This window comes from Dipteris shenzhenensis, chromosome 6, assembly GCF_047967505.1.
Source record: "Dipteris shenzhenensis isolate YYH24624 ecotype China chromosome 6, Dip_SZ_1.0, whole genome shotgun sequence".
Taxonomy (NCBI): Eukaryota; Viridiplantae; Streptophyta; class Polypodiopsida; order Gleicheniales; family Dipteridaceae; genus Dipteris; species Dipteris shenzhenensis.
In genome coordinates, this window is record NC_141601.1 from 4,937,591 (window position 1) to 5,009,679 (window position 72,089).

Here is a 72,089-nt window from a genome sequence, read left to right on the forward strand (position 1 = left end):
AGGATAAATAAAACCAACTCTCAACAGCTTATCAATTTACTCTTTAGCTTGTTTTGCATAGTTGGGATTCATTCTATACCTTCCTTGTATCACTGGGACAGCATCTTAAGTTGATTCTGTGTTGACAGAACTTAGGGTCTACTCCCTTCATATGCCTGCCGACTGCCATTTGATTAGCTGCCATGGGTGGGGCTTGGTTGTTTGCGTTTTGTACATGAGGAGGAACTCTCCCCCTGTAAATTGGATTATACCAACATCTTTCTTTCTCATGATTGTCCTTCCCACAAAATACACAAGTAGTTTTAGGTGGAGGTGGGGGTGTTTTTAAAGGTTCCAATTGCTCCTTAATCATTTGCTCTAGCTTAGAGAGCTTGTTTATTTTCTTCGCGCCTTTGATTTTTCTTTGTTCTTGCTCTGTATTTTCTTTTTCTTGAAGGTCTCTTCCTCTTCACTCTCTTCATTTGACGTGTCATCTTGTATTGCATCACTTTCCTCTTCTTCTACATCAGTATCTATTTCTATTTCTTTTCTTCTTTTGTTTTTTGGACCTTGACTTTGTGCCAAGTCTTCGTTCTGCTCTTTGTGCAGCATCAACCATGTTGTTAAAATCATTTACTCCTCCAAGCTGATCTCTACCAGCTACTGTTGTCCATAATTCCTTGTTGAGTCCTTTACAAAAATAATCTCCCAACTGCTCATCAGTGGGTTGTTGATTGTTTGCCAACCTCCTATTTAGATTTCTGAACATTTGTGCATAGTCTTCAACTAACATATGTTTTTGCTTCATATTTCGAAGCTTCTTAACTATGTCTTCTGGAGTTTTTTCTTTACGAAAATGGCTTAAAAAGACATTTTCAATTCATCATAAGATTGAAAATGAGCTACACTGTATTGCATAGGCCAAATCATTGCCTTACCATTAAAAGTTGCTACAAACTACTCTTTTTTTGTGAGATCCGAGAGTTATCCGAATCGGCTTGCAGCCCATCTTGTTTCAAACTATTCGACATGACTGTTTGGATCTTGTCCTTTCTTGCCGGTGAATTTAACTGACTTCACCAAGGGATTCTGCATTCTTGGCTGCTGTTGTTGTCTTTGAGGTGGAGCATGTTGTCTCCTTTTTGGAGGTGGAGTTAGTGGATTGAAGTCGAGTTTCCTTTGAGCTCATACAAATAAGTGTGCTGCAAAATTTGTTGCAATACTCCTAATTAATTCTTCAGCAGGTGATTGCACCATCAATTGGGTAAGTTCGAGCTGTACTTCACTTATTTCTGTGTCATGCACAAAATTGTAGGAAAGCTTGTTTCACTTGGTGTGTAATCTGGATCGTGGAAAATGTCATCTTGATCATCTGTTTGTGTGCTCGCTTCCAGTCTAGCATGATTTCTTGTGAAATAGGCATAGCCAATTCAGTGAGGTGACCTTTGCTCCTGAGAGTTATCCGACATGGACCAAGGTACTCACCATGTAAGAGAAAATAGAGCATTGTAGTCACTGGCTACTGTTGAGTTGCCTCTAGTGCATTTTCATAAGCAGTTTGCTTGAAGGATTCAGCACAGCAGTCGCTAGCTCTAGAGTCAGGCTCTCAGACGAAGAGCAGTCCTTCAGGACCGGGAGAGAGCCCTTTGCAGAGACCTTGCATCTGACCACCGCATGAACTCGCAGGAGATCCTTCAGCTGACTACAACCTTCTACAACCAACTTTTTCAGTCAGAGGAGGTACCATACCACCCACCACCATTCTGGCTAGAGAGGCGATTTAGCAATTCCCCTCAGTAGTTTCACAGGGCCTTTCCAGACGGTTAGAGGCTCCTTTCACGGACGAGGAGTTGTGGGAGGCCCTTTAGGCCCTTCCAACCCAGAAGTGCCCTGGCGAGGATGGCCTAACCCCGATCTTTTTTCGATGCTTCTGGGAGCATATCTCCACCCCTTTCAAACTAGCCTACCAGGAGTTCTTTGACTCAAGATCACTCCCACACTCCTTGAGCAAAGGTTGGATATGCCTGCTTCCGAAGGAGGGCGACAGGTCAAACATTTGGCAGTGGAGCAGATTACCCTTCTGAACACCACTTACATGATCTCGACGAAGGTCTCGAGTCTACGTCTGAGACCCCACCACCCAAATATCATTCATGAGGCGCAAATCGGTTTTGTCCAGGAGCGTAGCATCCTGGATAACATCTTCACATTCTGGGAGGCAATGGATTGGGCCAAAGAGGAGCAGCAACTCGCCATTCTTCTTGATTTCAAGAAGGCATATGATAGGGTGGAGTGGTCCTCCTAGGAGGGGACCATGCAGAGGCTCAATTTCTCAGAGAGATGGATCAAAGGGGTATCAACTCTTTATGCGAGCAGCTCTAGCCAGATCATTATTGGGGGCCACACAGGTGAGGCCTTCCCTCTCTCCCACTAAGTGAGGCAAGGCTGCCTGCTGGCCCCTTATCTTTTCCTTTTTGTGGCAGAGGCATTAGGTTATTTCCTGTGCTCCCAGACTCTTGGTATTTACAGGGATGCGGCTTCCGATCGGACAGGAAAAGCTCCTTGACTCCAAGTTCGCAGATGATACAGCGCTATATGTGGATGGCTCTACAACAAACCTGAAGAGGGTCAGAGAGTCCTTAGCTATTTATTGCGAGGCTTCCGAAGCTCACATATATTGGACCAAATCCATTGGTTTCTTCATAGGCTCGATACCCAGAAGGATCAAAATTGACGAGTTGCTTTTGGCTTTCATTGGATCCCGAGAGGAGAAAAGGCCTGCTACCTGGGTTGCCAAGTAGGCATTGACATTTCAGCAAAGCAGCAGTTCAGCCCGATCCTAGAGAGTGTCAGGCGAAAGCTCTTATATTGAAACTCTGCCAAACTTTGCCTACGGATCGTGCACTAGTGGTGAACCGAGTACTCTTAGCCACAACCTGGTACATCACTTCATGTTGGTGTTTTCATTAGGATTAGATGGAGCAACTACTACGCCTAGTACAAAATTTTCTTTGGTCGGGATTGGAGCCATGGCACACGTAACACAAGCCAAGGTGGCCTAGCAGACAGTGATCTTGCCACAAGCGCAAGGGGAACTTGGCATTATTGACCCAGAGATGCAGAGCAGAGCCCTCTTGGGCAAGCTGGTTGTGAGAGGCCTTGCTCCAAGTGCGAAAACCTGGAAGCTCCTAACTCCAATGGGGGCTTCTTGGGAACACACCTCACATTGGGGGTAGTCCTACAAGTGGATCTTCTCCAAGGCTCCGTTGACAAGGAGGGGCTCTCCATTGATGCGGAGTCTCTTAGCGTGTGGCAGACATTGGCAGGAGGACTCATACAAGCTAAGCCGTCTTGCAGAGAGGAGTTTGAGAGGCCGCGTCTCATCTAACACCCAGATGTCAGAGACCTGTAGGAGCGCATGCTGGGGCAACAGACTCATATCGAATGGGCACAATGGGACAGGGGACCGCCGGCCAGATCCTTTGGGACATGTAGACGACTTCCTAGAGAGACAGAGGCCGTATACAAGCCCTCTCCTACCTCTAAGGAGCAGGTATTAGGATGCAGGAGATTGAAGAGGTGATCCCGAACTCCTGATGGGAGAGACTACGAAGCCCCCCATTGCTGGTCACGACAGTTCTCGCGGACAGGGGTACCACTCCGGATCCACTTTTTTTGGGAGTCTCTTGATTCCCCCCAGTCTTGCTTCTATCGGGTGGGACCAGGAAGCTCATTGCAGAATGAGTCAGAGTTGGAGACAGAGGTGCACCTAGAGGACCTGGAGTGGCAGAGGATCAAGATTGTGGGTCGCTTGGGCAGGACTTGGTACATCATCTTATCGACCCCAAAGGGAGTGGTTTGGCGCCTTTGGATTTGGGAGGGCAAACCCTTGTGCGACCTTGCAAGATGTCCCGCGAGAGGTCATAGGCCGATTTTGGCCCCGCCTCTAGACGAGTTTGCGCCCGCGGAAGATCTACTTTTGGCTGTTGGTGCATGGGGGTCTATCCATCGGCCCTTGGCTAGAGCAAATGCAAATTGATGGCAAATGCACTGGTTGTGGGGATGGAGTTTTGGAGACCATCCTGCACTATCTTTGGGGCTTCCTCGCTACGCAACAGATCTGATTGGCAGCCCTCAGGATTGTTGCTAGTATGCAAAGGACGAGCAGGGATTTCACCTGGGGGATGGTGGCCTGGCTCACTGAGGGAGGCCACACCTTTGCAATTGACCCTGTCACACCGGCTTATAGGATACATGGACAGCAAGTTTCGCGGATGTGCATGACACAGTTCAGCCCACCCGCTCATGTCCACCAGCTCTCCTGGAGGATGGTGTTTGGGAGACCGTCTCTAGCATCACTATCTGGAACGTATGGGCGGCCAGATGTAGCAAGGTGATGCGACGCTAGTCGTTCCATCCGACGGCCCATCTGGCAAGATATCTTCACATTGCGCGCCATTTGGGAGCGCAGTACTCTAGGCTTGAGAGCGACTGTCAAGAGGCGGGAGCGTTTCTGCCAAACATGGCCGACATGAATTTTCTACACCCTTTCTACGAGGGGTGTTCGTTGGGCATATAGACCACCAGCATGGCTGCTAGCTCCTGTTTCGGACTCTCTATAGGTGATGAGAAAACGGATGGTTGTTCTTATAGCTGGCAACTTGCTCTTTTCTTTGTTTTCATGGACAGCTCCTATTGGAAGCTGGTTGTATGGTTTTTTCAGGCATTAATAGAATTTACTTCTTGCTAAAAAAACAAAAACAAAGTTTTTAGCTTAGCCAGCCTTCAAATGGCTTGTAAACTAGTACTTATAGTAGGGAAGCCTCAAGTTGCCGCATTGCATCCTAGGATTGCTGCATTGTAGTAGATATTTCCAAACCCAAACCTATAAAAGGGGAGGGGCCCTACTGTACCATGTATTGTCTCTTGAAAATACAAACTAATGCTCATTCATTTCCAACTGAGTCTCACTGCTCTTGGCTGAATTGGAATATTTTGGCCTTGATGATGGCAGATACATCCCACACCCTTGAGCTGTTTCTGGAATAACAATCTATGACAGTAGTGTCCTTATATGTCAATCGATTGATACAATCTATAACAGTAGCGTCCTTATGATGTGTCAATCGACGATACACTCTTTCTGCTGCTCCAAACTAACATCTGTAGTCTTTGATCAGGAACGTCTGTAGTCTTTGATCGGGAGCTGATTACACCTCCCATAAAATCTTTGATCTGATTGAAAAATTTTAAAGCCTCTGCACTCGCGCTTGAAAATCTTCGGTAGGCTTGCCACCCGTTTCCACCACTTTAATTACACGAGCTGGCCATCCACTAGTGGCTAGTGTTTGACTCGCTTTCTACACTCGAATCACGATACAATATTGACTCCATTTCTTCGACCCGCGTGATTCTTTCCGCAACTATGGCAGAAGTTAAGAGCGGTTTTCCATCACTCACCAGGTCTTCCTAGCAGAAGCCAGAAAATAACAGCAACCGCGAGCTTCGTTCTAGAGATGCCATCCTTGATATAAAGGGAACAACCTCTCTCCCCGAGGTTAATCTTATTGTTCATCCACGTTGATTCAAAAGGTAGGACAACTCTTAAACCAGGAATTCCCTTCCCAGCATGTTGCTTGGGCCCACAAGGATTCCAGATACTTTTGATGATTAAGCACACGGATTATAATATTGGATTATAATCTTTTCTTGCTGTCCAATCCATCTATTACTAGCTGCGATCATTTCTGCTAGCATAGATTGTGAATTTAGGGTTAGACTAGCATGTTGTAGGGTGGCTTATCTACATTGGTATCAGGCTGCACCATGTATCGATTCTTGAAATACAATCTAATGCTCATTCATTTCCTGCTGAGCCTCATTGCTCTTTGCTGAACTAAACTAAACTGAACTAGGACTACTAGGAATTCCCTTCCTAGCCTGTTGCTTGTGCAGCCCCTCACAAGCTGTGGTCTCCACAACGATTCCAGGTACTCTTGATGATTAAGCACAGGGATTCTAATGTTTTCTTGCTGTCCAATGTACTAGCTGTTGTCACTTCTGCTAGCCTAGATTGTGAATTTAGGGCTAAACTAGCATGTTGTACGCTGGTTTAGCTACAGAGTCAAAGGATTTTGACTGATGTGGCTGTTGGAATAGTAGTAGTCACCTCCCCATCTATGAGCCCCTAAATGAGGACTGCATCGGGGGTCACGGTGGTCAATGATTGCTAAGTATCAATCATCCTTGAGCACCAAACTAGTTTATCTAGTCTCGCTAGTCTGTTAGTTAGGACTTAGTTAAAGGTAGTTCAAGGCTAGTTGGAGGTGTTGGGAGACCTTGAGGTCTCAAAGACACGTGACGGCCTAAGCTATTGCCAAGTAGGTAGTGAGTGCCAAGTGGCATGATCACGAGCCATGACCAACCCAATTGCTTCCCCTCAACACCTAAGCCTAGAGGCTGCTCAACCCATAACTTTCCCCATTGAGGAATGTGGGCTGCACGTCCATATACAACAGTGCCATCCATGATGGGTTGGCAAAGACAACACGGTTTCATGGTTGTCATGCAGGTTGAAGGAGCAAAAGTCTCATCATCATCCAACCCCTCAACCTGATCATACCCTTTCACCACGAACCTGGCCTTGTATTTGTCTACGTTGTACTTGGCCTTATTCACCTATGACCTTTCCTCTTTGGTGGTCCGCGAACAAGGTCCCAAGTCTGATTCGTGAATGGAATCAATCTCTGAATAACTACCTCCCCAAATGTGCAAGGATCCGTATCATGCAATACCAAAGCTATGCATCCAACTTGGCCTTATTCATCCACTTGGTACCTATGACCTTCCTCTTTGGTGGTCAGCCAACAAGGTCCCATGACTGATTCTTGAATGGAATCAATCTCTAAATAGCTACCTCCTCAAATGTGTGAGGATCCGCATCATGTGATACCAAAGCTATGCATCCAACATGTACCTGGACTCAACTCTGGATACCTCGAGAATGTCAGACCGATGTCATTGGGATTGGGATTGGGATCGATGGATCTTGGAGGGAGGTGGGGTAGAAATAGCTCATCATCCTGTGAGTCCCCCTCTGTATGCAAAGAGAGACGAGCTTGGACACTTCTGACCCTTGCCTTTTGGCTAGGCCTCTTGAGTGTTGTCGTGGGCTCTTCCTCATTAAAGTCAATATCCCTGCTCAATCACAACTTCTTTGTAGCTAGATTGTACAGCTTGTATCCCTTTGTCTCCATGTTATGCCCTATGACAATACATTCTCTTGATTTCTAAGTCTAGCTTCATCTAGTTTGGGATAAGAGCATGGGCTTTAAGAACCAAAAACACATAAATGCTCAATACAAGGCTTTTCACTTGAATAGCCCTCTTTCTGTGTGACTCCATCAAGTGCTCTAGTTTTCATTCTGTTAATGATGTGGATTGCAGTCAAAAAACCTAAGCATAATTAATCCTCGCAAGGTTCTTTGCTTCCATCCTCCTATTTCCATTATGGCACCACTCTTGTGCTCCACTGCTCCATTTTGTTGAGGAGTGAGAGCACTATCATCTGTCTCTTAATCCCGCTCTACATACAGAATGCCAAGGAATTCTTTTCAGCGCCTCCACTAGTACAAAGGGTCTTCAGTCAATGCCTGCTCTCCTGCTCCACCTCTCCTAGCCACTCTTTACACTTCCTAAAGGAATCTCACTTCTCCTTTGGAAAATATGCCCACACCTTTCGTAAATACAGACAGTCACCAAAGGACAAGTCAAAAGTGAAAAAGCTATACCTGCTAGTCATCGAACTCAACCTTCATGTTGTTCTTGCTCATGGCAAAACTGAAAGCAAAATCCTTGCAAGAGTTAGCACATACAAAACATCACTGAGAGCTTTATGCAAAGGAATAAAACCTCTCCCTTTTATTGGACATTTCCACTCATCGCCAATGGTGACAACGAACTCACGAGGAATATGTTCAACCCACAAGAACCATCCTTGTGTTGCAACGGTTATGTGGCAGGTAGCTTCCCCCTCCATGTACCATGGATCCTCCAAGATAGATACAAGTACCACCTCAAGCACCTCTACAAATAGTGACTCGTCCTTGGCGATGTTTGTGCACTCTTCCTAGAGTAAAATCAGGACATCTTTGCATTGTTTGCTTGCATCTTCCAACAATCCTTGGCATAATGCCCGAGTTTATGACAATTGAAGCACTTCACCTGCTCATTAATCTTCTTTTGGCTGCTCTTCGAATAGGTATCTCCTGGGGGCTTTCTACCCTTGGGCTTGTTTTTTGAGAATTGCCCTTGCCTTAGACCGCCAATGCAGCTTCATCCCCTCCTTATACAATTTCTTCCTCTCTCTCTTCTTGAATCAACAAGGAACTCACTTCCTTGAAGGTCAATGGTCTACTCCTCTCACCAAACGTAAGCATCAAAACTATAGCAAATACGAGGTGAGGTTCAATAACATTACCGCTAACTGTTACAGACTCAACCTTTGTGTCAACTGCAGCAAACTAGTGATATGGCATTACACCTGATCTTTGGAATAGTAAGTAATGATGCCATACTTGCCACAAGAATTATCATATACCCCTTATGAAACTCTAGGACAGTAGAAAAGAGAAGAGAGGAGCTGTCTCTGACATAGGTGCAAGCTCGGAAAAATCTAGCCGAAACCGGATATCCAAATCTGTTGAAACATCATAATTGGTAACCTCAACACTTTTAAGAAGGCCCAGCCTGCTTCAATCAGAGTAGGTACATGCAAGTCAGGTCAAGTGAAAATTGCAACCTTGGAAGAGATACAAAAAGCCTTCAAAATGAAGGAGGAACTCCAAGAAAATACTCAGCTGCTTCTAGCAAGCTAAACATAGTAGCAGAGCAGGTTCTAGGTTTTGTGAGATAAAGCCTAGACTAGGCACTGCTCCAAGACGCCAGAGAGTCCACAACAGCCAACCAAGTTTAAATTGGAGACCAGGTAAGAAAGAATGACAGTGGGCCCAGAATACCATTGGATGCTGAGTTGAGGGGCTTCAACAGAGAGAGCCAGCCATAAGTGAGTAATTCAGATTGACAAATCCTCAAAGATTGTGTGGGCTGTCATTTAGCTTCATCAATGAAGGCTCCTGTGTGTCAGTGTCATAGGATCCCCTGAACAGAAGCACAGTTGCATACATCAACATCAATCTGCCCATAAGGCACTCAACCTCTGGGCTGGTTTGACCAGTCAGCACTAGAAGGTCAAACTGGTCAGTTTCACCAATCCCAATTCGACTGGGTGAATCAGCCAGCAGACCCACTCCTGGTCAGCCAAATTGAGCAAACACTTCAGGCTGTCTAGTGCTACAAATAGGGCTGTATACCCTCTAGGCTCTTACTCCAAATCTCATGCATGCATCTCTCTGAAGTTCTAGTCTTGTGGCATCTTGAATTAGAGCATACGTGGTGCAATTCGTGGTTACATCAAAAGAGGCGAAGTAGAAATAATCGGCATCTACACTTCAAAGTTAAATATATTTGAGGATACAATATAGTTTGGACACCAGGTGAACTGTCAGAATGGAGGAGGACACAAACTACCATTGGGTGCCACCACTGGATGCTGACTTGAGGGGATTCAACCATCCTATCAACACAAAGAGCTAGAAGGGAGTACTTGAAATAATAAAATCATCAAATATTAACAGGAGCATAATTGCAGCTTCGCTCATAAGGTACACAACATCTGGGCCAATGCTGGCCTTTCAGACCAACCAGCTAGTCAGTCAACCTACTGGTTTGACCTGCCAGCTCTAGCAGTCAAACCATTCAGTGAAACAAACCTGGATTAGGTTTGGTGAGTCAGCCAGCTGACAAGCCAATCCAAGCAGAGACTTGGGGCTGCTTAGTGCTACAGATAAAGGGGTATCCCCTGCTACTCCACACAGAACTTAACTTCAAGAGCACAGATCAGAGTAGAGTATATTATTTTGTAGTAGCGACTGTACTTGTATAGGTTTCCATCTTGCCTCAGTTTTAAGGACCTCCCCTGAAATCTCTTGTGCATGCATCATCTTCGAAGTTCATACAGTCCTGTGGCATCTTGTATTAGAACTAACAGCTCATGGCGAAAAAAGAGCCATAGTAGAAATGATTTGACATCCAGACTCCGAAGTTCACTTATTTCAATCACATGTGCAAAACTCACTCAAAATAAGTTTAGCTTGGCAAGACAACTGAAATTTTGTTATAAAAAACTTTTTTTTGTAATTACAAAAAAAAAAAAAGGATTAGTGGGGCTAAACAGGGCCATAGCAAGCCCTGTTTAGCCCCACTAATCCCTTTTTTTTAGTTCTGTTAATCGTCGCTATATAGCGACATTTACCAGTGTCGCTATATAGTGACGATTATCAATGTCGCTATATAGCAACGTTTATCATCGTCGCTATATAGCGACGATTCTTTTCCGACGCTTTTAACGACTTTAATAACGATGTTTGCGCCCGTGAAAAAAAAAATTTAATGTAAAAAGCGTCGGTATTTTTGTCGGAAAAGGGCCTATGCCTTGTAGTGAGACCATCCTCTATAGATAGATTATTAGTATCATATGGCATAAAAACTAAAGACAAGATTGCCCAAGGTGATCATCCCCTAACACTTTAGAATCAATTGTTTGCTGTGATGCTTGAACTTAACTCACCTCGGTTTTAAGGATACCGATGGAACTACGGGTAGTAAAAGGCTTGTAGTTGCAGTCCAAAGGTGTAGTGCTTGTGTGTCTATTGGTGTGGGTTCTCTTATAGGGTGGAAGTTTGAGCATACAAGGCAGTAGTTACTTGAGGTCAAAGAGATCCGGGGTTGTTCGTCATGAACTTTGTCAAGAAGATGTGAGCATGGTTGTTATGTAATCCTGAAGTTGCCATTTTCTGGAGTTTTATGGTTCATGGGCCATCTATGTTCCTGAGCTTGAGCTCAGTCAGTAGGAGCTTTTAAAAGCCCATACATAGGACAACGGATAACAATAAGAGGGCTTACCAATAAAAGAAGAGGAATAAAGTCTCTCCACGGCTTATATGCTTTCCTGCTCCATCTAGACATTTCTCGAATGAAATTGGCAAATATGTGGATGTTCCAAACGGAATGCACACTTGACAGCCCTTCTCTCATCATTCTGTCAGATTTCTTGCATTAGCTCTCTTAAAGCATGAGAGGTCACAATGCCTAGCAACATTAAGTCACAGCCCTACTATTTATGCATGCTTGCATCTGAAATCATTACACACCATGCCAAGCCACATGCATTCCAGTAGCCATGGCAGATAATCGCCATTCTCAAACCTCTGAAATGAAAAGTCCATCACCTTTATTATGTGAAAACATATCACAATACAGAACTTCCTGGATTCTTGAATAACTATACTTTGTACTAGGGGCACTGGCCTTTGTTCTTTGTTTGCACCGCTGCAAACATCAACCTCAACTGTGGTAGAACCCCATCCACCGCATTATTCTCCTTGAAGATTTTATGCCCTTCAGCTGCTCTTATGTTCTCAAGAATATATATGCTACTGTGCCCTCACACATGAAAAATGGGAAGTATGAAAGAATGCAGTATCAAAATTCTCAAAGCAGATGTAAGGAAAGTTATCTCAAACCATTTGCAACAAGTCTTCAAAAATCCAGTATACAGTATACGTCTATGTACACAACTATTGCAACTGAATTAGGCCTGAAGATTCATAAGCCAAACCTCAAGATAGATACACCGCCTGTACACGTTCCGGCCTACTACTGACAGCCTCTAAATATTGTACTTTGGGCTGCTTATTGTTGCTTGGGAATCGTCCAAAAGTACATCCTCAGCACCCTCTTCTAGTTCATTCAGCATGTTCATGAGCATAGAGACTTGTCCTTGCAAAGCCAAATTTTCACGTTCTGTCTTTAAACGTTTTTGCCGCTCCTGCTGCAATTGCACTTGAATGTGCTCCATTGTCCTGGCATCCTCCTCCAGCTGTTCAGTCAAACCATCTATTTCCCGGTCCTGCCAACCAACAACTCACATAACCTTTATGTTGATGACAAATGGAGCAAAAGACCTCCGCTGCATGCCCTACACTGGATTATGTAACATGGCTACAAGATTAAAACCCTTACAATTCCCAACCTTTCACCAGTATTTCATTCCCGCAAACAATCGATTTATACAAGCAAAGCAAAATCCAACCACCCTCTATGTTTGGAAAATTCATGCTTTTCACAGCGGTTAAACCCCACGGTTATCTAGCCTGTTTAAACGAAGGTGTAGCTTGTCTGCCAATTATGCAGTAAGAAAAAAAGTTGCCTAAGAAACACGTGCACTCATGAAAAGGCCACGTTCTTTTTCTCGTTTGATTTGCAGACAAATCAGGCCCAAAGAGGTTTCATAGAACACACCGACTGTTACCATAGAGAATTATGGAAAATTGAAGATGAGAACGGAAAGAACAAAGACACGAGAGAGAGGAAAAAGTACGAGAGAGACATGAGACCCAAGGCGGGACCCATACAACACTAGGATAAGACCGTTCCGTAAGCAAAGCAGTGCTCACCCAAGCACTGAGTTTCAAGAATTCTGTACTTATTCTCGTGAACCCAACTCTGAAGATCATTCAGACATTGCTATTTTCTATGATAGTTTCACCAATCTGGCTAACAGCTTGAGCAAACCGGGCATTTCTTCCCACTTTGTGACGACTACTTGTCTCGTTCAAAGGTTCAAGGCATTCGACATAAGTCACAACATTGAATATTGCCCTCGAACAAAGCCTACCAGAGCTCAGACGGGTGAGTAGAAATATCAAGATTTATATGCAAACTGCACAAAAGCCCATTGTCACAGACATTATGAAGAGGAAGAAACGGACCTTGCGATTCATCTCATGGACTGCAATCCGCCTCATGCTCTCAACGACATCTACATTCACGAGCTTTCGTTTTTTTCCTATAACCCAACCTCGTGGATAAGAAGCTGCCTCAAAGTCCGGAGGAGGGAGCAGGCTCTCGGGAGACCTGCAGTGCGAATTCCTCTTGGGGCCAAGAGGTTCAAACAAAGCTTTCCTGCGTTCGCTCAGCTCCACATCGTCCTCCGCCTCATCTGTCATAAGCTCAGGCCCTTGTTTCTTACTCACTGACAGACGCATCCTTGCTGGGGTCCTTGCGCCCAATGGAGGTGTGCCTAGCAGGTCCTCATCAAGGCTCTCATCCGTCACTATGTCAACTGATCACAACCGGACCACATCCTCAGATGAATCTAGTCTCAACACGAGGTCCCTATCGCAATCGCGTCCATATCCCACTATTATTGGCACGGCGCGTAGTATATAGAGACTGAGCAAGCGATCTTTATGCGAAAGTGAAAACCACAAAGCATCAAAGCCGATGGTGAGGATGGTCACCTTTTTTCCTGCCGATTCTAGAAAAGTTCCTCGAGCTGGAACGAAAAGGAACGTCTATTTCCATGGAACTGTTCGCCCGAGTCTCGTCTAATCCTTCAAGGGAGAGCTTCATCACAGTGGGTCTGTTATGATCTCATGCACAGGACCCACTTACAGGCCAGGCAAAGGAAAGACGATTGCCCCAGCCGCTGACTCGGCCAGACACTGAGAGATTTGATTGGAGCAGTCTAGGAATCTATATACTTCAAGAAGCTGGAAATTGTTCAGATCTTTGATACGTTCCGAGCCAATTGGGCGACGAACCTACGAGATCAACAACGCAGCATACAAAGAGCGCAGGATCGGAGAACAGACCTGGTAAACGACAAAGAATTGCAAGAAGAAACGCGTTTCTTCTTTGATCTTTGGCTTTCCTTTCCTCTGGCCGAATGATCGGTGCTGCGTGCAGGGCAAGATACTATTTGCTGTGGTTGATTGTAGGTATAAAGGGCTCTAGAATGCTTGTTTGTATCAGATGAACGGGAAAGAAGCTAGGCAAAGGTGGCAAGGGACGAAAGGTGGAGTGCCCTAGCCCAGAGAAACCCTGGATCTGCAAGCAAGCAAGCAACCAACCGGAATGCTTGAAAAGAGGAAGACGAGCAGAAAAAGAAGGACCCTGCCTAGTCAACCTTATTACAAATGAGACTTGATGAGGGTATGCTTGCTTCCATTTGAGGATGTAATTAACTACGACGTCCGGGGCTGCATGGGGCCTCACAATGAGAGATGGCCAGCCCTCTCTGACACAGAGCGGGATCCCCATGCTCATCCGGTGCATGGGGATCGTCTCTAATGCTAAAGGAAAACCCCGGAATGGAGATTTCGGGTTGCCAGGATGTGCCCCTAGGTGCGTGCGCCAATATCAAGTCTACAAGCTCCATGAAATCCGAGCGGATTTCTAACGGGTTGCATGGGGCCTCAAAAAGGCCTCGAAATCTTTCAATTGAGTGACTTCGTCCGGCCTGCATCAAGCATGAGGGGAGATCTTATCATTGTCCATTCGCTGAAGGCTACCCCACCTGTCTGGAGTGAATTGTGAGGTGCATTCACCATAGGCATACAAGGTCGCCAACACATCTGAGGGTGTTTCATTGGCTGGTTTGTTAAACCCTCTTTGGCAATGCTTATTGGGAAGTGCTCTTGTTTCTTTGTGACTCTTACAACTCCCTCCTTCACATAAGACTAGTTCAATCTACCCTATAAGATGCCAAAGTGGATTTGTAAAATGGCTCCCATAGCACATGCGAAGGGGCTACAAGTGTGGTAGGTGGCTCTAAACATAATCATTGCCTTGCAACATTGGCATGGACTCTACCAGGAATCACGTTCCACACACTGCCCACCTTGCATCTTGGCATAGTTAATTACTAGCCAACATCTCACATTATCCTCCATATGTGATGCTCATATTGGGGCTACTTGGTAAATTTTAATGCCATCCTAAAACACATCTAAGAGTAATTAGACTGAGCAACCTCCTAAGTGAGTGATAAATTGGAAAATCGTTGGAAAACCATCACAACAGCTATTGAATAAGGACTCACGTGTATGAACTTCCTCTAAGAAAAGGAAGTTATACTAAATAATTCTCTATAGAGAACTTTAACCATGGCTTTTTCCCTTGTGGGGCAAAGATTTGATGACTAACAAAATGGTAAATTAATGTATATGACTTACTCTTTATCACCTAGCAATGTGCACTTGATGCCTCCAAACTAATTTGAAAGTATAAAAGACAAATTTTCTAAGTGTATGAAGCACATATATCTAAACTATGTGGCAAATCATTCTTTTTCCATTATGCCTATTAGGACACTCCATGCCCACTCACCATTAGAACAAGTTTCCCTTTTTGGACCTATGTAGCTACACCATAATTATATTGACTTGTTCAATTCATGTGAAATTTGTTCACATTCATAAGAAAATTTTGGAATTAAATGGTAAATAGGTGATAGCAAAATGGTCTAGTTGTGTAGAAATTAAATACATCTCGAGAGAGAGTGTGGAATCAATATTAATGGTCAAATGATTGATTTTGAAGAAGCTCTATGTAGTTAAGTCCACTTGCTTCTATACACATCACACCATTCAACATTGATGAATTGGCTTACTAGTTGCTTGTAGCTCTTCTCATAATAACTTTGGGCCTTTAGTTCACATGGTCCCTTCTTTTGTGAGATTTTGATAGGGGAGTGTCAAACATAGTTAAAACGATTCGCTGAGAACAATTCGAAATGGCATTTATTGAATAGATAACCTTAGGAGCCTCATCGCTAGAAAAGGCGAGCATTTGTGACGGCCAAGCTAGCTCTTATTAGAATAAAGTTAGGTGTCAAATTTTTCATGTTCAAGGTTTTTATGTGTATTGAAGGAATTGCCCATGAAGGCTAACATATTCTCAATCATAGGTATGGTGTACTAGCTAAACTTGTTAACACACATGTGCCATCTATAAAGAGCAATGCTTGAACCTCCAACCATGAGTATAGTTACATTATGTAGATCTTCATTAGAAGGGTAATAATTACACTAGCATGCACCATGAGAGATTGCAAGCTTTCCACACTTCATTCGAAGATAAGGAGCTCACAAGAGAAAGAAATTTGACACCATAGAGCTACAAGTTGTAGCTATGATAAAGGTACAAAGAAGATAGCTAACTTATGTCATTCAAAATTTTAATAAAGTTATCATTTGATATCTACATGTTGGCTACAAACATGGCACAAGAGATATCTCCTAGGGTTGAGATGAGGTAAATTTGCAGAATTTTATTTGTGTCCAAAGGCAATGTCATAGCAAGGTTTGCATAAGAACTCTTCGTACAATGACATACTCTTGTAGCTTTCAAGATAGTATCTAAATTGTTATTGAATTCAATTAAAAGACTTGTCAAGGGACTTCTTATGATATAAAACTCTATGGAACCTTTGCTCACATGTAGGCTCTAAATATTCAAACATCATGTGCTTAGTTTAATGTGATTAAAAAACAAAGTATTACTTGTAATTATAAACTTTCATTTTTTGTATATAATCATTTGTTAACACTTCTAGCATCTTTGATTGGACGTGGCAATTGTATTGGTGCAAATTGTTTGGCTTGTCTTGCCATTTTCATAAGTGATGCTTTTTAGGTTTTGGATTGTGAAAATATCAATGGATATATAGGTTTATAAAATATTGGTTTCACTCACACCATGGCTTACCATGCCCTATGTATCTAATTTAAATGATTTGGCCCAACAAGGAAGGGTGAAAGATTTCAGGAAAGGAAGGCATAAAATACGATCCTTTATCATTAACAAATACTATCTTACATGGCTTTTTAGAAGTTAAGTGCTTGTTGAGTTTTGGTGATTAGCATTTCTCTTGTATAATTCAACTAGTGCCTCTCTCTCTCTCTCTCTCTCTCTCTCTCTCTTTGTTTGTTTGTATGTATGTATGTATGCATGCATGTATGTATCATACATACATACATACATACATACATACATATACATATAAATAAATAATATCAGAGGCTCAAAATGGTGCAAGAGAATGTTCAATGCTTCCCCTCTTCTATAGCTAAGAGGACATTTATATCATTAGCAAATAGTGAAGGTTCAAATATTTTACAAAAGGAAGTCCCAACCCCTTCAACCTATGTTCCTATGGGCCCCTCTTAATAGCTATGCTTAGGGAAATTGGCTTTGTTTGGAAATTTCAGAAAACAAACCTCCTATTCGTGTTTCAATGCTTTTTTAATAATCAATATTCCATGTGAATTATCGTATTCTCCAAGTTACAATTTTCCAAGCTTTAGTTGAGTAGCTAGCTCAAGAGGCATAACCCAAGGAAAAAGGTTTATAGGTTTTGCCTCATGGTTTTGAGTTAACCTAATGTGATTGTTCTACTACTAGTGTCAAAGTGAGTGATGCAAAAAAACTCACATATCCCAAATGTATCTCCTTTACCTAGGTCCTTACTCCTCCTCAAAATCATTGCAAAAACCAATTGGAAATGGGATGGAATCAAGTTGATTCTTAAAGGATAACTTGGCAAGCATTATTAGCTCTATAGATGGATTTGTTTTCAATAGATACAAATCTTTTGACTAAACTCACAAAGTAATCGCATTAAACCATATATTCAATCTTGAATCACATATCCTTTGTGTGTCCTAAGAAAATGATGAGGGATTTTGTACAATTGTAGCTATCTCATTTGATAATATTAAAGGAGGTGCATGTGGTGAGATTCATGCATTGATTCTAAGGTAGGTGTAAACAATACAAGGTGGGGCTAGCCCTTGTGACTATCATAAGATTTAAAAAGAAATCCCTTCATGTAATATTTCTCTTTCCATAAACTTTGTCATATTATCAACTTGAATCATTGAAACTACATATGCATGTTTACCTTGGAAGGACATAGATGATATTATCAATAAACAAATTATTTGAGTCACAAACGATCTTCTTTTTGTTTTATAAGACTTTCTTCTTGTAAAAGTGTAGTATTCATCTATCCTTAAGCCTCCAATATCCTAACACTTTATGGTCCAAAATCTTCCACAAGTGTAAGCAAGGAGAGCAAAGATTACGTGTGGACAAACTATTGTATACTTTCAAACTAAAGCAAGGCTTTGAAAATCTCTCTCTCTCTTTCTCTCTCTCTCTCTCTCTCTCTCTCTCTCTGTCTCTCTCTCTCTCATGTTGTATGATCCAATCAACAAAAAATCAGTTATCTAAAGAGATATAATGTTTGATTAAAATTTTAGAATTGACGTCATTAACTTCACAAAATATACTTTTGCCCACAACCCAAATACCCATAGAAAAAGAATAAATACTATTAATTAGAAGAGACTACAAAAGTATAAGACCTAGAAAGACAACCATAATGGTTAGCATATGTTAAAAAAGGCAAATCTAGTTGAAAATGTCAACTATTCTCTTTAAGAGCTTGTAAACAAAGGCAAAATGGACAAATGCAATAAATGAAGAAATGGTTGCTTTGTACAAGAACAACACTTGAGAACTATATATGAGCTGCCACTTGGAAAGAAATACAATCCACATTATAGCATTGAAAGAACATAAATTTGCACAATGATATGGATAGACTATGAAGAGACACATGCTCTTGTAGCCAACATGGATTCCAATAAATTTTTGGTGTCAAAATTAAAAAATAGCAAATTGAATATGTATCAATTTCATATAAAAAATGCACTCATAAATGGATACTTGGACAGAGAAATCTACATGCATCAATAGCACAAGGATTTGCTGAGAACCAAAAAGAGAATCAGGTATGTCAATTGAAGAAAAGTCTCTATGGCTTAAATCAAGCACTTAGATTTTGGTATCTAAAAGTAGATATGCACTTTGCTAATCTAGGATACAAAAAATCCAATGTAGATCATTCAATCTATTACAAATTTCAAGGAGAAGAGATTACTATTGGACTTTTGTATGCAGATGAGCTAATGGTAATAGCAAGCAATGAGCTGGTGGTGGTAATAGGAAGCAATGATTCAGTTGTTTGCAAAATTTCTTGACATGAAGGTTCTTGGACTCATGCATTATTACCTTGGTATTAAATTGTCAAGAGATGCAAAAATCACATTCATAAGTCAACACAAGTATGGTGACAAATTACCAAAACAGTTTCATATGCAAGACTACAAGATCGTAGACTTTTGAATGGAAGAGAACATAAAATTAGAAAAAGATGAAGAAAATCCAAGGGGTAGAAATGAATGTTAAAGATAGGCCCCATGAATTGCTTGAACCATGAGGTATAATTGAGAAGTGCACTGCTTGCTAATTCTAGTAATAAGTGTCACATTGAGCAAGGGGAGAAATGAGTTTAGAGATAAGGTCCATGAATTGCTTGAACTACTAGGTATGATTGGGACGTATGCACATTGCTTGCTAATTCTATAAACAAGCATCACATTGAGTAGGATGAAACTATTGCTATGACCTTATAAGAGTTAATTAAGTATAGCTCTAATTAAGTTGTAGATTAATTAAAGGTTAGAGGTTGGAGTTCATAAAGCAAGTGCTTTTTAGCTAAGAAGATTGATGTATATGAATTAGTAGCACAATGGAAAGGAACAAGAATGCATACCAACATAATGGTAGCAGGTGGATATGGATCAAAATGCCTATTGAAAAGTTATAAATATATTGTAAAAATATATTTTTTTCAAAACATAACTCGAAAGTTGGCAAAGAGGCAATTGGAACTGACAATAGTGATTTTTGGATGGAAGTTTCATGGACATTGATTATACATGTTTTGATTCAATAGACCAAGAATCATCTTCTATAGGTAATGGATACTAATTCTTTGTTCTATACCTTATGGCATTGATGCTTTGTGTATGTACTAATCTAGGATCCTCTTGGATTTAGCTTAAAAGATTGTATCTTGTAGATGAATTCTTTATGTACCTATTGGAATAATCATGGGGGATGGATTTCCTTGGACAATGATGTGTCATACAATAGACATAGAGATAGATATGGTCACAGTGATATCCAATGTAATGAAGTTCTAGAGAGGTGGAGTTTAAATTCGATTTGAGACTATTATCCATACTCTTGGATATTGATTTTTATTTATTCCTTACATCAAATGAAAAGATGGCTTTATTGAATGAAAGTTTCCACGTACGTTAGTTATACATGCTTTGATTGTGAATATATGTAGCACCTTATCATTTTATAAAACAATGTCTCTAAACTTTGTTCTATATAATCTATCATATAATTGATGCTGCAAATGTACTTAAGTTACCATATTTTTTGCATTTAGTTAACTAGGTTAGTTTTTTTTGGGTGGAAATTTTATTAAATCTTAGTGATGCTCAGTATTCATGAATTGTCACCCAAGCCGCCCAATCCTCCTCGGGTTTGCTCACGGGCTGTCTCCAGAGATTTGCTATCAACTGTCGAACATCTGCCTCCTGAGAGAACATCTGAAATATGAACCCCTTTTTAGGGAAGTCCGCGACAGGCTGCTCTAAGTGCAGTACCGCTACACAAAAGCATAGTGGTGCTTACTAAAATGCCAGTGGCGCCACAGTGTAGTAAAGCCCAATCTCCGATATAGAATCTATCCAAACGCTCCAGTAGTCCATCTTGTCTCCGCTGGCCGAAGGAGAAGTGCAGATTGCCTGGGGTCCTGGAAAACTCAAGCTCTCGCTAGGGGTCCTTGCCATGGATCGCAAAGATGAACTGCTCCCAAGTACTCCTCTGCCCTGCTAGCATCTCTGCAAAAGAGGCTCCTCCTTGAAAGGACAGCCTGGATTCTCAATTTGCAACAATTGGATGCCAATCGTAGAAGTAGAACACAATTCACAATAAAGAATCTCAAGTCACAGCGCTCCAAGTCAAATCGTAGCACTATGAATCAATTGTAGCAATTTGGAACAATTTCATTGCAGACAATCTCCAAAAAAGAATTTGAATTTCAGAAATAATAGGGGAAAGCATTTGATAGCTTCATTTGGCAAGGAGTAGTAGCAGATTTCTTTTGGGAGTCAAATGAAGAGAGAGAGTGAGAGAGAGAGAGAGAGAGAGAGAGAGAGAACTTGAGTTACTAATCAGTTATTCCTAGCTGAAAAGCTTCCTGATACAGTTGTAAACCTTGAGCATACTTTGAGAAGATCTCCTCTCTTGGCATTGATTGCCTATTAGTTTTGGTACTTGGCAAGATACTTGCATGGTAAGCTTGCCTCTAGGTGGCTCTTGGAATTTGGTAACTTTTGATTGTTAACTTATATCATTCTTGGGGCATTTTCTACCGACTGGACTTCCAAGGCACTAGGCAACCACACTCCCCTCTTTCTACATTCGCAACATTTTCTTTCCTTGCAAAGATTCTTGTTTTTCTCAGGCATTTTAAGAGCACTAGGCAGCCATAGGCCTGTCTTTACTTGGCAAATTGATGCCTTGTTCATGCATGGCGAATCCACGGCTTGTTTCTCGTGGAGTTGATTGCTTCTTCTTTTCCTTTCATAGGCTTTGACTCTGCCCATTTAAGTGCTTTCATATTTTGCCTTAATGTCTTCCTTGCAGTTGATCTCAAGAGTCCAGTAATACAACTCACTTCTTCTTCTAAGGGCTCTGTATTTTCCTTCGGCTTCTTTGGATGCAACTCTACCTTTAATTACCAAATGAGAGAAAGAAAACACTTGGCCAATAATCACTTATTGGAGCACATTAGGCTCTAAGGTCTTCTCATTTATGAATAGTGTCTCCCTCAAACAAATTCAAGAAAACATTCCATATTCTACTTGCATTTTCATACAAGGATTAGGTCATGAGACAAAGTTTATCAACATAAAAGAGACACTTAGCCTTAGATATTTCTTGGAGCTTTCCTATTTTCTTATTTTCTTGGTTTCCAAGTAGGGTGAACCTCTCTTGGCAATTGATTTGGAAAAAAAATAGATCCCATTTACAACACAATTGCTACCAATTCTCAAGGTCTTCTTACTACCAGGCACTTACTATGCTGGTCAGATACAAAGTTGGAGGGTTCTCAAACTTTCCAAAAGGACATATAACTAACAGATAAATTGTAGAACTATGTCATTTTGGCATCCATGAGAAACCATAGGAATTCTTGTATAAAACAAGTCCAACTAAAGGAAACCGTGGAATGATAAAATCCTATCTTTGTCAATGATGACCATAAAATGTTGCCATAGAGAGCTGGTACTTGAGCATTTATGCTCCATAAGGAAAAGACAAAAGTGAAAAATCAAAATTGAAATCCTCTGAGAGGGAAGTATATAACTGCGTCACAATGGAACAAAACCATATGACTTCAATTGGGATAACTGAGAACATACTACCCTCAAGTGGGCCTTGTCCTCAAATCTCCAAGGTACTTGCTCCCTCCTATATGAGAACTCTTCAAGCTACGTTTGAATCATATAAATTGGTGACAATTTCTTTGCACTTAATAGAACCATAAACCATATAAGGTCCAACTATGTATTTCTCAATATGTTAACCCTGTGGCAACAAGGGCCAGAAGCACAGTCTAGGACAACAACTATGAGAGTATTGTGTGTGTAGAGTAGTGGCAAAGCTCCGGTTGTAATATCTTGAGCCTGAAAGATGGTATGATAAATCTTAAAGGATGAGGATAGCCAAAATCCTCTCTAGAAAAGATCCAATCATACTTGCAAAATCAGGATATAGAGAGAGAAAAACTAAAAGCCTACACTTTCTCGAAGGTCTCTCCACTTTGTGTAGAGACCCAAAAAGAAGGTCCCTCCACTTTGTGTAGAGACCCAAAAGGTCCCCCCACTTTGTGTAGAGACCCAAAAGGTCCCCCCTAAAAGTGGAGGGAATCCTGTCCAAAAGGTCTCCTACAAAAGAGGTCCCACCACGGGTATCTATGGATTGTGTAGAGACCAACATGTATAAATATCTCTCAATGGAATGAAGCTCTTACTCTTTGGGGTTCAGTGTTCAAGCTCACTATTGTGTTCATGCGATTGATCTCCATTGCGTCTATGCTCTCTTAACTATCGTGTTCTAGCATGCCCTTACCCTTACACTCTCTGCCCTTGTACTCCCTCCTCCTCCTCCTTCCTCCCTTCTCCTCCTCCTCCTCCTCCCTCTCTCCTCCTCCTCCCTCTTCCTCCTCCTCCTTCCTCCTCCTCCCATCTCCTTCTTCCTCCTCCTTCATCCCTCCTCCTCCTCCTTTTCCCATCTCCTCCTTCCTTTTTCTCCCTCCCTCCTCCTCAACCCTTACCCCTCAAATCCGAGAAGGAGACTAGCTCTCCACTCCTCAACCTTGGACTTCTCCTAAACCCTGCAACTCCCTTAGTTAGCTCTCTCAACCCTATCCCCCTTTTGAACCCTGAAATCCCCTTCTAAACCCTTGAACTCCTGTGGAGGTGAAAGCCTCCATCAATCGTTATGATAAAGCCCTCTTTCTCATTTGTGTGCACATGAGATATGCTTTCCATGCTTTAGCCAACACCTCTCACCGGAACACGACCCGAGGACCTACGCTACACTTGTGAACACCTATGCTACAACGAGCAACGACACGACTGTAGGTGATCAACACCCTCGGAACCTGCACTTGGGTAAAACAGAGACTACATTTGGCACTGCTGTCGAGGAGGTTAGCGCTTGAAGCGAAAGCAGAGCACGTGTTTGCATGTGTGAAAAAGAACCCCCTTCGAAAAACCATTCAAGATACATCACTCAAGGCAAGGGAGTGAAAAAATGCATCCAAATGATGCAAAAGGATAATGTTGACTTACAAAATCATATTAATACACTAGACACCCAAAATTAACCCTTAATTTTTCAACATCCTATAAAAGCAACACCAAACCCCCTCACTTCTTTCCCCACACTTTTGCTAGCCATTTCCTTCCCCAAATTCCGTTAAGCTTCCATATTTTCCGTCTATCTCTATTTTCCGTCCAACTTTTGTCCACCATTTCCACCAACACCACCACCAGCACCACTACTTTTTTCGTCAAAACCCCCTCCACCACCACTTTTTCTGTCACCCTCCCTTCCATCTCCATCTCTGCCTCCCATCATCTTCCTCCCCATCACTTCCACTTTTTCCGTCCATCCCCCATCTCCCCAACTCAAGGTAACCACCCTTTTTCCCTCCACCATCTCTCTACCTCTCTCTACACCCCATCTCCCCTTTTCCCCCTCCACCTTCACCCCCCATCTCCTCTATCCCCCATCTCCAACACCCTCCACTCCACCATCTCTCTACCCCCATCTCCTCCACCACCCCCATCTCCACCAACCCCCCTTTTCTTCCCCCCTTATCTCCTCCACCCCCATCTCCACCTCCACCCCCCATCTCCTCCCCCTCCACCTCCACTCCCCATCTCCACCATCCCCCTTCCCTCTCCCCCCCCATCTCGACCTCCACGCCCCATTCCCTCCCCCCCCTCCACCCCCATAACCCAACCCCCTTCCCCCCCCCCCCCCCCCTTTTTTTTTCTTTTTCTTTTCCTCCTCCACCCCCCCTCCTCTCTCTCTCTCTTTCTGCCCCCCTCCCTCCTTCTCTCTCTCTCTTCTCTCCTCCCCTCCTCCCTCTTCTCTCTCTCTCTCTCTCTCTCTCTCTTCCCCCCCTTTTTTCTCTTCTCTCTCTCTCTCTCTCTCTCTCTCTCTCTCTCTCTCTCTCTCTCTCTCTCTCCCCCCCTTCTCGGCCGCTCCTTCCTATCTAAACTATGGGCCTAAGGCCCTTCTAAAGGCTTATAAGCCTTGCTGCAGGGCAGCCAAGGCGCCCATAGAGCGACGCCTGCCATCGCGGTGGCGCTCACCAGCCAGTGCGATGCAACGCCAGCTAGTGGTGCCCATGCCAACAACAATGGTGCTAGCTTGCAACGACGATCGGCGCCTACCTGACGGCTACCTGGCGCTTGCTTGCCTACCTAGCTCCACCAAGGGCCTTAAAGCCCTCTCTTAATACCTCCTTTTCCCAATCCTTTCGTAAAACCAAACCCCCTCCCCCCCCCCAAACCTCAGCCGCTACCGCCATGCCCCCTCGTTTTTTTCCTTGTATCATGGCCGTTTGAAGACCAAATCGGACCCAGTTGACACCAAGATTCACTCACGCAACATCCAATCTCACACGATAATTTTCAAGTCTTTTTCCATTGTTTTCAATCTCGGTAGTTGCCATTACGCAAGCATTGATTTCGACTTGTCGATTGCATATTTTTGACATTATCAAGCTACAAAGGTCGAAATCAATTGCGAATTTCAAAGTCAAAAGCACTCACTTAAAGGATACACTTAAGCATTGTGTATGCACCTCAAATCTGGACGAAGACTAGCCCTTGCATACTTTAGCGAGCTTTCTTCGGCCCTCGATGCTCTTTAAGAATTCAACCTCTCACCATCAACAAGCAACATGGAGGACATAAGAATTGAAGAAGAAATAAGTAGCGATGATCAAAATCCTTGAGAACACCGTAAAGAACAACGCAACTGCAACAACAATGGCAGACAACACTTTGGTAAATTGGAAATGCCAAAGTGCAATGAATGAGGGGACCCCGCCAGGTTCCTTCAACTCTTTGACGTAGCATGTTGTGCTAGAGGCAACCAGTCAAATGAAACCAAAGCCGCCTGGTTGCAAATGGCCCTAACCGATAAGAAGATTCCAAACAGAAAGGCTGCAAGATGACCCCGCATTACAACTAGGCAATATAGATATGTGCAAGAAAGAAAAGGTCAAAACATACCTAGGAAGAATGAAAAGATTAATAGTAAAGTGTGATCCCCGTCCGAACGACAAGTACCTCATAGCATGGTTCATCTCTGGCTTGAAAAAATACATTCGCAAGGACATGAAAAAAGTCAGCAACTATGCACATTTCAGCGATGCTCATGAAGCTGCAATTGACATCGAGGATGGCATGACAGATTCTGACAGTGATAGTGATGGCTATAAATCAAGTCAACGCGACAAGAAATCTTAAAAGAAGGGAAGCACTTTACACAAAGATCGCACCATCGAGGACAGAGTGGAAGCCATGGCCCTAAGAGTAAAAGATGAAATGATGCAGGCCATCAAGCAAAAGATGTGTGTCTCTCAACCACCACAATACCCATGGAGAGAAAACGTTTGGTGCCCACACTGTATGGCCAACTATATAGCCAATGAATGCCCAATCTTAAGGAATAGATAGAAGTGGCTCAGCCCCCATGGTTATGGTGTCCCATTTGCAATGTTGCAGGGCATGATGTAAATACTTGTTTCTATAATATGAGGGTAGCACAACCCCGACCCCAACAATACCAATACTGCCAATCCCAGTATATAGACAACCAGCACTAGCACCTAATGCATAAGTGCCAGGTCTCAACCCACTCCCAGTGAGAATACAAGTGCCTCAACTAATGAGGAATCCCAATCCTCCGCAATATCCACAGGCTCCCAATCGTGCTCCAGTAGTTTTGGTGCAACAACTTCAACCTGAAGAGCTGGAACCTCACTATGATTATGACATAGAATACCCTATGTACTACATGGATGGTGCTAAAGGATTCATCCCAGTGTATGCTAATCAAGTAACGCCCACCACATATCGAACACCCATCAAGTGTTTTGATTGTGGAGAAAACCACTGCATAGCAGAATGCCCACACAAGGGTAACCCCATTTTATTCTAACCAGTGTGCAGGGAATGTGGAGTTGGGCATGCTTGCATGGATTGTCCACTAAGAAAGAAAGCCTCAACCAACCACGAAAGTAAAACTTGATGTACCCCTGGGGATGATAAGTGTGGAAAATCACACTGTGGCAACACAAAGTATGGCTTCATAGCCAGTCTTGATCATAATAAGACATCAAAATGAAGCAGCATAGCAAAAACTCCTTTTCGCTCAAAAAGCAAAGACCCCTCTGGCAAAACAAGCCATGCCAATCCCACAACACAGTGAGACCATGCCTAGCACATCCACGGAAAGTGCCACCCAAGGAGCCAAGGAAGCATACCCCAATGCTGAAACTGAAAAGACGCATTACCAAGCCTTGAAGCAATGGGTTCAATAAGAACAAGAAAAATTTGAGGCAGACAAGATGGTAGCAGCAGAGGTCAGAGCACCATTAGCACCCAGCATTGACATGGTGATTGATACCATCAACTTCTAACAGGTAATAGAGCAACATGCAAAACATCCCCAATTGGACGGCACTGCACTAGTAAGCTTGATAAGTTGCTCCATCATAATGACAATTGGGACCTTACTAAGAAATTGCCCTACAATGTGGGAAAGTTTCAAGGGATGGATTGAATCTTCACAATACTTCCCCCCACCTGAAGAAGAGGAAAAGGTAATTTCAGTAAAATTCGGTGCTAGGGATGACATAAAAAATGTAACCATCTTGCTGGAGCATAAAGCCTTTGGTCAATACCCGGCAATAGTGGATGATGGAGTCGGACTAAATATTCTGGCAAGAGAGCTATATGAAGAATGCGGCCTACCTCCAATGCAAAAGGCCACATTGGGTATTGTTGACAATGTGTTAACAAAAATTGTTGGAGTAAGATTCACGCTCCAATTTACTATCTTGGATCTTCCCAAGGGCACCACAACATACCGGATATTGTTGGTAAGACCATGGCTTTGAGAAACGTCAGTACTCCATGATTGGGGCACCGATAGGATCACTATCCAAAATAGAGAAATTGCTGTCAAGATAAATCTGGGAACAGGGGAAATCAAACCCACTATTCCTAGAAATGTTGAAGACACTTCTTCCACTATAGCCACCAATGCATCCCCAATACCTACCAATGCACTAAATCCCATAGAAGGGGATACACAAAGTGACATCAATAATTGGATACAGACGTTGGCTACAATAGATAATTGTAAAACAACACATCTAATGTTGCTAAATGTGGATGCCCAAATGATATAACTAGAAGCACCATTTTAGGATGATGAAACAAAAGTAGTGGAAATGCCAGTCTTCATGACAAGAGTTGAATGGGACAGTGACCCGAAACAATCCATAATAGAAGGCTACGGTGCCGACATAGAGTGGGATATGGAAATCGAAGCTGATAATGCAACCTTGGAAGGCCAAGTATTTGATAATGACTTGGCAATCCTACAGGCAATTATGGTCATTGAATACCCCAAAATCGACCGTCCAACACAATCCAATAGCAATCAATCCAGGAAAAAAAGGAAGGTGTACAGTGCCAAAAGGCCAAGATAGAGCACTTCAACCAATTTGAAAGAATGCAGAGTAGAGTGGTTGAATTGTACTTAACTAAGACCACAAAGGCACCCAAGTCCCCAAATTTTAAATGGGATCCTAAAGGGCTTGAAGGTGTTTGTATGGCTAAAGGAACACTCCTTGGGAGTGCGACTCCTATTGAAAATCCATCACCGGTCTCACAAAGGAAAAAGCTTAGAAAGTTCAAACCCAATGTGAGAATGAAGAGTGAAAGGGTGAATAGTAACAAAAAAGAAGAACAAGGGAACACAGGTGAATTGGACCAAATATCTTCCAGTGGAGCTAGCAGCCAAGCAAGCACCTCAAAGTGCCATGAAGGCCTAAGGGAAGTTCCCGATTACTTCAAAAACTACATTAGAGGAGAAGCAACAATAGCAATGCCTAGGCCAATCAGGGAATCAGAGCTCAAAGAAACAGAGAATATCGATGATACCCCAGTTTATGAAGGACCAACCAAGACAAGGAAACTGAATCTTGCCTTGGACAAAGAAGAAGAAAAGCCTGTATACATCAGTGAATAGCTCACTCTAGAAGAAGAAAAAGAATTGAAAGCATTGCTAATGGAATATAGAGATTGCATGGCTTGGTCCTACAAAGAAATGAAAGGGATTTCCCCAGAAGTTGTAGTACATACCATACCAATAAGGGAAGGATCCAAACCAAAGGTATGTGGACCTTACAGGACAAATCCCAAGTATGGCACCCATGTTTATGAAGAACTAGAAAAATTAATGGATGCTAGTTTCATTTATGAGATCAAGCATACCGATTGGGTGTCACCAATTGTGATTGTTCCTAAGAAAAATAAGAAGCTCAAAATATGTGTGAATCTCGAGAACATCAATGCAGCAATGATCAGAGATCATTATCCCCTACCATAGATTGAAATAGTTTTAGAAATGGTAGCGGGATCTGAAGTATATAGCTTCTTGGATGGGTTCAGTGGGTACAACCAAGTACAAATTGCACCTCAAGATCAGGCAAAGACAACATTTGCCACAGAATGGGGCATTTTTGCATACCTCTGAGTCATGCCATTTGTCTTATGCAATGTCCCATCTACTTTTCAAATGGTAATGTACACCACCTTCAAGGAATTTCTCAACAAGTTCCTACAAGTCTTCTTCGACGACTTGTGCATACACTCAGGAAAAAAGGATTACTTTGAAATGCCTTGAAGCAGTCCTTAAAAAATACAGAGAGAATGGAATCTCTTTGAATCCTCTAAAATGCCAATTCTTGGTCACACATGGAGTAGTCTTGGGACACATTGTCTCTTGACATGGGATTGCAACTGACATGGACAAAATAAAGATCATTATGGAACTTCCCCTCCCCCACTAAATGCCAAGGGAATCCAAGTCTTCATGGGACATACCGAGGGTAGTTTCAATCGATTTCAACCTAGGGCTCAAAGGTGATGATTGAGTCCTAGCTGCCCTATGATTCCCTTAGTAAATTAAGCATATAGGAGAAATGCCCACCTCACTAGCCATGCATAGTGCACCTACACATTTCGAGCACCACGAATAAATTGCATAAATAAAACCCCAAGAGATACTTGTTTTGATCCACACACACGGCACCCTCATCACAAAAAGAGTAAAATGCATTAGCCACTCATAAAAGAAATATGCACTCTTAGCACATGGCACTATATTGGCACTGTTGAACTAGGACTTGAATCATGTGTGCAATACCAAGGTGAAGACAATCCAATAAGATGGGAAAAATGCCTACAATGCCATCAACAAAGCGACACCCTCTCAAACGGCCCAAGCCTCACAACCGTAACAGCCCTCCTCAAATCACCAACCTGAAGGACACGGTCCAAAATCACCGACCCAGAGATCAACACCAAAACGTCCAAGGCTAGTGGTCTTGGATAGTGATATTGATGAGCAAATAAATGCAACATGCCAAGAAGAAATGCCATAGAACCAAGGATCCCAGAGGCAGGAGAAATTGAGGTAGAGCAATTGGCTACGCAGGATGCACGTGCAGAACACCTTGATGACCAGACCAACAAAGAGCTAGCAACAGATGGAACAATACAGCTTGTATGGCCACAAGTCTCAACGTTCGCCATGTCACCCGATGCTTACAACTTCTTGCAGTCAAAGGTACTAGGTAGTCTTTTTGAGAAGCTAAAATCCTTCTTACCAACATCTACTATGATGGAATACATTTGTCAATTCATAACATCATTTAAAAGCAGAGAGTTGGAAAAAGATAAGTATGGCATAGTAACATATAAAGAAAAGTCTTGACACATCTACCTTAGTAGATCCACTACGTAGGAGGCTTTTTCATTTCCAGAGGCACAAGAAGAATATCCAAAGGAACCTTTAGATGCAAGATTCTTTGAAATTCAAGATTTATTCCCACCTAACACAAAGTCACAAAGTGGAAGAATATGCCATGATATGATTGTGGATCCCATATGCAAAGAGGCAGCCAAGTTTTTTGCTAACATTTTCAATCATACAGGGGAGAAAAAACTATATGTCAGTGTAAAGTCTTACACTCCTTGGTAGAGCAAAACTACAAGACTGGGCTCAACACATATCCTTGCTGCTAACCAATTATGTATCCACTACACATAATGGCAAAAGCTACATTGCCCATGTAATAGGCCATAATAATTGGGTTTGCAATAGAGCAAGAGTATGACTCTACACCCCTCTCAACACAAGATACAGAGGACTTTGAAACATTGATATTATCGCCAAAATGGGAATTAGACCCTCCACCTACTCTTAATGTGGATAGCATGGATGGGCAACAATCAAATTTTAGAGAATGACAATGTGGAACTCTTTGCCAAAGAATACTGCAACTCATTTAGTCTTGCTCCTGCAATAGAAGGACTCGAGCGTGGAAGTCTAAGAGGATATCATGCCACATAATGACTTTGCAAGAGAGCCAAATAGCATGCCTCTCCAAGAATCACAAATCACCAATGTTGATGACTCCACAACTCTAGAGTCACAACCCCCAAATGTCTCGTGGCACCATACAACAAACGGCTGTTCAAGAAATAGATCAAAATTCCACATGGGCACATGGGAGTCAACTGTATGTCTAATACAAGTAAGGCCATAGCACATTCTAGATCATACAACATCACAACCAATAGTTACAACATTTGCTACGATGGCATCAGATGAGCTGGAAAGGGAAATGGAAAGACAAATGCTCCCATCACTCCAATCCAAGTTGCAAAGTGCCGAGACTGAAATTATGAAGCTCAAGGAAAGCATGGCAGAACAAATGCAGTAATATCTCCTTGCACAAAATGCTCTAGCAGAAAGTAGAAAGGATGTCCTACAAGCCACGATTTCTCTAGAGCCAAGAAAAATAACTATAGCTATTTGCTACCTTGAACCAAAAGGAAAAGGTTGAGTTATCCCTCTCCCATATGCAAGCCACTTGTGATGATATCAAGAAGGAAATGGTGCACTTAAGTGAAAGATTACTACTTAAAGAGTATCAGCCCCATGCCACATTAGACATAAACAATGAGTTGCAAAATAGCCTTAAAGAGGGTAAACATCAAATTCAAGCACTAGAGAAGGAATGCATGGCATCAAGAGAGATACTTGTGCACACCACGCTCAAGAGCAAGAAATACTCCAACTCCGCATGCTTAATGATCAATTTTTAGGGTACAAGTGCATGGAGTGGAAAAATCAAAAGGCAATAATTTCCAAGTTGGAAATTTAACTACTAGGTCAAGCCAATGACGAGGTGGAGGGGTCAACACAAGATCTTTTACTATAAGGCATCACTACATTATACCAAGAGCTTGTTGCAATCCTCTAGCAAGAGGATCACCTTGAAGGAAGACTCTGGAAACAGGTGCAAATCAAAATGTTACATGCAGTATCTGGTCTTGACTAGTAGACACCAAGAATCTCCGAGATCTATTCCAGCATATGGATGAAGATGAGAAGAATGTGTTCTGTCTCTCAATGCATGCAAATCTCATACGATTAAATACTAATGCAATACTACCATATAAATGCTTGATGGGAAGCCCCCCCCTCTTCGGGCAATAGCCAGACTCCTACACTTACTGCAACAATCACCACCAACTTCCATGGGATATAACTCCCAAAAAAATCCAATATTAAAGCCATCAATGCCTACCAGAAGTGATAAGGATACGTCAAAAGAATATGTGGTCTACCTTCAATCTAATCTCCCCTATCTTGTCACTTTCTAATTTTGATCTACTCACATCCCTCCCTAACTCTAGTACTATTCTTTATACCTTTCCAAAAATCCATGCTAACCTGTATTCCTTGCCATGCCTCTCAACACTATCGCCTAATCCAAGAATCTAACTCCTATCATCCAGTCACGCCTAACTTTTTTCCAACACTTGACAATCCATCCCTTGAGGATTATCAAGTTGCTAAATCAAATTGCCCTGCTCTCCCTCCACTTTCCACCATCATCCCTACTTCTACCTTCTCAAATTCACTACTTGCTTCGACCTCAAGCTTTTCCCCTATAACCTCTTCCTCTCCCCCCAAACCACATATTCGTCCAATCTCCATTAAGTTTTCAATGGAGGACACCATTAATGATTCCATCAATGAGCTTCAAGAATTGGATAATCTAATTCACAAACCCACACGGGAGTTGCAACAAGATACAGATAGGATTCCCATGCCCGGTAATTCCTGTTGAGAGTTCATGCTCAACATCATGTGATCATGTGTGCATAGCACCATCACGTGATCATATGTGCATAGCACTAACCTTATAGAGTGCTATAAAGGAAAGGGTTAGCTTCCCTAACCCTAACCCTAAAAGGGTTTGTATATATTCTATTTTTTCAACTAATTCTAGTGTACAGTTAGTCATTTGTGGTGTGCTCTCTAGCTGTGCCCTCTCTCCTCATCTCCACTCTTCTCCTCTCCCCTCTTCATATTTTGTCATGGTATCAGAGCATGGTTCTGCCTTCCGTTGAGGCGCCATCCTTCTTGTGAGAGTGATTGTGAGATTGAGAGTTCTCTTGAGTGATTGTGAGATCCTTCCCTTCACTTCCGTTGAGAGAAATTTCCGTCATTGAGAGGAAATTTCCGTCCATTATTCTTTCTTTGAGTTCTTGAGTGATTTCATTATTGAGAAGAATTTCCTTCATAGAGTGAGAGAGAGAGATCTAGTTTGTGAGAGGATTCATTGAGAGAGCTCTTGAAAAGTTTCATGAGAGAACTATGCTGAGAGATTTCTGCTATGAGTGAGATCTTGCGAGATCTGTTTGCCTGATATGATTTCTCTTTGATAGTTTGAGGCACGACGCCTTCCAGAACGCCGACTGCATCATCCACCTTCTTGTCCACAAAGAGCAAAATCTCATAAGGCTTTCCCTCGAGTTTTTGATATACAGGACCAACAACCGTCCTAACCGTGCTCTCGACGCTGTCAACACCTGGTTTCAACGGACCAGAGCTGTCTTTTGCAAATTCATAAATATTTGCTACGTATTTGGAAGCCTTGTCCACAGCTATTTCGAAGAAGCCCAAATATTTGAGGCCCGGTTGCTCTGACGGTTGAGGAGCGGCTTCCGGTGGTGAAGCGTCCATTGGCAACGACAGAAGATCGATGAGATCGGGGAGAGATGGAGGAATCGATCAGGAGAAGAAGATGAAGCGACGAGAGCAGCAAAAACTCTCCTGATTTGCAGAGATTACTCTGAGATTTTTCGGAGAAATCGCTCCCGATTTGCAGAGCTTACTGCGGAATGCTCCTAATCTGCCAAGATTACTGAGAAATTGCTGCTGATTTGCACAGATTTCTGAGAAATCGGCTCCCGATTGGAAGACGTTACTGCGAAAATGCTGGAGATTACTGGGAAAATGCTGCTGATTTGCAGAGGTTTCTGAGAAATCGCTTCCGATTTAAAGAGATTAATGCGAAATGCTACTAATCTGCAGACGTGACTGAGAAATTGCTACTGATTTGGAGAGATTTCTGAGGAATAGCTCCCGATTTGAAGAGATTATCGACGGATGTCGAAGAACCAAACGCGTCGGACACACGGACGGAATCGGCATCTACGACAGAATCTCCGAAAGATTCCGGTGGCCCTCCTATCGACACGTGGCAACGACATCTTATCCGGCCACGTCAGCAGGCTTCAGCATCTGCCACGTCACCACCTTATCCATCTGCCACGTCATCAGCCAATCCTATCTGCCACGTCATCACCGACTGCCACGTCATCACCGACTGCCACGTCATCAGTGACACGTCATCAGGCCACGTCACCTGCCACGTCATCAGTGACACGTCATCAGCCACATCACCAGTGACACGTCATCAGCCACGTCAGCACTGCCACGTCATTTGCCACGTCATCTGCCACGTCATTTGTGCCACGTCATCTGTGCCACGTCATCAGTGACACCTCAGCACTGCCACCTCAGCACAGAGCTTCACTGGCACACCTCTTGCTAAGCACAGTGCCACATCATCACTGCATGTGACTCACAGTGACACATCATCATTGAGCACCATTTGCACTCCTTTTGCCCCTCCACCTAGATCAAGTCATATCTCTTGATCCAGGAAGAATTTGAGGGTGCTCCAAAAAGGAAAGTCGCTCGATTTTTCGTGCTCTACGCGCTCGTTACATCACGCGCACATTTCGGCGCAAGTTACACTCACATTTAAGCTTCGCCGACAAAACCACTTCCTTCACGCACATTTGCCTCTACATCGACGCATCTGACCCAGCACTTAAAAAGAACAAAGAAAAAGGAATTATTTGCTGCTCTTTCATCGATCGACGGTTGGTTTAGATCTAGATCAGAGTAGACTAGATTGCCATAGAGGGGACGCTTTGAATTCCCCAAGTTGCCAATCTAAGCCATGCCCGAAATTCCCGACTAGTACCTACTCGGAGTCAGTCCATACGCTCACATCCGATTTCACATCATTGCATTACCTGAAACCTTACGTTCATCAGTTCAGTGAGCAGACTTCAGAGTTCAGAGGCATTGCAGATTGATTCAGTGGGCAGATAGCACTTGATTTCACACACACATGCCACCATTGTAAAGCCTATTTGGCTATCTCACGGCATCGTGCACATCATTTTCAGCCTTGTAAAGCCTCTTGGCTATTCCCGGCATCATTGCCACAAGCCTTGTAACACAGGTCAGATCTTATTTACTGCAGTTCTATCTTCACCGACGGTACAGAGATTTCACTTGGCATCTTCAGTGTATTTGCAGTTGATTCATACAGAGTTTTTCCAGGACATTTTTTGAGTACATTGTTTGCACCATGTCGACTAGCAACCTCAATCTGGAGGCATCTGCTAAGTTAGACAACTCCAATTACGGTACATGGAAATACCGAATGGAGACCATTCTTGTGCTTCAGGACAAATGGGAGTATGTTGATGGATCCATACCTAGACCATTGGCCGATCCAGCCACCAGTAGCTCTACTCCATCTGTTGTCACAGCACCAGCAACGGGATCTACATCGGGATCTACATCTACACAAACGGTTTCCGCACCAGTAGCAGATCCTGCCATTGCCCGAGCTCAAGCAGAATGGGATAAGAAAGACAAGTATGCCTATCACCTGATCAAGCAGAATGTGCAAGATGTCATGCTAGCACAACTCAACACAGTCAAGACATCAAAAGAAGCATGGGATATGTTCGCAGCTCTCTACGAGTCCAAGAACACATCCAGGATTCTCACCCTGAGAAACCAGATCAACCAGAGTTTCCGCAATAGCAATGAAACTGGTCATGCTTATGTACTCCGCATCAAAGACTACAACAATCAACTTGCAGCAGCAGGAGAGACTATGAATCCCGCAGAAATGGTTCAAGTAATCCTGAATGGACTAGGAGAAGGATATGAGAATATGGTCCAGAGTATTGCCATCCAACGGCAAATTCCAACACTTGAAGAACTTCAGTCAGTTCTACTTGGTGAAGAACTTAGGACTCAGGCCATTCAAGCACGTAAAGGTCATTCTAATGATCAAGCATTCACCGCTTCAGACAGAAGCAGAGGCAAAGGTAGAAACAGAGGTAGATCATATCAGAAAAGTGGTCAAAATCAAAGTCAGAATCAGCATCAGCAGCATCCTCAGCAACATCAAAATCAGCAAAGAGGAAATCATTCCAACCGAGGAAGATTCCAAGGACGAGGGAATGCATCCACCAATGTGTCAAACATTCAATGCAACTATTGTCACAAGTTTGGACACTATGAAAGAGATTGCCGCAAGAAGCAGTATGACCAAGGCAGTCAATCCAGCAGTAATCGAGGGAATTCCCGAGGAAGAGGAAATCATCGTGGTGGACATTCTAGTCACAGCCATTTTGCAAATGAACATGGCAATATGTTTCTTGCAAGTGAGGAATTGCATCAGACTGATATAATGCACCAAGACACTGATTTCAATCCCAAAGAGGATTTCAGCTATCAAGTCGACCAAGTGGAACAGGATCCTTGGTACATCGACAGCGGTGCATCATCTCATATGACAAATCATCAGGAATGGTTCACAGAAATGAAGCCATTAGAAGGTCAAAAGAATGTCATCTACACAGCAGACAATACACCGAATCCGGTTCAAGGGACAGGTGTTATCCCTATGAACAATTTCACTGGTGCAAAAGGATTAGTCAAAGATGTGCTCTATGTTCCGAAGCTCAGCAAGAACCTTTTGTCAGTAGGTCAAATGACGGAACACAACTACAAAGTCATCTTCGACGGTGATGAATGCACTATCAGAGACAAATCCAAAAGAGGTCAGCTAGTAGCAAAAGGTGTCAAGGAAGGACGCTTGTACAGGATGCTAGCTACAGTACCAGATAAGCATGCCATGTCAGCTCAAATGCAACAGATGCCACTATCTGCAAAATGGCACAAGAGATATGGTCATGTCAACTTCAAGTACTTGTTAGATCTAAGGAATCAAAATATGGCAATTGGGATTCCGGAGCTACAGTTTCTTGGAAAGGTTTGTGAAGCATGCTGCTTCGGCAAACAAAAGCGAACCAACTTTGTCAGAAGTACCTCTCGTGCACGAGGTATTCTTGATTTAATTCATACAGATGTATGGGGTTATGCCCAGACCCGCAGCATCAATGGTTCACTTTATTACTTGACCTTCATCGACGACTACAGCAGATATTGTTGGGTCTACTTTCTGAAAGAGAAATCTGAAGTGTTTGCCAGATTTCAAGAATTCAAAGCCATGGTAGAAAACCAGACAGGCAGAAAGATCAAGGTCATGAGATCAGACAGAGGAGGTGAATACATGTCTTCAGCCTTCATGAACTTTTGCAAAACTCACGGCATTCGAAGACAATTCACATGTGCAGATACTCCTCAGCAAAATGCAATAGCTGAAAGAAAGAATGGGACTTTAGCAGACAGTGCTAGAGCAATGCTTAGTGAAAAGCATCTTCCGAATCAGTATTGGGCAGAAGCAATAGCTACAGCTAACTACTTGCTTAATCGGCTTCCTACCGAACCGATACAAGGTATGACTCCTTATGAAGCATTCACTGGACACAAGCCACGCATTGGGCATCTCCGCATATTTGGTTGCATAGCATATGCCCACATACATGATGATCATCGCAGGAAATTGGATGCGAAGTCACGCAAATGCATCATGGTTGGCTACAGTGAAGAAAGTAAAGCATACAAATTGTATGATCCCATCAACCGCAAAGTCATTATCTCCAGAGATGTAATCTTCGATGAGGAATCAGAATGGAAAACCTCACCTACACAGGAGATAAAAGCATCGACTTCACAGTCATCTACAGAACAGGTTGATGAAGAAGAGCAAGAATTGCCAGCAACACCCCAATCAGCGTCACAGCAGCTCAGACGGTCTACTAGGGAAAGCAGACCACCAGTCAGATTGACATATGCTCAGAAAGGCAAAGCAATTCAGGTGGAAACCACCAACTATGCTCTTATGACTACCATCATGGCTACAGAAGAGCCAGTGTACTTCGAAGACGCAGTAAATAAGCCAGCATGGCAAACTGCAATGAATGAAGAAATGGATGCTTTGTATAAAAATAACACTTGGGTATTATGCGACCTTCCACCAGGAAAGAAGGCCATAGCCAACAAATGGGTATACAAAGTGAAGTACAATCCAGATGGCAGTATTCAGAGATACAAAGCCAGATTAGTTGCAAAAGGATTTGCACAACAATATGGCCAAGATTATGATGAGACTTATGCTCCAGTAGCAAAGATGGATTCCATACGGTTCTTGATATCACTAGCGACACTCAGTAAATGGAATGTGTATCAGCTCGATGTCAAGAATGCATTTCTCAATGGTTATCTAGACGAGGAAGTCTACATGCAACAACCAGTCGGTTATGTTGAACCAGGACAGGAGAACAAGGTTTGCCATCTCAAGAAAAGTCTCTATGGCTTAAAGCAAGCACCCAGAAGTTGGTACAGCAGAATTGACAAGTATTTTGCTGATCTGGGATACATGAAGTCAAATGCAGATCATACTCTCTACTACAAAGTTCAAGGGGAGGATATTACTATTGCACTTTTGTACGTAGATGATCTGATTGTGACAGGAAGCAAGGATAGCTTCATCAGAAAGCTAAAACAAGACTTATCTGCAGAGTTCGACATGAAAGATCTTGGACTTATGCACTATTGTCTTGGAATTGAGTTCTGGAGAGATTCAGATAGCACATTCATGAGTCAGCTCAAATATGTTGACAGTCTCCTGAAGAAGTTTCATATGGCAGATTGCAAGATTGCAGCCACTCCCATGGAACAGAGTTTGAAACTTACTAAAGATTCAGAAAAGCCTACAGTCAATGACAGATACTACAGGCAACTCATTGGATCTCTTATATATCTGACAATCACACGGCCAGATATTTGTTATGCAGTAAGCTCACTAGCACAATTTATGGCAAATCCAAAACAGTCTCACTGGAATGCAGCCAAAAGAGTCTTGAGATACATCAGAGGTACAAGACAATTTGGGATAGAATACAGAGGAAGTCATCCACGGTTGCATGGATACTGTGATAGTGACTATGCTGGAGATCATGAGACCAGGAGATCGACACAGGGATATGCATTTTTCCTTAGTCAAGGTGCTATATCATGGTTGTCAAACAAACAGCCAACTGTTTCTTTGTCTTCGACTGAAGCAGAATATAGAGCACTCACTACAGGTGCATGTGAGGCTATATGGCTCAGAAGACTATTGTCAGAAACAGATTACTTTGATGAGTCAAAGCCAACAACAATATACTGTGATAATCAATCGGCTCAAGCATTGGCCAAAAATCCAGTATATCACTCCAGAACAAAACACATTGATGTCAGAGAGCACTTCATCAGAGAAAGAGTGTTACTTGGTGACATCACACTGCGGCATTGTGATAGCAAAGAAAATGTTGCAGATATCTTTACCAAACCACTCGGTAAAGAGCTATTCGAGAAACACCGACTAGCTCTTGGTTTGATGCAGAGGAAGGACATTCCCATTAAAGGGGTGTGATGGAATGTAATGCTCAGTCCTTCTTCGATTCCCCAGAATCATCATCTTGAGGGAAGGCCTACTTCATGATGTTGATCTTGAGGGAAGGTGTTGAGAGTTCATGCTCAACATCATGTGATCATGTGTGCATAGCACCATCACGTGATCATATGTGCATAGCACTAACCTTATAGAGTGCTATAAAGGAAAGGGTTAGCTTCCCTAACCCTAACCCTAAAAGGGTTTGTATATATTCTATTTTTTCAACTAATTCTAGTGTACAGTTAGTCATTTGTGGTGTGCTCTCTAGCTGTGCCCTCTCTCCTCATCTCCACTCTTCTCCTCTCCCCTCTTCATATTTTGTCAATTCCATTGGTGATTTTTTGAGGCAATACCCAAATATATAGTCAAGAGGACGATGGGACCTTTCTAGAATTTCAATGAGTATCCAACAAGCACAAATCACTCCAGACATCAGCATGAAATTGGAGCCATAGCCTGCTTGGTGTAGACCAAAGTTGCTCAATGAAAATTACCTCCTTGAATACATACATGCTCCATCTTCCTTTCGCATGCATCCCACATTTGATGCGGTACCCCGTCGCTACCGATGGGATGCCAATCACATGATTCAGATATTGCTACCTTCTTACCTTGTAGGATACCAAGGATGGCTGAGTATACTCCTTAATTTAATCACACTTTGCCTTGCAAAGCCCAAGCAATGTACCAACAAGCTCTACAAGGGAGAGGGCTTTACTAACTGCAAGCAATCATACCTGCATCTCAATCCAAAATGAACCAGATGGTACCAAACACAATAATATAACACAAAATACACTCAAAAAAACATAAAATGTACACATTGAATATAAAAATATGAAAATAAGCACCCTAAGCAACCCTTAGCATTCCCATTGTTCCCCCTTAGCAAAATATGTTGTCCTTAGTGAATGGACACGTACTCAACATAATGCCTTTTCAATCACGCTCCATTAACATAAGTCCATTAATATATGTGTTTTTAATCGAGCTCCATTAACATGAGTCTTGAACATAATATCATCAAAATCTTCTGATTGTAATAATCCATCGGAAAACATCCACATCACTAGATAAGGTCCCATCCACCTCATTTTTAGCTTAATGAGGGACTTGATATTCCTAGTATATACAAGGATAATACAATAGCAGAGGTATTTCTTTTATCCTTCAAGTGCCTATCATACTCTTTTCTTTTCTTTTGCATAGCCTCTCTTTTTTGCAAAGCCATTCATCTAGTCTTATCTAAGCTATTGAGAAAAATCATCCTTCTTTAATAGAGTCCTCCATTCGTAACTTTTGTTGGACTACCACTCATAATGATTCTAATTCCAATTCTATAGGCAACACTGCCTCTTAGATCATATACTAAGAATTGAGTCACATTAATGTTGTAACTTTTGGACTAATCAATAAACCCATACCATTGAGTGTATCATCTTATCCCACTCCATTTGCTATAGATTACAAGTCTTAGTTGGCATATTAAATATGATGACCTTATTTCTTTCTACCTAAGTATTGCATTTAGGATGATACAATGTAGACTTCCAGTTTTAATGTGATAATAATCTAAGTGTCTCATTTAAAAAATGAGTACCACAATCTCACATTCTTTGAGGGGAAATAAAAATTTCATAATAATATTCTCATATACAATGTTGGCTACATTATTTGGATTGTTATCTTGAAACACTCAAGACTCTTCCCACTTGGTGACATAGTCTACAACCACTAGTATATACTAGTGGTTGTAGACTATGTCTTCTTGAAACACTCAAGCCTCTTCCCACTTGGTGACATAGTATTTGGATTGTCTTCTTGAAACACTCAAGCCTCTTCCCACTTGGTGACATAGTCTACAACCACTAGTATATACTAGTTCTGAGCCCCTTCAATTAGTGGACTAATCATGCCTACAATCCCCATTTTTTAAATGATCTGAATGGACTAATTTGGGTTAGAGCCATGCTACCATGGGATATGGGATTACCCATATACTAACAGTACACATCACCTTTTTTGACATAAATCCTTCAATTGCAAATGTGTGAGGCCACCAAACATATCAATACTTCTCAACCAGTAGTTAAGCAAGCAGAATGCCCCCACACATGTCATTGGAAACCATGAATAATTATCAAAACTTCATGAGATAGTATTCAATGATACAAAACTAAGTCTTGGCATAACTTATACATCATACCTCTAATCAAATTGTATGATGCAACCTCCTTTACAAACTTCCTAAATTAATCTAGAATGAATACAATAGGAAATTATCTTTGAGTCAAATATTTGATAATCCCAAAGTACCACTCAGGTACCGCATTGACTAAAAATAAAAAAGTGCTAGGAAAATCATTAGCTACACCTTGTTTCACCTTTAACTTCGTTAATCCTTGATAGATGGTAGCTAGTAGATGTGCCTTTCCTAGTTTCAACACCACCCTAAGAAACATTAAAAGCAAATGTGTAATCCTTCCTATTAAAGTGGATTTAAAATTAAGAATCTCAAATCCTGATGGTCAACATAGAACACAAAACGGGTTGGCTAAAAAATAGCATAATACACTACCATTGGTAAGAGTTGAGTCATCCACTTGTATGTGAAAATCCTTCTCCCAAATAGGAGAAATCAATATAGAGTTGACTCCAATGCTTGGCGAGTATAGGAGAAACAAATATAGGAGATGCTAACACTACTGCTTGGCAAAGTTGTTAAAATTCATACTTACAATTATAATCCCAAGTGAATTGGGATTTATATTTCAATAGCTTTGTTAATGGTAATGTCTGGTTTACATAAATCTTAATAGACAGTCTATAAAACCAACATGGCCAAGAAATGATTGTAATTTGTTAACACTTTGTGGAAATCATAGTGTTCAAATCTTAATCAATTTTCTAACATACATGGTTAGGCCCTTTCTTAACACCATATAACCTATCAATAAGCCATAAGTCACTATAAACACACACTTCTTAGGATTCAAGGCAATACAAAGCTCATGATATCATTCCAAATGTTTCCTTAGATATTGTAAATGAGTTTTTAATACTTTGTAGGTGAAAATCAAGGCAATACAAAGCTCATGATATCATTCCAAATGTTTCCTTAGATATTGTAAATGAGTTTTTAATACTTTGTAGGTGAAAATCATACACAAACACTTCCATGAAATATCTCATATAATTTTGAAATGTGGTAGTAACTACTCATTGAATGGTGCCTAGAGTGGGGCATTGCACATCCCAAATGGCATAACTGTATGCATAGATACCCCATTTTTGCAAAGGTACCCTTTGGTTGATCACCCGAAGTGCCACTTGCATCGATATTTTCAAGAAAAAGATTTTTTGGGATCAACAAATTTTAACAAAATACATGAAGTCATTGCCTTCTTTACAGCATCAAAAATCTCTTGTTGATTTATCTTAGAATGTCCTTTGATATGCCTTAGATAAAACTGGACAAATCCTAAGAAGGCTCGCAACGCTATCACATTTTGAGGAAGTAGCTACACTATTGCAGTCACCTTCTTCAGATCCATTCCAACCCCCTCAATAATAATAATGAACCCTAGACACTTAAGTTTAACCATGCATAGCATGATTTTCTTTCTATTCTCAAATATATTGGTTCTCCTTAAGGCATTGAACACTTTCCACTATTCACAATGCTTAGCAATACTTTTTCCATAAACAAGAATATTGCTAATAAATCTACCACAAACTTCTTGATAGACATACATGTGTAGTAACAAGCATGACAAACATGACGAGAGTACTAGTAAGCCCCAATGGTATTGCCAAAAACATGTAATGTCCAAACCAGATGCACATCTAGCAAATCATCGATTTGAGCCATCGAATACCTATGTTTAATTATGCAAATCCTTGGCTTTAATCTACATTTGATGATAGCCACTCTTACAATCTATTTTACTAAAAATTATGGCTCCATGTAATGCACCTAGCAAATCATTGAGTTGAGCCATCAAATACCTATGTTTAATAGTGATATTGGTTTACTGCTTTGTAATCTCTATAGAGATGAAAGATATCATCTTTTATATTTTACAATGTTGCTAGCAAAGCAAAAGGTGCAAAACTAGGATGAATTTTCCCCAACTTCTTTAGATATTCTTCTAGTTGCCTTTGCACCTCAGCTTCTTGAGGTATTCTTCTAGTTGCCTTCACACCTCAACTTCTTCAATAAAACTTAATCTATAGGGAGGCCTATTTATAGGTTTTTCCCTAGGGAGAATTTCGATCTTGTGTTGAACTCTTTTGCTCTGGAGGTAGCCCATAAGGCAACTCACCCCTTCTATGGGATCATCCTATGAGGCTTCTTCCTTAACTTCCATTGAAACAACTTTCAGCTGTGTCATGGGTCAGTAAGAAGCAACCTACAGTTGCTCTTTCTTCTATCGAGGCTGAGGACAAATCAACATGTTTTGCTTCTTGTGAGGCAGTGTGGTTGAGGAGGATTTTAGGGGACATGGGTGAAGTGCAGACCAAGCCTATAGAGTTATCATGTGACAATCAGAGTTGCATGGCAATAGCAAAGAACCCTATGTTCCACGCTCGCACGAAACACATTGAGATTCAATATCACTTTGTACGCAAGCTCATCATGGATGGAGAGGTCGACTTGGTATACTGTCCTACTACAGAGAATGCTGCAGACATCTTCACAAAGGCTCTTGGAAGAGACTTGCTGGAGAGGCATCTGATCGACTTGGCATTGGGCCGAAAAAGTAAGTTCACTTGCGGGTGGACATTGAGGGGGGGTGTTAGATATCAATGCTCCACTCTCGTGTAACTATGTGGGAACTAGCTAACTCTACTTGTAAGCCCCCCATATGAGAAGAAGGCATTTGAGTAGCTCGGTTATTTGGTAGGTCCTGGTTTGGATACCAGATGGGGGCCATGTGTGGCTTGATGGCTGGACGGCTTCAGATAGAGTTGGCACACTGCCAAGTGCGGGAAGGCATCCCATGACTGACTGCACTGAGGGTAGATAGAGCATTTCCCAGCCCAGTCTTGGGTTGCAGGGCCCGTTTGGAGCCCCAGATGATCTCGGATGGCTTTGGGCCGAACGATCACCATAGGTATGTTGCTCTATTTTGCACCATGGTTCTATTGTGTGGTCGGTGGCCTATTTCAAGACCGACCCCCAGTTGACGTTTTGGGCGGACTGGGTCAGTCACCCAATCGGGTCTAATCAACTACGATTGGTGGCTATATAAGAGCAAGCCCGTGAAGCCCATCATCATCACTGGCTACTACAACCCTTATTCCTTAGCATCCAACCTCCATCCTCTACTGTTTCTAGCATGCCATCAAAGCTTCTCACATAGGAGCGCACGGCTGGGAGGCAGCGCCATCTATTGTACCAGTTTTACAGTAATCAAATTTTTGATTCTCCATACTATCTGCTTTTCTCTCTTGCATATGAGATCCTATTATCTGTTGAGCACAGACGTTGTATTATTTTCTTACACTCTCCACCTCTGTCTAATCTCAACTTCTTCACCTTCCTCCCCGTTTCTTTCTCGACCATTATATGCCATTCTTTAAACTTACTAAAAGCCTCATCTTTAGTCTTCATGAAGTATATCCATATCCTTCTACTGTAGTCGTCGATCAGTGTCATGAAGTAGTAGTAACCACCCAAAGTTTCATCTCTATCTTTCCGCAGAGGTCCATGTGAACGAGCTCTAGAGGAGCCTTTGCCCTGCTGGCCTCTTTAGGTGATATGCTCAAGGAGTGCTGGAAGAAAATGCACACTTTTTTTCTTAAGCTCACTAGAAAAGTTGATCCCAAGAAACTTGTATTAAGGATATCTAGATTTGTATTTAATTTTAGTGAACTACAACCCAAGAATGTGAGTTACATATAGCAGGAGTGTGAACATCTTGAAAACTTGTAGCAACCATGAGTTTATATTCAGAATTAAAAGTGTCTTGAAAGCCTTTTATATTTTGGCATAAATTTTACATGCTGCCTTGATATCAAATTTGTCGTTGTGCTTTAAACATAGTTTTATAAAACTAACAACATTGGTATTATGTTTAGAAAATATAGTCCTTGAAACAAGTTTGCATTGCAAATGATAGTATTCACAAATACAATGATAAAGCATTCTTGATTCGTTGGAAAAGAGACATGGATATCTAGACATGGGACAATTCTTCAATTATTGGATCCTCTATTCCAATATTCCTACGGACGCAAATATCTCTTATCTTTGTTTTTTGTCAAGTAAGATTTGTTCTAGCCAAGTTTTATTGCTTTTAGTATAGCTTCCTGTATAAGCATCATCACATATATTTATATATTTTTCTAATAACTAAATAGGTGGATCAACTTTGTATTGCCTTTGTTTCTTTGTTATGCGTACTCAAGTGATATTTCTTTTAACTGCTTATATACTCTACTATAGGCTCTTTGGATCTTGGACTTTCCCTTTGTATTCGCTTTTCTAGAGTGTCAAGTCCAAATTTGTTGTGAGAAGGTGATTGCCTTGTGTGCACTTGTGATAAGCTTTCATTACTTGTGGTATCTGAAATCAATGGACGAGCTGCTATCATGGGTTGTCCTCCATATTTTGTTGCTTTGATGATTGGGTGAACATCGTGGCATTTTCATAGCTTCAATAGATAGGGTAAAAGCCTTGTCTCTTTCTTTGCAACCATTAATAGTTGAAAGTTTTTTGACACCACTTAAATCACATTTACTCTCAACTTTCCTTGTGTTTTGTTATGGCACCTTGCACCTCTATTAGTCATTCTATGAGGTCTTTTCATCATAGGAACTTCCGTTCTTATAGTCCCATGGTCATTAACATGCTTAAAGTCCATAAATTCTAATTTGTTATCGAAAGTATCGACCTATGCATCAAGCTCCAATCTACTCCCATTTGGAAGTGTAAGAAACTAAAATTGACATTTCACCAACCTTTTTTAAAGTCCATGCTCATCATCAGTATCAAATCTAATTTGTAACAAATTTCTAGACATGGCTATCCCTAGATGCTCATCTCCTAGTTCCTCACAATCAATTGGCTCGTAAGGATGCATGAGCCATATGTAACCATCTCCCACCATTTCTTGCATGTTTGACTACATCAAAATTTCAATTCTAGCCCATTCCTCTATTGTACTACTATTCCTCAAGATTTTATCCAAAGATTCTTTTTTCATCAACCCAAAAAAATAAAATGAACACTTCAACATTAGGTCCTATACAAGATGGCTTGATAAACCTCGTTCTCTCTCTTTATAATATTTGCCCAAACCTTGGATTTGAAGTGTCTTGCTTGTTTGCAGTTCTTCCTTTTAGTTGCATTTGTGTGCCAATGCATAACACTACTGACCCATGGCATCTTCATTACAAGAGGCAATTGGATGTGAGCGGCATAACACATGTCGATTAAATAGAGACTATACAATTTTCCAATGATTGAAAATGGCATGGCCTATTCGAATCCACACAAATTATTGTTCCTTTTGCCATCTTCATGCCCTTGTCATATAGTGCCACTCAGCTATACAACTCGTATTATATCATTTTTGTACTAGAGAGAAACCTACACAAGAACATCCAAACTTAGTTGGTCCAAAGTTCAAACTCTTGCATATACTATTACAACACAAATTGTAATACTCCATGATATAAAAATGTCCTTATAAGTTTGGTAGCAAGATCAGATCTCTTATGAAAAAAAGGCTTTTAGATCATTTCATTTTTTGAGCTCAATTAGAAGGCCTATCCATGGGCTCCCTAACGACAAGGTGGTCATTACAGAACCTAGGGACCTCCACGGACATCAACTCTTGAGCACATAGGCTCATAACAAACTATGTGCTCTAGAGTTGATATCCATGTGCTCAAGAGTTGATATCCCTATGGAGATCCATGGGCTCCCTAATGACAAGGTGGTCATTACAACACCTAGGGACCTCCATGGACATCAACTCTTGAGCACGTAGGCTCATAACAAACTATGTGCTCAAGAGTTTATATCCATGTAGGTTTGAACTAATGACCACTTGCTCATTATGAGCCTGTGTCCTCAAGAGTTGATGTCCATCAAGTTCCCCTGGACACACTTCCTTGGACATCAACTCTAGAGCACTTGGGCTTAGAATGACCAATAAGTTGGTTATGGAGCTCATGGCTCTGTGGACACCAACTATTGAGCACATAGGCGGCTCATAATGACCACATAGTCATTAGGAGAAGGCCCCTGTAGAGCCATAAGCTCCATAACAACCAAGTGGACATTCTAATCCTACCTAAAATCCATAAAACTTTTAAAAAAATCCCATGAAACCCACATGGCTGTTATTAGCCTAATGCTAAATAATTGGTGTCTAGAGAGCCATGAGCTCCATAATGATTGCATTGTTTTTCTTAGCTCAAGTGCTCCAAAATCGATGTCCAACTAACTAGTCATAGAATCAGCTTTGAAGCACTTGGGCTCAAAACAACCACCATGCTATAACTATGGAACTCATGGCTCCATGGACAACCGCAGAGCTCTTAGGCTCATAGTGACACATGGTCACTAGAAGGAGGCTCACTGAGATCCATGAGCTCCATAATAACACCTATCCACTACTTTAGCTCCTCTCTCTCTCTCTCTCTCTCTCTCTCTCATATTGTATAATAAATTGTCCCCTCTCTAAATGGTAATTTCTCTTGCCCAAAATTGTAATGACCATGAATATGGAATAATGAGGGAAGTGTGAAAGATAGATTCTTGTTAATGCAATTCATATATTAAGGGGAGGCAACGTAGATGGAAGGAACATGTCCCTTTACTGCTATCTCAAGGAGGAACAAACTAGGAACCAAGGGGGAGAAATTTGTCATACAGACCTTATAAAGTGAATCTGTCCATAGAAGGGGATATTTAGTGAACGAGTTATGAAAGCTGGCAACTTTGTTTTGAGAAATAGCTGGATGGATTCTGTTTTGGGAGTTGTATTTTCCTTGTGAGCTAGATTGACCACTACTACTTGTGGGCTAGATTGACTACTACTACTACTTCTAATAGGGAGAGGTAAGGTAACTCAAGCATGACATGTGAGTGTATCATTGCTGTAGTGAATGGTTGTTGAGTAACAAATTGTGTTGATTTGTAGTAGTGCAAATGGCTCAAATGACTAACGAAAAGATAGAAAACATATTTACATGGACTTATACTTTGTGAAAAGTATAGGACTAATTGCATTATTATTTTTAATTCTGTCAATTCTAGTAGTAAATTGGCACTAAGCACGTTCTCTCACCTTTATAAATAATTACTTGTTTGAATATAGCTATGTTGGATTAATGGGAATGTGGCATAACATTTTTACGAAAATGCTTGTATGCTCATTTTTTATACAAAGAAAAATGCAATACTAGGTAGCCCACACATAAGCACTCCCTTCATCATTAAAGTACACAGAGGACTAGAACTCATTCACTTTGCTTAGACTTAAATATCATCGCTATAATGTACAAATATGACAATCCACTAGATGAAGAAATTAGCGATCATAACAGTCAAAGCCTTAGAAGACTAGTTCACGTTTTGTAATGAAACAATATCTTTATGATAAGTTCTATAAGTATCAATCGTTATTGTGATGAACAAGGTGACTATTGATACTTATCAATAGTCAACACGACAAGTATAAGTATCAATCACTATTGATACTTGTCATTATATCCATGGACAAATTGATAATCAATCATTATTGATAAGTATAAGTATCCATGGACACCAACTATTGAGCATGTAGGCGGCTCATAATGACCACATAGTCATTAGAAGAAGGCCCTTGTAGAGCCATAAGCTCCATAACAACCAAGTGGACATTCTAATCCTACCTAAAATCCATAAACTTTTAAAAAAATCCATAAAACCCACATGGCTGTTATTCGCCTAATGCTAAATAATTGGTGTCTAGAGAGCCATGAGCTCCATAATGACTGCATTGTTGTTCTTAGCCAGAGTGCTCCAAAGTCGATGTCCAAGTAGTCATAGACATCAGCTTTGAAGCACTTGGGCTCAAAACAACCACCATGCCATGACTATGGAACTCATGGCTCCACGAACACCACGGAGCTCTTAGGCTCCTAGTGACACATGGTCACAAGTAGGAGGCTCACAGAGATCCATGAGCTCCATAATAACACCTATCCACTACTTTAGCTCCTCTCTCTCTCTCTCTCTCTCTCTCTCTCTCTCTCTCTCTCGCTCTCTCTCTCTCAGCTTGTATAATAAATTGTCCCCTCTCTAAATGGTAATTTCTCTTGCCCAAAATTATAATGACCATGAATATGCAATAATGAGGGAAGTGCGAAAGAGAGATTCTTGTTAATGCAATTCATATATTAAGGGGAAGCAACGTAGATGGAAGGAACATGTCCCTTTACTACTATCTCAAGGAGGAACAAACTAGGAACCAAGGGGGAGAAATTTGTCATACAGACCTTATAAAGTGAATCTGTCCATAGAAGGGGATATCTAGTGAGCGAGTTATGAAAGCTGGCAACCTTGTTTTGAGAAATAGCTGGATGGATTGTGTTGTGGGAGTTGAATTTTCCTTGTGAGCTCGATTGACTACTACTACTTGTGGGCTAGATTGACTACTACTACTTCTGATAGGGAGAGGTAAAGTAACTCAAGCATGACATGTGAGTGTAATCATTGCTGTTGTGAATGGTTGTTGAGTAATAGATTGTGTTGATTTGTAGTGAAAATGGCTAAAATGACTAAGGTAAAGATAGAAAACATATTTACATGGACTTATAATTTTGTGCAAAGTATAGGACTAATTGTATTATTATTTTTAATTTTGTCAATTCTAGTAGTAAATCGGCACTAAGCACGTTCTCTCACCTTTGTAAATAAGGATAAATAATTACTTGTTTGAATATAGCTGTGTTGGATTGATGGGAATGTGGTATAACATTTTTACGAAAATGCTTGTATGCTCATTTCCGATACAAAGAAGAATGCAATACTAGGTAGCCCACACATAAGCACTCCCTTCATCATTAAAGTACACAGAGGACTAGAACTCATTCACTTTGCTTAGACTTAAATCATCGCTATAATGTACAAATATGACAATCCACTAGATGAAGAAATTAGCGATCATAACAGTCGAAGCCTTAGGGTGACTATTGATACTTATCAATAGTCAACACGATAAGTATAAGTATCAATCACTATTGATACTTGTCATGTTGATAAGTATTAATCATTACTGAACCAAAATGAATGCATATAATGATTGATACTTATCAACATGACAAGTATCAAATTTTAATAGTGATTGATACTTGTTAGGTGACAGAGGCGGATTAAATGATATCACTTCTGCTGTCTAGCAAGTTTCTAGGGCGAATAATTATTGTTTCCAACATATGGAAACTTCATAAAATGAGGTGGTCTTTCACAGAGTTTTCACTATGGATGCTCTTTTTTACCATACTATTGAAGAACTAGCAAGAACCATAAGGTTCTTTCCAGCCTTTCTTTTTTTTTATATTCCTTTTTCAGCGTTAATATAATATATTTTTAACCGCAAATAAAAAATGTATCCATCATTATTGTGAACAAGGTGACTTTTCACTTACTTTTTTTCTCATTAATATAGATGATGGAGTGAGTTGGTGTAGCAATGGAGAGCTTGCTAGTAATGAATAAAGAGAGGTGGCAATCATGTTGGGGTATGATCGAGTTCATAAAGCATAGCTTGGTCTTGCTATTTTTGTTGCTCTTGATCAAAAGAGCAATTCGGGCACTTGCTTTCCCTCTTACTCTTCTTGAATGTGATATGCCCCCGATAATATGCCTTGTTAGTATGTATGGCTTGCTTTCCCTCTTACTCGTCTTGAATGTGATATGCCCCCGATATGCCTTGTCTTTTTAGTTGGACATTGGGTGGTTTGAGAAATTCTCAAGAGGTGGATTGCAACACTCCTTTATACCACTTGATCTATACTGGGTATGATGGATTGTAAAGAGTTGCGAGTCATAGAGGCATTACATGAATTGTTGCTTTAAAAAAGAGCTTTCAATGTACAAAGATTCAATTCTTTTAAATTTTGTTTATGGTATGAATAGTTAAGAGGCAATTATTAAAGTCACTAATCTTTGCTCTAAATGAAATATGTGCTAGTTTCATTCACTTTCAAAATTTTGAGGCTTCCATGGTGCTTTTTTTCAATAAATAAGTATTGAATCCACCCTTTGTTTTGTCTTGCATTGAGTGTAAACGTTGCCATTAGCAAAACAAATACTTATCTCCATTTCTTGTGTAAGAAGGAAGCGTGTTTGCATAACCATGCTCGATGGTTCGAGGCTATTGGGGGGACCTTTGGTTGGATAAATGGGAAAGTTGTGAACTTGAAAGAGGCTAAATCTTGAAGATTCTAAGTAGAATCCTTGATTCTTGTGTGATTTATGCACGTAGGGAGACAAAAATTTTGAAACTAGAATGAGACCCCATAAGATAGCATTCATGTGAGGTGGCTACGCCAAAACAAGTGGGGAAATCCTTTGCCCCACTTGAAACTATAAGATAGAATGAGGACACATAAGTAGCATTCCTATGAGGTGGCTAAGCCAAAACAAGTGGGGCAATCCTTTGCCCTTATAGAGATGGAGGAAAACCCCATGTTAACATAGGTTGCCTTAGTACAACCAATGGTGAAACACGAACGTAAGCTTGAAACGAGAATTCATGGGGAGGGAGCCATTGAATAGTGCCTTGGAGAAGTTCCTTCCTTTATGTACACTATGGGAAGAGGTTTGCAGGTGAAAAGCGAGGTGCTAGGCTGAGAGTAGTGAGGGTGATGATGGAGAGGGCAGAGCACTAACAAACCAAGGCCCCAAAAATAAATAAACATTCAACATTATTTGAACAGCACACAACAAAGAGGAAGCCCGCCAAATCAACCGCCCCTTCTTCGAGGCAAGCAGCAACTGAGCGATCAACAAAAAAGGAGACGCCAACAGCTGGTAGACGTCTGGTCGACATCGTGGAGCCTAGCTTCTTCCCAGCCGTAAAATGTCAAAAATGGACAAGGAAAATGCGGTGTAGCTGCTTTGTTGGCTTGAGCTTGCATGCCGTCATCCTCGTCGTTTGATCAGGGAGCGCAAGGGAATGGGGTCGTCGTGCGAATTGTGGGAGACGAGGAGGCACTAGCGGTCGTGACGGCACGGCATTTTGATTGGCAGTGCTGAAAGCAAGGGCCGAGGACAACGAGGAGGAGGTGCTTTAGGGAAAGGTTGATGATCTCGGATTCGCAAATTTGCGAGCCTTCTTTTATGGAAAGAGGAAAGCAAGTGCAGCGCAAGCTTGACGTCTCGCATCGCGTGGGAAAACCTAGGTGCAGGCAAGGCAAGGTTGATTATCGCGGATCCTTACAAAGTTGCAGCTCAAAGGTTCGGGGACAGCAGCTCCGGAAGCTCATAGCATTGCCAACTGTTTTGAGAACAGGGGCGATGGAGTCCGGAAACGCATAGGATTATGAACGTTGAGATCCATGCAATTAACAGGCTCGCATGAAATCGAATAGTGCATGCTAGGCGTAGAAACTTTTTAATCTTAAGGGCAATCTGTCACGGGAAAAAAAATGGCTTAGGATCAAATCTGCGAGGAGTGGACTCGTTCCAACGTCTCTCTCTCCGTTTCTCTCTCGCTGTCGTCTACAAGAGGTAGCACGAGGAAGAGGTTTGAAACGACGGACAGGTAAAAGCAGAGTGGACGGAATATGCAATCAGTGAGGCTTTTTCGTGCGCGCAGAGTTGAAGGATTAAAGTGCGAGATTAATTAAGCAATGCAGAGGAGGATCTTTGCCTTTCTTCATCTCGAGCGGTAGCTTCGTTGCGAGGCCATTTTCGTGTCGTGCAGGAGACCGAGGAGTATGTTGCAGCGTCTTCATCGTCAAGAAACGTCAGGAGAACCAGACACTCTTCTCCCTTCCCCAATCCTGACGATCTTCTTCTCTGCCAGGTTTTATGTACAGCTGCTCGATCTCGCTACATCAACTTTTCAATCTCACCGCCCGCGCTTTGGCCTTCCTCTTTCATCTTCCCCTTCCACACGCAAAAATCGCTCATCTCGCCCTCTATTCCCTTCCATCACGCGTGGTCTTTCGCTAAAATGATTTTAGGTGGCCATCTGCCTAACCGCACCAGCAATCAGCGCTGCAAAATTTCCTCTCTATGGGACCTCCCTCTCGCCTCCCACGCACTTGCATTCCTCAGTTTGCTATCCTAAGTCACTTCGCTGATTGCACTCAGGCTCACTGTTCTATGCTTTGTGGACACAGCGCTTGGAAATTCATGGGCATCGATCTTCTGTGAGACGGCCTCCGCAGCATGGCTTCATTGACGCCGGGCATGCTTGTCAAGCTAATTGAGAACATAGGTTCCGATGTAAAAGTCGCCGGAACCCATCGTTCTGTTCTGTTGCAAGTAATTGGCATTGTTCCTGCTCTCGCAGGGAGCGAGCTTTGGCCAAAACATGGGTTTTTTATTAAAATTTCCGATTCTTCTCATGCGACTTACGTGTCTCTGGCGGAAGAACTCGACGACCTGATCCTGTGCAACAAAATTCAGCTTGGGCAATTCATTTACGTGGATAAGCTGGAATCGGGATTGCCTGTTCCTGTCTTGCGTTCCGTGAAGCTTGTCCCTGGTAGGCATACATTTGTTGGAGCGCCTGATGATTTGGTTGCTGTCAACACACGCATCTTCCAGGGTGTAACAGGTGAGGGAATTTCTGTAAGGCAAAGCTGCCCTGCGGCAGTGAATGCAGAGACGCCGGTTACTTTCGATCCCTCTTCCACTGAAAACATCGCAGCCAAATTTTCAGAGAGAAGAGCTTCGCTGAGCCAGCTCCATTCCAACGCACTCCCAACCAAAGCGGATGCTTCGACATTGTCTAGTAGAACTGATCGACCCATACAGAGCCTTGACCAGTCTAGTCCGCGACCTGTTGCAAGTCCCGCAGTCTTACTATCTGGGAGGCGATCTTTCGAAAGAGCATCATGGTGTGCTGGTCCGGAAAAAATTGACAAAAACGAAGAGGAGAATCCCCGTCAGAGAGGGAGGCCCGTCAGATCGAGGATATTTTCTGATTTCTCTCCGTTTGCGAAATCGCGTTCTACTCCAGCATCACCGGGCAAGGAGGTCTCTGTCGAGGGTTCGCATTACATAGACAGGGACAAGCCAGAGAATATGGCTTTTAACTTTGACAGGGATTCTCATTGTGGTTGTGTGACAAGCCTCGACGTGACAAAATCATTCCCAATAGAGGTACCAAGCGAAGTCTTGCCTAGGTACAAGCAGGCGTCTCCAGTTGCGAAAAGAGCAGCTAGCGTAGGCAAAATGGGTCTAATGTCCAGATCTATCGATAGCGTAAAAACAAGCGACCTGCTAAGACGATCCCTTAGCAAGAGCAGAGAGAGCGATGCATTTACCAGAGGTGTCAAGGATCTCGGAAGGAGCCTTGAAGGAAGAGGCTCGATCTCCGCCAAGAATGTCACCCAAAGCCTCTCTAGTCATGTAAGGCTCGTGATGACCACTTCTATTGCTTTCCCTTTCAAAACATATAACATAGTATCATTTGTAGTGAATGTAGGGATATTGGGCTGCATTGTACCAAGTACTGATATTCAATGTTAACCTTCAATCAGCAATATGAATGCGGAAAACGTTAAAAGAAGCCTTGATATTTAGTTGATTGCAAGAATTCCTGCATCTGGAACTCTTATAACATAAAAATAGTTTAAGAATTGGGATGTAGTCTATGCAGTCCTGAACTGGAAAACAGGCGACGCAGCACCTTGCTGCTTGATTAGTTGGTAAGCCAATTGCACTGATGCTGCCCGCTCCTAAGACCGGATAGGATCTGTTTTGGGTAAGGCATAAAAGGAAATCTGACATCTTTTGTCTATCCTTTTTTCTTCACGACTGTTGGAGCTCCTTATAACCTGAAGCAGACTAGGACATAATCCGAGGGAGCCAGATTTGTCAATCAGGCCTCAGGTCTACGTCCTGCAACACCTCACATGGTGTGGTAATTAACCTGGAAGGGCCATCGTGATGTTAATCCTCATGTAATTTGCAACAAGTAATGCTTCGCTATATGCATTCTCTGTATATACTTTAAATTTTTGGATGACTTCTCAGAGAGCCTGTCCTAATCATTTATCATTCAAAAAATACTATTTCAGAGATCAAAGAAATGCCTGTCCTAATCAATAATCATTCAAAAACTTCTCGTGCAAAATCAACCAACATTCAAAAAACACCAAGAGTAAAGTTGACAGTGTTCCAATGCAGACAGTCAGAGACGTTTATTGCTTGTTCAAGAGTTCCTGGAACTTTTCCTCTCAGTTAGACAGGATAGACAGGTTGTCTGGTCTTAGAGGAGGATTGAATGATTTTTAACTAACGCATGAACTCTTGACAGAAGGGGGCGGTAAAGCAGGAGGCAACAGGCACAGCTACCAAGTCAAGTTTGTGTACAAGCAGAAGCATAGCAAATAAAACGGCATTGTTATCAGATCCCGAATCTTGTCTCATGGTTGCAAGCAATATGCCTTCGGCAAACTGCAAAGCCTTTTGGAATAACATTCCAGCTGCTCTGACATTGTTGGGAAAGGTGCAAAATCAGTTCCCACCCATTCTTTCAATTATGTATTTCAACCCAATGAAATTATTAAAATTTGAATAATGATGCTCTGTCAAATTTTAGAGCAGATTTTACACCATTGTAAGTTTGGGGAGGGTTGAATTAGATCTCACTTTTTCAGTAGACTGACTGCACCCACTCATTATGCAATTCATGCAGGAGGCCATGCGAAGACGTTCGGCGGCTTCATGTGCAGCAGTAGAAGCTTTACGTGAGGCATCGGTGACGGAGAGTATAATGAAATGTTTGAGGTGAGTGCATTGGGGACTCCATTCTCAAACCATATATCCTGTTGGTCGAGTTGTGCTTCTGTTGAAAAGGATATCATTAGGAGATGGCTTTCTCTGCACATTTTTGAATATTCCTGCTATCTTTACACTACAAAGTGACTAGTGATGTATCTCAAGGGTTTACTTCGCTCAATTATCTATATTTGAACCGTAAGCAAAAAGAATTTGTGTAGGATGGCAAATGTCTAGTGATTTCTGAGTTAACTGCGAATACTGGTTTAGTTAACTCCCAACCTTGTTGGGGATCTAGAGCTACAATCTCACTGGTTTCTGATAGTTTTCCCTTCACATCTTGAAGTACTTTTGCAGAACTATGCTCATTGGCAAGCGCAGACGATCCTCAGCCATATGTTGGGCAATTTTTGACATTTTACCAGGCACTATCAGAGTCAAAAGTTGTTGCTGAAGCATATGTGGAGGAACAACTTACAGACAAAGTAGCTGGCTTGGAAAGTGCAGAAGCAAGTGAGAAAAAAGCCGGAGCTCAGAAGCTCTTACAGGAAAAAAGGCAATGTGCTGTGTCATGGATTGATGCTGCTTTGGCAGCTGATCTGAAGTCCTTTAGCTTGTGGAGTAAGGAGGATAGCAACTTGTGTATGGCAAAGAATTCAGTTAAAGAAGTGAAGGATGGTGGGTGCTGTAAAAAAAAGACAAGCCTTTCCAATCAGATTTCTGCATTGCAAATGGCTGCCACTCCAATGACACACCTCTTTCCAGGGGCTTCTCCAACAAGGCGCCTTTCATACCCGATAATACCAGCCACCTCAACTAATCCTGCAGGAAGGTCAGTCTTGTCTCCTAGTGCACAGAGTAACATAATTAAGAAGGGTGCTGCTGGTATCAAAGATTGGAAATCAAACTTCAAAGCAGTAGTTTCTCCAAGTCCCCTTAAGCTTGATGGATTGCAGACACATCTCTGTGGTGGGAAATCTTCAAGCAAGAATCTTGTTTCTATAAGCAAAAAAACCAGTATTGCTGATGATTGGGCAAAAGATACTGGCCTCCTAGAAACAGCCAAGCTGGCAAAGCAGTTGCAAGATGAAGCCGAAAAGTGGTTCATGAAATTTGTGGAAAATGCTCTCGATTCTGGTTTCCAAACAGCCATCAAAGGAAGGAGTGGATACAAGACTCTGGAAAAAACAATCCTGTGGTCTGAAGACAAGATCGAAGTAACATCTGCATTAGCAAATTTGAAAGGTGTCAATGATTGGCTGGATCTAGTGACTTCAAATAAGGGGGAAAGCTTGGATCCTGGCACAGTAAAGACCATAGCTACATTAAAGCAGAAACTATATGAGTTTTTGATTCAACTCTGCCTCAAAGAACCGACATCATCTGATGCTTTGCACACCTAGACTTAGCGTGACTCCAATGGCCTTCAGAGTGGCCTTAACCTCATGCTTTGTGCAGCATACTCATGGATAGTTCCCACCTTCTCTAGCTTACTTTGATCCTCGTTTCTCAAAAACTCTCTTCTGGTTTGAGAGCACATTAGGTTTGGGGTTTGGTGGATATCTTTCTATAGGAAATATGTTTCCTGTGTTGGCGAGGTAACAGCTCCCCTCAGACAGATTGAATTATCTGAAGATGGCTTGAATTACTTGAAAATTCCATCTGCGGTCAGTTTTGGATATAATATTCTGTCCATATTTATCCTTGCCCAACAGTGGCGTGCAGATTGTGCAGAGCATGTCATTTGCATTGCAAGAGTGTTTTTATGGTTTGGAGCAAGCAAAACATATGGTTCCAAAACAAGGATTCTCAATACATGGTACTGGCTTTAATTGCATCTCATCACTGGAAAGCAACAGGAATGGGCTTCTCGTCAACATACTGGTGTCAAATTTAGCAACGAAACCAGCCAATTCCAGTAGCACTGCTCTTGCATGAAAAAATATGCAAACAGTGACAAGAATTTGGTTTTGCAAAATTCATTACTTGACAGCAAAATTGCAGAGAGATGCCTGATAAATTAAATTGGTATCTCCTCACTGCACAGATCAAACGAGTTACGACCATTTCCGTCTTGATGTCTCCGTCATACTTGACAACTGCTGTACTTTTGTTGACACTTGGATGGAGAGTTTTCATATCAAACTATGGAATGTGTAATTTATAGCTATTTGCTGTGAGGTGATTCACACATAAGCAAATTCATCATTGCCATCAATCCTATGCATCATTGCAGTGGCATTTACTGAAAACTGTGGGGTCTTTAAGATGCCACAAAACCATGTGTACAATGGTTCTATAGCAAAGACACGTGTATTCCTAAAATTGCTGAATCTATTCCATTGTTACCTTCGTTTATTTCTTTCAGAAGTTGTTAATTGGATGATCAAAAGTCTGAACTCAATCTTCCAAAATTAGCTTGTCTTATACACTTCCAAGTTATAATCGCTTGAGCTTTCCTCTTTGTTTGAAATATATTTGTTATGTCATATATGTTGACTAATTTATCTTAGAACACTTATTGCATGTAACTAGTAATCTGTGTGGAATCGAAATGAAGAAGCAATGACTCAATAACTCTCACAAAAGATAGTTTATTCTCACTAGCATGAGTTTATTCTCACTAGCATGAGCTCAGCCCGACCAGGCTTGTTGCTCTTATAAGATAGGAGGTGTACCACATCAGCATAGCCACAAAGGCTCTTACAATCATAAGAAACACACACTGGTCTTAGACGAAACGATATCATCACCATCAACCAACTAGAGACAGCACCTCTTCCTGTGACAGCCAGCAAATGCGATCCACTCAATCCATGAGGTCCACAAGCACGAGGTCACCTCCAAGGTGTCCATATGCTGCTACCAAGAGTCACCTCTACCATCTCTCATGGAAGAGAACAGTTCACGTACCAACCAGGAGGAAGAAGCTCCTCAGAATGATGTAAGGTCATCTCATAGAACTACGTAGAAGCTTGCATGCAAACTAAACACGTGTCATCTACCAACAGCTCCTTTTCAACCCCTTCAATTGATTAGGAACTCCCCATGAGGACGTGCTTCACCAAGCTTAAAGCCTACATACCCCCCTTCAGCCAAAACGGGGAGGTAACAGATATTTGCGACAATCATCAGCTCACAAAGAGCTTAAAACTTCCACAAAGGAATCAGTACCCACAAAGAGCTAAATCAATCAAGCAGTTCACAAAGAACATCGACTGCTGACAATTACTTCTCAGAGAGTATGATACACCTCTGAACGAAATCAGAATGCCCAATCTTGATCACTTAAATGATCCGCTTCCACTAGCATAGTTGTATCTTGTTTGTCTTCTTTTCCCTCTACTATATGTGCTTTGCCCTTCTCTAGCTTTAGAAATTCATCTCGTTGCTTCGTATAGCAATAGCGCTCTATATGACCTTCCTTACCACAGTAGTTGCACTTACGAGGATCTCGGCTTTGCTTCTTCCTATCCATCGCTGCAAATACTCTTGGGTCGTAGGTTTTTGCATTCGTGCGCTTCTCCTCACTAAGCAGCAGCCCAATACAATCCAAAAAATCCATGTCCTCATCAAGCCTTAAAATTCTCACTGTCTCCTCGTACTGATCAAGTGGTATACTCTTCAATAGTATTGCCTTTTTGTGTTCATCCTCCACCTTAGCTCCAAGATCATTAAGTTGCCTGAGCAAACTCTGCATTCTGTTCAAGAACATGCCCAAATTCTCTCCCTCGAGCATCTTTAGATAAAAAAGATCTTGTTTCAAATTTGCTTTTGAATGTTTCATGCGAACACCGAAAAGAGTTTCCAGCATGTGCTAGTTATCTGTTGCTTACACCTTCACATCAAGGTGATTGAAGAATTCAGGCCCGAGAGCACGTTCCATGTAGCCGACTGCCTTCTCATTCTTAATCTCCCACGAATTCTTGTCCGCTTCCGAGGCATTTCCTTTTGGCTTCTTCTCTATTCCAGCAACGACTCCCCATAATTCTTTCTGCATGAACAATAATTGAGTGGCTAGCTGCCAGGACGAAAATTTTTTACCACTAAAGGTGATGAGTGCAGTCCCACGACTAGACTTCTCTCTGTGTGTTGTATCCATGTTAGTGATGCAGGGGATTCAATCGAACATGGAAGCAAGCTTCAGCTAATACCTCTAATGACGATTTTGGAACTTTCTTCGACCTAGGCTTCCTTATCTTTTTCGGAGCAGTAATTGCTTTTAAACTAGAATACTTCGACATGTAAAGAAGCTCCTAAGACCAGTGTACCGCTCTGATACCACTGTTGACTAATTTATCTTAGAACACTTATTGCATGTAACTAGTAATCTGTGTGGAATCGAAATGAAGAAGCAATGACTCAATAACTCTCACAAAAGATAGTTTATTCTCACCAGGCTTGTTGCTCTTACAAGATAGGAGGTGTACCACACCAGCATAGCCACAAAGGCTCTTACAATCATAAGAAACACACACTACAACAAGAGCGATCTGAAACGAAACGATATCATCACCATCAACCGACTAGAGACAGCGCCTCGTCACGTGACAGCCAGCAGATGCAATCCACTCAATCCATGAGGTCCACAAGCACGAGCATGCAAACTAAACACGTGTCATTTACCGACAGCTCCTTTTCAATCCCTTCAATTGATTAGGAACTCCCCATGAGGACGTGCTTCCCCAAGCTTAAAGCCTACAATATATGAAACTTTTTATGCAAAAGTCTCACATATTTTCTGCTTTCGTTGTCTGTCACAATTATGTCATCCATGTGGGGCTTGTACTACAGTAATGGTGAATAATTTGTTTAGGAACTTGAATCCCGAGTTCTGTTTGGATGATATTTTGAAAATTAAGCAACAATTGTGCACCAACTCCAATTTGAATTCTGCTTTATAAGGGTCTTAAACCTTATACTTCAACGTTTTCTTGGATGCTTTGACAAGCTTTGGGTTATGTGATTGGTCTGTGTATATGTGAACATTCGCTGTATCTTAGGTAAATCAGTTACAGCGAGAGAGAATAACGAATTGCCTATACCTGCGAGCTCACCTTCCCCCCCCCTGCCCTTCATCAGCTACCTACAGCTTGCTGCCCGGCATCCGGATGTCAGAGACTTGGAGGGACGCATGCTTGGGCACAGTGGGACAAGGGACCAGCCACATCCTTTGGGACATGGAGACGACTTCCTAGAGAGAGAGAGAGGCCCGTAGACAGGCCCTCCCCTACCTACGAGGAGCAGGTATCAAGAAGCAGGAGATTGAGGAGGCGATCCCAGACCCTTGGTGGGAGGGATTACGGAGCCCTTGGACCCCCAATTGCTAGTTAGGACAGTTCTCGCAAACAGAGGTACCGCTCCAGATATGCTTTTTTCGAGAGTCTCTTGGTTCTCCCCAGTCTCGTTTCTATCGAGTGGGATCGAGAGGCTCACTACAGGACAAGTCAAAGATGGAGGAAGAGAGAAAGGTGGACCTAGAGGACCTAGAGTGTCAAAGGGTAAGAATTATGGGCTGCTTGGGCAGGACGTAGTACATCGATCCCTCCATAGTCTTATCGACCCTAGAGGGAGCAATGTGGCGCCTTTGGACCCTTATGTGACATTCAGTGGGACCCAAAGGAGTGGTTTTGGCTCGCTCGCATAGGGCATTCGGATCGGGTAAAGGTCTCCTTCTCATATACTACTCACATCGAGCGTCGTTTACAGCTTGAGACAGCAGCATGGTCCCCTTCGAGGGAACGCCACTAGCTAGAGCATGATGTACCGAGAGAGGTCATAGGCCACTTTTGACCCTGCCGTTGGACGAGTTTGCACCCGTGGCGGCGAATGTTTCTTATTTCTTCTGGTTGTCGACGCACGTAGGTCTGCCCATCGGCCCCTAGCTAGAGTAGATGCGAATAGATGGCAGATGCACTGGTTGTCGGTATGGAGTTTTGGAGACCATCCCGCACTATCTATGGGGTTGCCCTGCTACAAAACGGATTTGGCTGGTGGCCTTCAAGATTTTGCTAGCATGGAGATGATGAGCAGGGATTTCACATTGGGGATGGTGGCCTAGCTCATGGAGGGAGGCCATGCCTTTGCGATTGACCCTATCATGTCAGCTTACATGATACATGGACAATAGGTTTCCCGGATTGAGATCTGTGATGCAGTTCAGCCCGCATGTTCATGCCCACCACCTCTCTCAAAGGATGGTGTTTGGGAGATTGTCTCTAGCATGACTGCTTGGAACGTTTGGGTGGCCAAGTGTAGAAGGGTGATGGGAGACCAGACGATTTCTTCGACGGCTACCCTACTTGCCATTTGGCAGGATATTATCTTCACCTTGCACGCTATTTGCAAGCGCGGTACTCTAAGCTTGAGAGCAACTATCAAGAGGCGGGAGCGCTTCTACCAGATATGGCCGGTAGGAGTATTCTACACCCTTTCTGTGAGGGGTAATCGTTGGGTATATAGACCACCATCATGGTTGCTAGCTCCTGTTTCGGAATCTCTATAGGCGATGAGCCATGAGATCCAAAAATGGATGCTTGTTCTTGTAGCAAGCAACTTGTTTCTTTTCATGGACAGCTCCTTTTGGAAGTTGGTTGTATGTTTTTTCAAGCATTAATAGAATTTACCTTTTTCTGGAAAAAAAAACCAGTTATAACATATGAGTTGAAAGACATCAGTTCCTATGAAGCACCTCTTTATCAGACATAGGCACTTTATGTGCATGGGTTTTTGGTTATTTCATCACATGTATGTTGTGCGAGCTTTATTGTTAGTTTCTGCAACTACATTCGTTAGTTGCACGGATTTGCACTAGCTGCATGATGAGCACACACTTTTGTGAGCATAAAAATAGAGCTCGTTCAATTTGCATGTTTTTGAGTGTTTAGATATGCTATAGGCATGCTATGCATTTATACAACCACTCGAAGCTTTGTAGCTAGACCTAATGTTTGTTCCTATGATGGATTAGTGATCCTGAGGTCGAGTGTTCGAGTCTCTCACCTCAATAATCCTATTGGTGTCTTCTTTTAAGATCAAGCACATACATATGGAGACCCAACAAGAGTTGGAACTCTTTTGTTAGCACTAACCCTTTAGGGGCAGGGCTCTAACATAGAGGAACATACATTTTTTGGAGCCCGTTGAAATTGGAACAACAGGCACTTATAGGAGACACTTGGCTGGATATCTTTTTCAAGGGATAGTGCGCTAGGCACGTGTGCTGCTTGTTAATTTGCACTTGTAATTGGTTTTTAAAAAGGCTGCTTTCCATTAGTTTTTTTCCAGTCTTAATTCAAAAGCTAGATTACTTACTTGATGGTCAAGTTCACAGTCTTTAACTAGCCAACCAAAAAATAAACCTATAGTACTCATATGTGTTTTGTATGCGTGTGAGCCATGTCATGGCAGAGTTCCCCCCCCTAAACTTTCCAATTGATAAACTTGGAATTCTAGGATTTCCACAATTTTCAAATAAAAATATTGTTCACACACATATCCATATATTAAATATAGCAACGAGAAAAGTAAGGAAGAAAGAAGAGACACTAACACCCAACTGGGTGTGAATAGGGTTTACCCTCTGACTGCGCAGGCTCAGTTGTATTTTATATTATTGGTCCAATCAAAATTTGAGACAAATCTTAAAGGGACAAAACCTTGAGGACTTTTAAAATAATGATTGTTTCAGGAGACTAGATTCAGATACTTTCAACATTTTCAAGAAAGTAACCACTGGCAGTGCCTAGTTGAACCCAAGTAAGGAGGGCCACGTGCTTGCCAAGAACCTTTAGATTGATTCGTTTTCATCCAGAGCTCATTGCTCAATCTGGTATTGTGTGCCAACTCTGAACATAAGAGAGTTGCTTCCAAAATTCTCTATTAGATAGCTTGCATCGAGAGTTGCCTTCTCAACTACTAGAGTATCCCCAGGAGGGTAGCAAAGTTTTGGCTCTAGTTATGTCACGTGTGAGAGCTATGTGGTTGAGACGGGCTGCTTTGGGCTGTGTGCAAATTTTGTGTGTCTTAGGGATTGATGCATGGATAGCCAGGAAGAGGGTGATGCTGCCTTGAACGTGTTGATGGGATTTCTAGAATCGTTGGCCATGGATTATGCACTAGATTTGGATGCCTTTTTGAGCAAGGAATTGGCTAAGTAGTAGGTTGCTTGTGCCTACCAGTGTTGAGATTCAGTTGGGCTATGTTAGGAAAGTACAAGGGCTATGTACAAAGAGAAAAGTAAGGAAGAAAGAAGAGACACTAACACCCAACTGGGTGTGAATAGGGTTTACCCCCCGATTGGGATGAGCAAAAAGGAGAGGAGAGGGGCAAGAAGTCCAAGTGCAAGATTGATGCCTGATGTGATTAGTGAACAAGCGAATGGGAATGCTTGATGTGATTAGTGAACAAGCAAATGGGGATGCCACAAAGCTATGTGAGCATGGGGCAAAGTGCATGATCAAATGTCTGATTTTCTTTTACCCAAGGGCTTGAGTGAATTTTATTTCCCTAGATTTGGTAGGTAAACTTGGGATCCGTGCAAAGCAAATGGGTCCATTGAGAGAAGCAAGCGTAGCTTATCGAGGGCATATGTACCAATCACTCCCATCATTGGAAAGCTTCGATTACATGTTCAGAGCTATACAGACACTGAAGAATTCTATATCATGCCTTTGGATGGTTGTGATGTATTTTTAGGTATGCCATGGTGCCATCGTGTTCAAGTTGTTGTAGACACTTTTAATAGTAGGAAGATTACTTTGACAACACACAAAGGGGCCAGACTCAATTGGATGTGAAACTCAAGGGAGAGTCAATCCCTGTTGTATCTGCTTTGGATATTTCTTTTATAATGAAAAAGCATATTTCTACATATTTGGTTTTTGCAAAAGCATTATGGCTAGAAGATACTTCCTCTCATCTTTTTGGGCTGGATAAAGACCGGATTGATTTTCTTTTTCAATTTCAGGTTTGCATCTACTAGGAGAACTTCCACAAGAAAGGCCTGAGGATCATATCATTGGTATAATACCAGGGAGTGCCCCACTGAACATACCACCTTATACATTGAGTAAAGCCAACAGATTATGAGCCAAGTGAACGAATTGTTGTAAAAGGGGTTGATTTGGCCTAGTTTCTCTCCATTTTGTTCACCAGTTCTACTGGTGCAGAAAAAGAATGGTTCATGGATGATGTGCATTGATTATCATGCGCGTTGAATAAGATAACAATCAAGAACTGATTCTTGATTTTGCGAATAAATGATAGCTTGGAGCTTTTAGAGGGATCTATGATTTTTAGCTACATTGATCTTAAGAGTGGGTACCATCAGATACGTATGTGTCCTAAAGACATGCACAAGACAATCTTCAAGATCATTTTTGGCTTATATGAGTTTCTTATTATGCCATTTGGACTTACTAATGCTCCAGCCACTTTCAATTGGATGATGGACATAATTTTTTGAGGGCATAATTGGATGATGGACATAATTTTTTGAGGACACAGATCTTTCGTGGGCACTTTCTTCGATGACATTATAGTGTTCTCGAAAGATGAGGCAAAGCATAAGAAGCATCTAGCAGTTGTGTTTGCATAAGTTAAAAAGCACAAGCTAGTTGTTAATGCAAAGAAAAGTGAGATTTTCATTTCCGAGATTCATTGTTTAGGGCACATCATATCTAAGGATGGAGTGTGCATGGACTCTACTAAGGTTCATGCAATTCAATCTCAGCCACTGTCAAGAAATATACACGAAGTATCGAGCTTTTTGCAGTTTTGCTCGTACTATAGGCAATTCCTTTGCTATTTTATTGAGATTGCTTCACCTCTACATGCATTGTAGAAAAAGGGAAGGTCATTCAAATGGGCTGAAAAAGAAATTGCATCTTTTCAAAAGTTGAAGGAAAAGCTTGCATTGATCTTGCTAGATCTTCAAAAACCTTTCGCTATCCAGTGTGATGCCTGTAGGAATAGCATTGGGGGAGTTCTTATGCAAGATGGACGAGTGGTTGCTTATGAGAATAGAGTGCTAAATAAAGCCTACTGAAATACATTTTTAGATTTATGAGGAAAGAATGTTGGCTATAATCCATGCTCTTTCTACTTGGAAGCACTATTTGCCTTGTGTTGATTTTTATGTCCATACAGATCATTCTCCTTTGAGATACTTTCTCACTCAGTGAAAGTTATCAAAGAAACATACGAGTTGGGCATTTAACTTGTCTATGTTCCATTTTTAGATAGTGCATGTGCTAGGCAATAAGAATGTTATTGCTGATGCATTATTAAGGAGACTGATGCGAGATGTAGTGTCAACTAAACCTCAGGTTTACCTGTCACTATTGAGCTGGATGACACGAGGAAACAATATGCAGAGGATGTGGAATTTGGACAGATCTATGACTAGCTATTTGATGGACAAAGGCATAAGCATTCCAAAGGATAAAATCTTTGAGGTGGATAGGTATGTGGAGAATTTGGATCAAGCATATTAGAAGATCAAATTAGCTCCCCAAAGGACTCCGACAAAGCTGTTGATAAGCATTGCTATGAATTGGTATTTGCAAAGGGTCATTGGGTTCATTTGCGTTTCTTGAAAGCAAGGATGAGAACTCCTAAGGATCATCCAAATTTGGCTTTTCAACTTGACCCAACTTTGGTTGTGGCTCTTTCAGGCTTAGTAGAGCATGGGTATGGAGCATTGCCTAATGCTTAAGAGGGGGGTAGCACCTCCACCCCTCGATACATACATGCTCAATTCTCTAGTAGACACTTGCTGACACTTCATGTCTCACCCAAGGTACCGATTGTTGATGGTATATCCACACGACTTTTGTAAAAATCCCACTACTAAAAATAGCTAGAGGGGCCACATTTGGCAAGCTAGCTTGGGAAGCAAGTAGAAAAGTCAAATTTCACTTGGAGGTAGTTTCTAGACTAAAAGAAGGAGAGAGAGGCATTTACTCTTGCTGTAATTCTACCTACTGAATAAAGAAATAAAGAAATTAAAAAAAACCAAAAGCAGCACCAAGGTTTGGAGCTAATCGGATTTGTTTTCTAAAAAGGCGGCTTTCCAACACTTTGAGTTGGAAACTCTTTTGTTAATTTCCACTTGTAATTGTTTTTTTAAAAGGTTTCTTTCAAATAGTTTTTCTAATCTTAATTCAAAAGCTAGATTACTTACGTGATGGTCAACTAGTTTTGAGCTTTCACAATCTTTTATAGACTAGCCAACCAAAAAAACCAATCTATAATACTTATATGTGTTTTGTCTGTTTGCCATTCATGTCATGGCCAAGTTTCCCCCCACTTGTTCCCTCCTTGTTGTAGCAACTCAAATTGAGAGGAGTGAAATAGACAGGTATGTGAGCAAGAGCATAAAAGGATGCCAAGGAGGTCGTCCTTCACACTTATTACTTGTAGCTTACTTTCATGCCTTGCAAGAGATTTGTAGACTTGATAAGGAGAAACTAAAAAGATATTTAAAATCTTCATAGCCTCACAAGTCTACCTTTTGTCTCTTCTTGAGTGTATCATTCACAGGGGACCTTGAATGTTGAAGTTGGCGGCTCAAGCCTAGAGGTATGGATTGTTGATGTGTCTAGGCATTGATATGAATTCACACCAATCGTAATTTAGAGACCAAGAATGATGGTAGAACTCTATAGAACCCATCTCTTACAATTGAGAGTCTTAGGCATTGATATGAATTCACACCAATCATAATTTAGAGACCAAGAATGATGGTAGAACTTTGTAGAACCTATCTCTTATAATTGAGAGTCTTAGTGTAAGATTTTCTACAACACATTAAGTCAACAATTGGAGGAGAAATTGCAATATCCCACCTTAAACAACAAGGCTTTTGCGCTAGGTGTTTTATCAGCAAAAGGTGAGAGTCCATGTCTACAACTTGCAAATTACAACCTAGGAGCACCCCAAAAGTGGAGGCTATGCCATTCTTGATGGTCAAAGGGAACACAACAAAAAGCATACAAGAAAAAGTGACTTCATCTAAGCTTGTGACAGCTGAGAGCCCTCTTTCTCCTATGAAGTGGCCTCCATCTTTGATAAATTCAAATTTGTATTGCTAGAACTAGAACTCTTGACTAAGAATTCATTTTCTTCATCTTTTCTTCATTCATGTGGAAACTTTGATTTTTCTTGTAGGTGTGGTAGAGATGTGAGTGACTAGTTTAGAATTCAAGTCGACAATGTTTGCCTTATCTTGGGTTGCTTTAGACTCTTTCCTCTTCCACTCATATCTTGATTTAAAATGAGAGGACCACAACCTTATTAATTCATGTCCTCGAGGTCCTTGCCAACTATTAGTGTATGCTCTTTAAGCAATGGTACCACCATAGAATCCGAGGCAGAGAAGAAGGAAGATTAAGACATCATGAGGTATATCTTGTGACCGCCTCTCTATGGACTATTCCTCACACTTTCCCTCTACAATAAACACAACTTAGAATGATGAAGCCGGTTTGTGGTGAAAGCAAAGTCTATTCATATAGAAAAGATCCAGTGGTATCACAACAAAACTTTGTGGTTATTTGGTTGTATGGAAAAGTATTTCGAAAATTGATATGGACAATTCAAAGCTGAAATACGACATTGAATTTTCAAGTAAGAAATTATGATTTAAAGGTTTTGAAGTTGAAAGATGTGAAGCATATCTAAATGTTTTCAAACCAAAAAAGCATTGTTGAAATTAAATCTATTGTCATGAATATGAAGAAAGCTTTATAGGACATCCAATGAGGTAGATAACCATTAGTGATCCTTTGTTATTTATGTTAAAGTATCACTTAGTCATTTTGTTATTTAATTGTAGCTTGTTGTATACTAGATGATACCTTTCCATATGGTATTTTACTACTAAGAGTCTTGATTTGTTAAGTATTTTTACATTATAATAAGGTTGTGCTATTGGTTCCCTTTTTGTATAAAATACAAAGTGCCAACTAGTAGCTTGGAGTACTTTTGCAAGGATTTTCTGATATGCTATATTGATTGACCTTGTGTTGAAGATGATTTTCTTTTCATATGGATGTTGCTTTTTCTTTTCTTTTTTGACACAAGGTATCAAATTTGTACCTTTGAATTTTTGCAAGGGTTTGCCCATATGGTATATTGATTGACCATGTGTTAAAGATGATAATGCTTTTGTTTTTTTTTTTCCATTTCTTATTGATTGACCATGTATTGAAGATGATATTTATTTTGTATGGGTTTTGTTTTTCTTTTTTAATTTGACACAAGGTATCATTTTTGTAGATTGTTTCTGAAAGGATTTGCTCATATGATATATGATTGACCATGCATTGAAGATGAAAATATTATGTGATGGGTTGGCCTCTTTCTTTTCTTCTTTTTTTAAAAAAACCAAAGGAGCCAACTATGTACCTTAGAGTTTTCTACAAGGATTTTCTCATATGCCATATTGATTGGTCGACCATGTGTTGAATTCAAATGATAATGTGCTATCAATTTTCTTTTTTCTTTCTTTATTTTTTTGATACAAGGTGCCAACTTCGTATCTTGGAGTATTTCCATTAGGATTTGCTCATATGGTATACTAATTGATCATGTATTGAAGATGATAATGTGTTGTTGATTTTTATTTTCCTTTGTCTTTTCTTTTTCTTTCTCTTTTTTCATGCAAGGTGCCAACTTTGGACCTTAGAGTATTTCCATTAGGATTTTCTCATACAATATACTAATTGACCATGCTTTGAAGATGATCTACAAGGATTCTCTTGTATGGTATATTGATTGACCATGCATGTGTTGAAAATTATAATGTTGTACTATGGGTTTACTTTTTTCATTGCTCTTTTGTTTTTGACATGAAATATAGATACTTTTTACACTCGTTCTTTTGGGTTTAACATGAAATAATACAGATACTATGAGATACATAAAAAGGATATGATTTGACCTTCTCATTTGCTTCGCCTAGGCATTGGCACATTATGATACATACTTGGTATTATACACTTGGAAATATTCAAACAATATTTTGATTACGAAAACATGAGAAATTGTAGGTACTATTACAGATACTCAAAATATTATGATTTAAATTTTCATTTTCTTTTCCTACTGGCATGCTACCATACATATCTGGTATTATACAATTGAAAATATTCAAACAATATCTAATATACAAAAACACAAAAAATTATTGCAAGCAAAGATTGCCCATTCACAATATCTATTATATCAAGTTGAAATTAGAATGTTCCATGCAAGAATATGAATCAATCAATATCATAGTCTTGAGAGTAGAAGAGAAGTATACGAAAAGGTCACCACAATAATACCCTAGGTGAGCTCTTGACTTCCATGTCGTGTCACAAACTATCAATATAGAGCAAGTGATTGCCCATTGGACGCGTTAAAGTTCTTTAAAAATAAATTTGACATCAGTCCAACTTTGATTCAATATTTCATTACATGCTTGCAAAATGATAAAAAACAAGAAATGGATTGTTTACAAACATTTCTCTCCTTTGGATTTGGTTTACACGGTATATAGACATGTCATGAATATCTCACATATATGAATGTTTTAGTGACATAGAAAGGCCTTTGGGTACATCATTTTGCTATTCTGTGGATTTCATCATTTTTTAAAAGTCCAATCTATCTACAGACATTACTAAACAAGATAATCTAATGTTAAATACGGGCCACAACTCAACTCAACTCCATTGCAAATCATATATGATGATAATTTTACATGTATCCATATGGAAATATACTATCATTCATATAGGAGTAGAAATAATTGAAAATGAATAAACATACATCCTTCAAAGTATGTAAATGTCCTCTTGGAAAAACAATAATCCATGACAAATCTTGATTACATTTATTCTTGCAACAAATCCAAAAAATATTTCATATATGTCTCAATGAGCTAGGAGGGAGTGCACTCAAGCATTCATGCTCCATTGTTTATGTGATTTTATGACCTCTATTATTAACTATTAGTGGGGGATGTAAAGTGAGTGTAAACACTAATAGTGCTTGTTAGCACTACTCTCCAAGTAGCGCTCTCCTTTCATTTTTGTAAAAAAGTGTCCTCTTAATTGCTCACCCTTCTAATTCAAGCTACCCTCCATTCAATTTTGTGAAAAAGTTTTCAGAGCACTAGACCTTCTAATTCAAGCTACCCAACCCTTTCTTTGCCACATGAATATCCATGTTCCTTGCCCATGCTCTAGCTTCTCCATCCATTTTCCTTTCCTTTCATCTTGCTATGATTTGTGAGCCCATGCTCTTGCTATTATAAGTTTGCCTGTGAGGTTCTACAGAGCAGTAGTTGCATCAGTCTTTCTT

General features: G+C 41.3%; 2 protein-coding genes and 1 pseudogene across 5 annotated transcripts; 1 reads left to right on the plus strand and 2 right to left on the minus strand.

The window, feature by feature from the left end:
- Positions 1 to 11,623: 11,623 nt before the first annotated feature.
- LOC147900673 (protein HEADING DATE REPRESSOR 1-like) lies at positions 11,624 to 14,056 on the minus strand. Of its 3 annotated transcripts, none has more exons than XM_087376128.1 (4): positions 13,755 to 14,056; positions 13,401 to 13,604; positions 12,870 to 13,222; positions 11,624 to 12,007 (listed from the first exon to the last, which is right to left on the minus strand). In XM_087376128.1, exons 2-4 carry the CDS (start codon positions 13,510 to 13,512, stop codon positions 11,768 to 11,770), a joined length of 705 nt encoding a protein of 234 aa, XP_087232254.1. In that variant the 5' UTR covers positions 13,513 to 13,604; positions 13,755 to 14,056; the 3' UTR covers positions 11,624 to 11,767. The 3 variants fall into 3 exon arrangements, with proteins under 3 accessions (XP_087232254.1, XP_087232256.1, XP_087232255.1); XM_087376130.1 differs by having other exon boundaries at positions 13,401 to 13,592; positions 13,708 to 14,056; XM_087376129.1 differs by having other exon boundaries at positions 13,401 to 13,592; positions 13,704 to 14,056.
- A 12,255-nt stretch (positions 14,057 to 26,311) lies between these two features.
- On the minus strand, positions 26,312 to 33,798 carry LOC147900674 (stress-related protein pseudogene; annotated as a pseudogene).
- Positions 33,799 to 53,543: 19,745 nt separating this feature from the next.
- On the plus strand, positions 53,544 to 59,043 carry LOC147900675 (protein CORTICAL MICROTUBULE DISORDERING 2-like). Of its 2 annotated transcripts, none has more exons than XM_087375684.1 (4): positions 53,544 to 55,364; positions 56,275 to 56,466; positions 56,656 to 56,747; positions 57,085 to 59,043. In XM_087375684.1, the coding sequence occupies exons 1-4, from the start codon at positions 54,177 to 54,179 to the stop codon at positions 58,139 to 58,141; spliced, it is 2,529 nt and encodes an 842-aa protein (XP_087231810.1). In that variant the 5' UTR covers positions 53,544 to 54,176; the 3' UTR covers positions 58,142 to 59,043. The 2 variants fall into 2 exon arrangements, with proteins under 2 accessions (XP_087231810.1, XP_087231812.1); XM_087375686.1 differs by having other exon boundaries at positions 56,278 to 56,466.
- The last annotated feature ends 13,046 nt before the right edge of the window (positions 59,044 to 72,089 follow it).

Excerpts from the sequence above, each read along its gene's own strand:
- LOC147900675 (XM_087375684.1), top strand. The coding sequence starts at position 54,177 with ATGGCTTCATTGACGCCGGGCATGCTTGTCAAGCTAATTGAGAACATA. Across the intron at positions 55,365-56,274 it reads CCCAAAGCCTCTCTAGTCAT|AAGGGGGCGGTAAAGCAGGA; the intron begins GTAAGGCTCGTG and ends AACTCTTGACAG. Across the intron at positions 56,467-56,655 it reads CTCTGACATTGTTGGGAAAG|GAGGCCATGCGAAGACGTTC; the intron begins GTGCAAAATCAG and ends CAATTCATGCAG.
- LOC147900673 (XM_087376128.1), bottom strand. The coding sequence starts at position 13,512 with ATGAAGCTCTCCCTTGAAGGATTAGACGAGACTCGGGCGAACAGTTCC. Across the intron at positions 13,223-13,400 it reads TAGAATCGGCAGGAAAAAAG|TTGACATAGTGACGGATGAG; the intron begins GTGACCATCCTC and ends GGTTGTGATCAG. Across the intron at positions 12,008-12,869 it reads TCCATGAGATGAATCGCAAG|GACCGGGAAATAGATGGTTT; the intron begins GTCCGTTTCTTC and ends GTTGGTTGGCAG.